The sequence below is a fragment of the Embiotoca jacksoni genome, unplaced genomic scaffold (genome assembly GCF_022577435.1).
Source record: "Embiotoca jacksoni isolate LCO1_2020_lvr unplaced genomic scaffold, fEmbJac1.0.p SCAF_16, whole genome shotgun sequence".
Lineage (NCBI taxonomy): Eukaryota > Metazoa > Chordata > Actinopteri > Embiotocidae > Embiotoca > Embiotoca jacksoni.
The window spans coordinates 14,166,065-14,236,604 of NW_027185296.1; the positions used below are offsets into that span (position 1 = coordinate 14,166,065).

A 70,540-nucleotide genomic window follows, 5' to 3' on the forward strand; every position below is an offset into this window, starting at 1 on the left:
AAGTCCGGCCCCTCTTTAAAAAACCAACAGTGACGGGGCTCCCCAAAGACTTACAGCCACCGTTACAGAAATAAAGAAAAAAAGGAAAAACTATAGAGCATCATAAGAAAATTAAATATTCCCTCTGTTTGCTGCACACGTTTATGTTTGCTGGTATCGGCTGAACTCATCTGTGCAGGTCAGTCTGTGGATGTTGGCTTATATTTATCGTTATCTGTTGATCAGAATAAACAATTATTTACCCACAAACCATCTCTTCCTCACCTGTTTGTCCAGGTAGCCTTTGCCATCAGGATCAGCCAAATCCCAGATCTGAAACACGAGACACCAGCACACACTCAACAGTGACATGGAAAACCACATGTTCCAGTTGTCCCGAGGTCACCGTCCACTGATCACCTGTGACATCCTGAATATGTCTCAGAACATCGTTCTCATCAGAAAAGATCGTCTCTGACTCAAACAGATGAGACCAGCTCACTCCAGACTTTACTTTTGGATGGAGGGACTGCAGCTGTCGTTGCGTTTCTTGACGGAGTGTCGCACAGTGGGTTGTTTGGCGCTTAACTTTGCCATGCCAGTGAACATTTACCCGTCCCTCCAGGAGTTCAGAGTTGTTTTGTGATTGTTACGATCAAGAATGTTTGATTTTGGAAAGGATTTTCTGAAAAAATGTTAATGTAATTTGTAGAGTTTTAAGTGATTATTTTGTGAAAAATTGCAGGAATTAGAAAATATTTAATGCTGAGAAAGTAAAAAAGGTTTTCTTTTTTTTTTTTTTAATCACTACCTGATAAAGGAATAAATATATAATTACTTCCTGTGATAGAAATCATGCTGCACATCAGAAATATTGTATTTCCAATCTTTTTTTTAATTTATTCATTGAACTTAGAGAACCATGGAGCTAAAAGTTACAAAAATAAACCGTAAAGAGGTCGGCTCCAAAAAGCCTCCGGCTCCATAGACTCCCATTCAACTTCTCTCATCAAATCCAAAGTGAATAAAATGTGTCCATCAGTTATCTCGGTGTTGTTAGCTAAAGTCACTCCTTCTTATTAGTTTTCTGGAGGTCCATCTGAAAATAATCCCTCATTCATTAGAAAAGAAGATTCAAGAAGACCTGTTTTTGGGGGCGTGTCTGTTTGATGTTGTTGATATCGTTGGGCGAACGATATCAACAACCTGCCGTTGCAGCAAACAGCAGGTCTTGTACTACCTACCTTTCCCAGCGTTACGTCAGCCAGTCCAGACTTCTTCAGGAACAGGGCGGCTTCTGTCGGTCCGACTCTCCCCGTATTCCCGGGATCGACCTTCAATCAAACAAACGGGCTCAGAGCGCTGTGGCAGCGGTTCACGGTTCATTTTCACACACAGCTGTCTCAGACACGTCATGTGTCCTTCACATTGTTCCATAGAAACCAGGGCTGCAGTTCGGATGTGATGTGCTTCACCTTACCTGTCGGTAGAAGTTCTCATATACGGGGTTCCCAGTTGACAGCTGTGGAAGAGAAAGTACGTTAGCAGCACACTATGAACACCTTCAGCTGAGACTGCTGACGAAACACGAGCAGTTTTAATTTGACATTCAACAGAAATCTACCAGCTGAAACTGATGCCATCAAATCTGATCTGTTTACACTCAGTAACACACGACACTGATTTGTGGGTGAGGTGGGGGTGGAGGTGGAGGTGGAGGGGTGGGGTGGTGGGTTTCAGATGTGGAATACATGTGCAGTATATATGCAGTAGATGTTCAGTAGATGTTACAGTTCATTACATTTCATTTATCTGATGCTTTTATCCAAAGACTTACAAGAAGTTCATTTCAACATGAGGGTTCAAAACCACAACAACAATCAAGAAAGTACAATTTTCTTCCAGAAAGCCAAACTACAAAGTTCTACTTTAAGTTCTACTTTAAGTTCTACTTTAAGTTCTCCTTTAAGTTCTCCTTTAAGTTCTCCTTTAAGTTCTCCTTTAAGTTCTCCTTTAAGTTCTACTTTAAGTTCTCCTTTAAGTTCTCCTTTAAGTTCTCCTTTAAGTTCTACTTTAAGTTCTCCTTTAAGTTCTCCTTTAAGTTCTCCTTTAAGTTCTCCTGTTCAAGGTGAAGTTTGAAGAGGTGTGTTTAGTTTGTGGCGTTCAGGTCACAGATGTTCAGCAGATGTTCAGCAGATGTTCAGTGTTCAACCATTCAGAGCATGTAGAAGTTAAACTGCTCATTTAAATAGTCGTTGTCTCTTCTGATTGGTGACGTCATCGACAGACCACGTTAAACAAACCCTGCAGCAGCGCAGCACGCGGAGGAGCGTCAGGATCCCTGACATCACCTCCCGGTGAGCTGGATGAGTAAAGAGCCTCCGGTGCAGCCTCCGGTGCAGCCTCCGGTACAGCCACCGGTGCAGCCTCCGGTACAGCACCGGGCATCAAGGCTAGGCTAGCTGCGGTCGGCTAGCTTGATGACGGCGCGGTGTCACCGTTTCAGGTGCTCCGCCGCTCGTGCACCGCGCTGCTACCGGCTGCGGACACCGCGGCCGTGCTGCTCATCATGTGCACGTGTGTGACTCGTCGGTTAAATGTGTGTTGTGTCGTAGATGAACGGCAGCGGGCTGATGCTAACGGAGCTGCAGGCCTGCACCGAGCCGCGTCCTGCCGCGTCCCGCCGCGTCCTGCCGCGTCCTGCCGCCTTTCAAAGAGAGCTCTGCTCGGTTCAACAAGATGTCAGCAACGACACCGCTGTGTCTCGGTAGGACGCATCAATGCTCTGAGCTGGACCGTTAGGTGGGAAACAGCTGCATCTTTACCTGGGTGAGAGATGTGAGGGCTGCCATCTTCCCTGTTGCTGCGGGAACGCACCCACCCTCCCTGTGCAGGGACACGCGCCCCCTGGCGGACACAGCTGATCCTCCACCACAGCTTTACTCCGTTTATTTTAGGAACTGCAAGATTCCTTGCAAAATGATACGTCGCAGGAGTACACCTGAAACGGCTGCACCTTGACTCGTGTTGTTAAGGCTGCTATAAACCCCGCTCATAGGTCTGGACTCTGAATCTACAGCAGGATCTGAGGTTACCGTGGTAACTTCAATTTTAACTCTGGCTTTCCGGGACAAGGAAGATGGTTCAGCCCCAGTTCCGGCGCCATTGTAATGATGCTGCAGACCTAACCTGCTCTGGATAACTGATCATAACAAATAAAAGCTCCGCCTACTGACTCATCAGTTCTCTTGGATAATGACGTCATTGTCATTATGGTGGGCTGACAGTGAGCCTGTGGAGGGCGGAGGGTTCAGAGACCCACAAACCTCTGTGTTTCCCTGACCATTTCATAAGGAAGACATAGATTCTATTTTAATTGTTGGTGCTTTTGTGAACTGATTTCCTCCTACAGCAGACACTGTCGAACTGAAGCCTTGCACTACTTACAAGATGTGACAGTAAACCTCCTTTGAATTCTGGTTTTATTTCTTATTTATTCCCCAGTCTGTTTGATGCAGCTGAAAATCATATTCAAATCTGTAATATGATTTTATACATCTGTGAACAATTCATATGGTCTAAATATTATAGTTTGGTCTTGTTTGTAAAATATGCTGCAAGTACACCTACCAGTGATTTCCATGTGATGGGTCAGATGCTGCAAACCCCGCCCCTTTTATGTAAACATTTGTAGCTGGACCGGGGTACAGTTTATGATTGATTTTATTATTAAGTTAATAAGCAGCTTTGTGTGGTCCTGATTGTGACTGAAGGCAGAAAATCACCAGGGACCTGAAAGCCCTTCTCAATAAGAAGAAAACAGCCCTCAGGTCTGGGGACAGGGAGGAGCTCAGGAAAGTGCAGCGCCACCTGAAGGAGAAGCTCAGGGAGGTCAAGGACTCCTACAGGAGGAAGCTGGAGGCAAAACTCCAGCAGAACAACGTGAGGGAGGTGTGGATGAAAGAGATAACGGGGTTCAAGGGGAGAGAGAGGCGACCAGGGGGAACCTGGAGAGGAACAACCAGGGGGAACCTGGAGAGGAACAACCAGGGGGAACCTGGAGAGGAACAACCAGAGGGAACCTGGAAAGGAACAATCAGGGGGAACCTGGAAAGGAACAATCAGGGGGAACCTGGAAAGGAACAACCAGAGGGAACCTGGAAAGGAACAACCAGGGGGAACCTGGAGAGGAACAACCAGAGGGAACCTGGAAAGGAACAACCAGGGGGAACCTGGAAAGGAACAACCAGGGGGAACCTGGAAAGGAACAACCAGAGGGAACCTGGAAAGGAACAACCAGAGGGAACCTGGAGAGGAACAACCAGGGGGAACCTGGAGAGGAACAACCAGGGGGAACCTGGAGAGGAACAACCAGGGGGAACCTGGAGAGGAACAACCAGAGGGAACCTGGAAAGGAACAATCAGGGGGAACCTGGAAAGGAACAATCAGGGGGAACCTGGAGAGGAACAACCAGGGGGAACCTGGAAAGGAACAATCAGGGGGAACCTGGAGAGGAACAACCAGGGGGAACCTGGAAAGGAACAATCAGGGGGAACCTGGAGAGGAACAACCAGGGGGAACCTGGAGAGGTCCAATGAGCTAAACTGTTTCTTTAACAGGTTTAGTTCACCACCCTCATCTGTCTCCTCCACACACCTCCGCTGCCTCCCCCCTCCCCCCTCAGCCCCCCCTGCTGAGATGCATGGACACAGAGCCCTCAACATCAAAGGGCTCTTCCTCCACCACCCTCCCCCCCCTCCCCTATCATTCCTGATACAGGAGATCGTTCCTGCTTTAGTTTACTCTAATTTAATATTATTTGTATATAATGTTGAATTTAATTAGTTTTTTATATTTAATATGTGTTACTCTCTCTATTTTATTTTTGTCATTTTTATTGTTTTGTCCTGCATCTACTGTAGCGTAAAAACGTCCCTTTTAGGGATTAATAAAGTATCTATCTATATCTCTATCTATCTCTCTGTTATCTATCCATCGGGCCATCTATCTATCTATCTATCTATCTATCTATCTATCTATCTATCTATCTATCTATCTATCTACAGTGCATCTGGAAAGTATTCACAGCGCTTCACTTTTTCCACATTTTGTTATATTACAGCCTTATTCTAAAATGGATTAAATTATTTTTTTTTCCTCAAAATTCTACACACAATATCCCATAATGACAAAGTGAAAAACATTTGTTTAAAATTTGTGCAAATCTATTAAAAATAAAGAACGAAAATATACACATACATAAATAAGTATTCACAGCCTTTGCTCAATACTTTGTTGAAGCACCTTTAGCAGAAATTACAGCCTCAAGTCTTTTTGAGTATGATGCTACAAGCTCGGCACCTATTTCTGGGCAGTTTCTCCCGTTCTTCTTTGCAGGACCTCTGAAGCTCCATCAGGTTGGATGGGGAGCGTCGGTGCTCAGACATCTTCAGATCTCTCCAGAGATGTTCAATCGGGTTCAAGTCTGGGCTCTGACTGGGACACTCAAGGACATTCACAGAGTTGTCCCGAAGACATTCCTTTGTTATCTTGGCTGTGTGCTTCGGGTCGTTGTCCTGTTGGAAGATGAACCTTCATCCCAGTCTGAGGTCCAGAGCGCTCTGGAGAAGGTTTTCATCAAGGATGTCTCTGTACATTGCTGCATTCATCTTTCCCTCCATCCTGACTAGTCTCCCAGTTCCTGCTGCTGAAAAACATCCCCACAGCATGATGCTGCCACCACCATGCTTCACCGTAGAGATGGTGTTGGCCAGGTGATGAGCGGTGCCTGGTTTCCTCCAAACATGACGCTTGGCATTCAGGCCAAAGGGTTCAATCTTTGTTTCATCAGACCAGAGAATTTAGTTTCTTATGGTCTGACAGTCCTTCAGGTTCCTTTTGGTAAACTCCAGGTGGGCTGTCATGAGCCTTTTACTGAGGAGTGTCTTCTGTCTGGCCACTCTACCATACAGGCCTGCTTGGTGGAGTGCTGCAGAGATGGTTGTCCTTCTGGAAGGTTCTCCTCTCTTCACAGAGCAACGTTGGAGCTCTGTCAGAGTGACCATCAGGTTCTTGGTCACCTCCCTGACTGAGGCTCTTCTCCCCCGATCGCTTAGTTTGGTCGGGCGGCCGACTCTAGGAAGAGTCCTGGTGGTTCAAACTTCTTCCATTTACAGATGATGGAGGCCACTGTGTTCATTGGGACCTTCAATGCTGCAGAAATGTTTCTGTACCCTTCCCCAGATCTGTGCCTCGATACAATCCTGTCTCGGAGGTCTACAGACAATTCCTTGGACTTCATGTCTTGGTTTGTGCTCTGACATGTCAACTGTGGGACCTTATATAGACGGTGTGTGTCTTTCCAAATCATGTCCAATCAACTGAATTTACCAGGTGGACTCCAATCAAGTTGTAGAAACATCTCAAGGATGATCAGTGGAAACAGGAAGCACCTGAGCTTAATTTTGAGTGTCATGGCAAAGGCTGTGAATACTTATGTACATGTGATTTTTGAGTTTTTTATTTTCAATAGATTTGCAAAAATGTAATTTTTTTTTACAATTTTTACATTGTAATTATGGGGTATTGTAAAAACTATTTTTTTTGGAATAAGGCTGTAACATAAAATGTGGAAAAAGTGAAGTGCTGTGAACACTTCTGGATGTACTGCATCTAACAGAAAGATATTTTGGTTGAGTTAAACCTGCTTCAGTCTTCAGGCCTCTCTGTGGTAACTGCACACTAAAGAGGTGTTATCAAAGGAAAACCTTCAGTTGGGGAATCAAGTCATAAACTGGTCTGTCGTTGACTTTGCATGACTGCTGCCTTGAGCTGGTAGGATGCCTCAAACGACTTTTTGAGATGCACCTTTTTCTCATCAGCAGTTCAGAGTGAAGCAGGAAGTGAGAACACAATAAGATCATTCAGGACAAAACCACTTTGTAAAAGCCTTTTATTTTACACAATGCTTGAACAGAAAAATCCATGCATGGTGCATTTAAGGTTCAGGTCATCTTCATAAACCCAAAGGAAACAAAGCGATGAGAGAACGGGTTCAACACAGGTCAGCTGACATCAGAACTTCCTGGTGGTTTCATCGTTCCTTCACCCACTGCCATGCTACACACATATACATATACACACACACACACACACACCAATGTCATGCAACCAACCGGCCTCACAGCTGAGGAGCAGCACTGTCACAGTAAACCACCTTTTCCCAAACGATGCTCAAGAAGAGATGCTCAGAGAGAAGCTGGAGGTGCAGTGCCGCCCTGCTGGAGGGTTCAGATGAGGGACTCCTCTGCTGTCTCTGCAGTGGGCAGCCCTTCCCTCTTCCCTCTATTGTTTTTTTTTTTCTTCTTTTACCTCATTTACAACATTATAGCATTTTCATAACCATTTCCAGCTCAAACACAACAAAGAGAAGAAAAGAGAGAAGCAGCAGAGCACATGCTGAAAACAACATGTCAATTTGTTTTGGATTTCAATTCCTTCAGTCCACGTTTCAAAGAAGTGATCAATCATTAATAATCAAAGAACCAATGATCAGCAGTCCCAGAATACTTCAGTGGGAAATGTGCACAACAGTGTAAACGACAACAGTATTAGTGAAATACACCACATTGGAGTCTCTAACCAGAAGGCATGAAGAGCTCCACCTGTTCACTCTGGAGATGCAGACGAAGTCTGAAAGAAGGCTGTGGATATGTTTCACCAACGCCGCTAAGAAAATACGGAAAATAAAATAAAAGTCAAAGAGCTCGCAGATGATACTGCACAGCAACAAAATAATCAACCTTCATTTTCTGTCATCTGCAAAGGAACAAAACAAAGAAAGGCCACACAGTAAAAGATGACAATTCAAATTCATGCTGCATGACTGTTAATCCGCCTCCCCAACTCAACACATCACGTTCAGGTATTAATCAGTGAACCACTCGCCTACAGCAGACAGATCTGACTTCTGTTTCATCATCATTCCCAACAAAACCACAGCACAGCATAAATAAGAGTCACATGTCAGAACTCTGACATACCAAGAGAAAATGCGGAGACAGTACGACTTACAAAGTCAGAATCAGAACACAGTCACTTTCTCAACATTATGACTCACGTCGTTACAATTTGGAGTAAATTATCTTCATTTCATCTAATTTTTCAGGCAGGAATCGGTGGCAACATTTCAATGCAGTAAATTCAGTCCACATCTGTTTGACCAACGATACGTCGAACATCACCAGGAGAACTCCGCGGTGCTGCCTGGACGTTTGGTCAGACATATTCAGAACGAAGAAGCAGATGAAACGAAAAATCAAACCTGAACTTTAATATAAAGCAGCTCACAAACAGTACAGGCAACAGTTTGCATCACATTTCCAGGGAAGTCCAACATGGAGGGTTTGGCTCACACACGTTGAACTCCAGATCCACTCGGAGTCTGGTGTCGGTGTGTAGCGGCTGAGCTGCAGCGGCAGCCCTCCAATCAAAAGCCTGCTGGCCTGTGAAGTGATGCAGACTGTCTCAGTACAAGCAGCAGCAGCAATGATGTAGCAGCAGTGAGGCGGCGCTCAGTCAGCGCTCCAACGATGGTCATCACAGCTGAATGGAGAGAAGGCAGCACAGCGTGTCATCTTCATCACCTTCATCACCATCATCACCTTCATCACCTTCATTGGACCACAGTCACACGGCGTGAAAAGACAAGTCCCCTTCCTCTACGGTCCTCGTTCCTTCTGATGGCCCTGTGCAGTGCTGTCCTCCACTCTGTTGACCAGTGATGTGTCAGATGCTGATTGGCTACTCATCGTCCCATGCTTGCTGAAGCAGGAAGTTAGCGGCCAGATTCTCGTTCTTCTCACAGGCGAAGTACGCCTGGATGACCAAACCCTCGGGGAAGCCCAGCGCCTTCAGCTGGAACACAAGGGACATGTCACGTTACACACACACATGTATATATATGTGTATATATATATATACACACACACCTAAATACACACATATTAATACACACATAAATAGCTGACAGACGACCAGGTGCATTTTACCAGCAAACTGTTATTATATAATCCCTTTATGTTTCACATGTTGAAGTCGTATCCTATTTTTTCCTCTCGAAGTTGGAGGGGGCGGAGACCCAGCATCCCTTTAACAAACCGCCACTGTACAGACCGCTTCCAAACTATGTTGGTCTCCCAAAACCACTTTCTTTTTTCTGTTTGTCCTCATGACATAATTTCAATAACGCATAAAGAAGAAAACACTGACAGTCGTCTCAACTGTTTCCTGGTTCTGCACCAGACTGTGCTCAGAGCTTCGGGTGTGAACAGACAAGCGAGCGTCCTGGTGGAGTTTTGGCTACTTTAGCTTTGTACAGTGGCAGCTGAGTTGATGAGAAGCGAACTGACCCTCTCGATGGCCTCCTTCTCCTGTGAGGTGACCTGGATGTAGTTGGTTTGTGGTGACCCCTGGGCCTCGGCCCCCTCTCCCCCTGCGTCTCCACCTCGGGGCTCATTTAGCATCTGAACAAAACGGTCCTGGTGCTGCGTGATTTGCTGGAAGGAACAGACATGATCACGTTATAGATCCACCTTCCACACGGCTCGGAGGTATTTCTTCAAACCCTTTTAACACAGTCTATGGTTTTAATAGATATCACATGGAGATCATGTTTACTCCCAGCTTCTACCGGAATGGAATTTCTGCCACTCTTCCAGTAAGGGATTGATTGAAATTTGAAGTATCAATTGAAACTCTTGACAAATCAGACACTACTGTAAAGAATATACAGCTCTCATCTGTAAGCCACAGCACACTGTAGGAAACACTTTTTTTTGCTGGCTTGTATCATGCGTGTGGTAGACTGCCTCTTCAGCTCCACCTGCAGCAGCTGAGGGTTGTCTCTGCCCAGCTGTTGCAGCAGAGCTGGGAGAAGGGCCGGGTTCTGCTGGATGATCTGTCTCATCTGCTGGAACTGAGGCTGATTCCTCAGGAACTCCAGAGGGTTCCCCGAGGAGACGGAACCTCCTCCAACAGCGGGAGGCTGGCTGTCCGGCGCCGGCCCTGCTGGGGGGAGGACGGGAGAGTTACTGGTGTTCAGGGAGGGGGAACACTTTCACAGGAAGTCTGTAAGACCTTTAGTTTAGAACATTAAAAAATGGAAAGAACCTTTCCACAGTGAGAGAAGAAACATCAGTTTTGATGCTTTGTCCTCTACGTGTTGTGCTGCAGAGACAACTACTGAGGTTAGCAAGCTAAACAGCTCGACCCAGCCCGGCTTGTCTGTGCACCACAGGATGGTACTGTGAGTCACTGCAGCGTGAAGTCTGCTCTCAGTCCAACATCAGAAGAAATAGTAGTGTACCGTTTTTCCCACGAGAGGTCAAATGTCAAACCCTGACTTTCAGACTAAAGAGCTGAAACTCCACAACCTGTAATAAACAGAGAAACATGCTGCTGTTGTGCTGAGCAACAACAAACACACACATTTCTGTTAAAAACAGGCTGACATGTTCATCTGTTTGATATTAAAATGAATTAAATCCATCTCTAAATCCTGGCTGCAGAGGAAAACAAGTTATCTAACAATAACAGTAATTAGCTCACAGCCTTTATAAACTACATTTTTAATATCTGTCAGTGAGCACTAATGCTACCAAACACACACACTGACAATAACTAGATAACTAACGTTACAGCTACAGACATGGAAGATATTACATTTGATTACATGAAAACTCAAATTTGAACGTGCAAACTAAATATCCTGATATTCCAGGACTGATCCCGCCCAAAAGAAGATCAAATTCCCTGTCTGGAAAAGAGTTATTCAATTTCCCTGATACTCCCTGACCTGTGGGAATCCACTTTGAACCAAATAGCATAAGAACCCCACCTGTCACGTGACGCTACACCAAAAAACTAGCTGTAAACTCTATTCGCTGATGAAGACTGTGACATGTGGTGGAAAGGTCTGGAGGAAGCTGGGAGAGGAGCCTGGGGGAGAAGCGTTGTCTGGCTCGAGGGTTAGAAGTGAAGCCTGTGGAGGAGACAAAGCCCTCTCGACCCACTAACTGCAAGTGGGAGGAATAAAAGCGCACTCTTACTGTTGGAGGTGGCGGGGGGCGGCTGCGGTTGTTGCTGTGGGGCGGGGGTGGAAGGGTTGGACGGAGCGCTGTGTCTAACTGGCTGTTGGGAGGGCAGGTCGCTGGCCTCTGCAGGGATACCCTGAAGTAGACAAACATTTACTACACACTCTGCAGCACGGTGGCGGGGGGGTGGGTGAGGAGGGGGGTTAAATCCTCACCATGAGCAGGTACTCCACCGCTCGGTCCGGGTTGTTGTAGCTGGCTCGGAGTGCAGCCACGACCGGCTCGCGCTCGTAACCCATCGACATGATCTCTGACACCAGGTTCTCGTAGGCCGGGCCCGTCACTGGGACAACACCGGGGGAGGAGGAAGCCAGGCAGAGAGGGGGTGAGTGGGAGGATTCATCACAAACTTATGACACATATTGATAGTTTGGGCTAATCAGAGCAGCCGTTTCTGGGTCTGGAAGTGGAACAGTACAGTAGATATGTGTATATGAACAGGTGCAGATATTTCAAACATCCCATGGAGATACAAAGTGTCACGGACTGCTTGGTTTCATTCATTTCCTTTTTGTGTTCAGCTACTCGTGAGCGTGTTTCACGTTTGTGACTCGACATTGACGTAAACTCTTTGCTACACTTCGTTTCAGCACGAAGCTCTTTACAGTTTGGTGAATTTGAAAGATCAAGTAGCATCAGTGGTGAGCAGTTCCTGTTCCTGCATCACATGCACACATCCAAATATGACTTAATGTGGTGAATGTTTACTGCTCTGGTCCAACGGAGTGTCCTCCTGTGACACTCTGCAAGGAAGGAAGGTCTGAATTTCACCTTTGGTATCCTCATTAGCATACAGCAGCCGGCCAATCACAACACAGTACAGGAACCAGTGTGTTAACACTGAAGGTGTTGTCCTCAAAGGAAATTTGACTGGAAAGAGTAATTGCAGCAGTGTGTGTGTGTGTGTGTGTGTGAGATGTGTGAACATCATCAAAGTTCAAACCCAGTGGAAGGTGGATAGTCTGCAACATATCAACAGTACATCAGCATTTGTTCATTTATAATTATTACATTTGATGAATTACCCAGTATTGATGCCGCTTCCTCCAAAAGACCCAGTTCATCGACGAGGCTGCAGAGAAAAAAACGGTGATCATCAGAGTTCAACCACCACAGTGCTGGGAGCTAAATGCTAATATCAGCTAGCGAAATGCAAAGAAGGAACAACGGCAATGGTAAAAATTCAACATGGAACATGTTAGTACGAACATACACGTTCATGATGGTATTTTGTCCTAATTACAAATCTTGTTACTCTCATCAAGGTTACGATTTTTTATGGTCAAACTACAGCAGAATAGTTTAATTGCTGAGCAACACGCTCCCCAAGCAAGTCCCGAAACGATCCCCAGGATCAAAACATGAGCTTTCCTTCCTAACCCTGACTCTATGATGAACTAAACTGGCAGTGAGTGGATATCAAGACCTACCTGGAAGCTGAGGAGTGGACTGGTGTGGTGGCAGACGCGTCGTTCTCCGGGTCTTCTCTTGGTTTGTCTTCTGGCTGGGCAGCAGGGGTGGGGAGGTCTGTTGGCACCGAGGCCGGGGCAGCAGCTGAGTCTGTGGCCGAGTGGGAGTCCAGTGCTGCTGCTTCACCGGAGGCCGGCACCGTGTTTTCTGAGGCAGGGGGCTGGGGTTCAGAGGGGGGCACTGACTGGGGGGCAGGTATGAGTGTGGATACTGTGTGTGTTGGTGTGGAGGGCACTTGTGTTGGGCCAGAGTTCAGTGCTGAATCTGCAGCTGATGGTGGTGCTGAAGATGATGGTGGAGCTGAAGATGATGGTGGAGCTGAAGATGATGGTGGAGCTGCAGCTGATGGTGGGGCTGCAGCTAATGGTGGTGCTGAAGATGATGGTGGAGCTGAAGATGATGGTGGAGCTGCAGCTAATGGTGGTGCTGCAGCTGATGGTGGAGCTGAAGATGATGGTGGAGCTGCAGCTAATGGTGGTGCTGCAGCTGATGGTGGTGCTGAAGATGATGGTGGTGCTGCAGCTGATGATGGTGCTGATGTGGCTGCAGCTGGTTGGGCAGATGGCTGCGGGGTTGCTTTTGGAGATGGGGACGATTTAGGCTAAAAAACATTGACAGTTAATCATTAGTCGTGTGGTTATGAAGACAAACAGAAACACATTTTTCACTCAGTTAGCGTGCTCACTTCTAAAGGCTGGGTCAAAACACAGAAGTTCAGTACACACTCAAAACAAATATCAACGCAAAACGTAAGTTCTCGTTTCCATTTTTCAGGAGTTTTAGTAAAATATCTCAAAAGCTTTTTTCTTCCAAACTCTTCACAAAATTCAACCTTGTTTCCCAAAAAGTTGTGGAAAAAGTCAATAAACAAAATGCAATGATTTGCAAATCTAATAAACCCATATTTAATCAAAATAGACCGAACACAACGTATTAAATGTTGAAATTTGTATTGTTTTATTAAAGATATCTGCTCATTTTGAATTTGATGGCGGCAACACAAAAATTTTCAAAAAAGTTGGGACAAGGTCAACAAAAGACAAGTGTTGTAAAGATTAATAAAAACACCTGGTGGGACATCTCACATCTAATTAGTTGAATTTACAACAGATCACTAACATAACTCGGTATATAAAGATGATTTCAGAGAGACAGAGTCTCTCAGCAGTGAAGATGGGGAGAGGTTCACCACTCTGAAAGACTGTGTTGGAAAATAGTTCAACAATCTAAGAATAATGTTCCTCAACGTAAAACTACAAAGAATTGGTGGATTTCATTGTTTACGGTTCATAATATCATTAAAAGATTCAGAGAATCTGGAGAAATCTCTGAACACAAGGGACAAGGCTGGAAACCAATATTGGATGGTGGTGATCTTCGGGCCCTCAGGCAGCACTGCATTAAAAACACACTATTCTGGAGTGGAAATCACTGCATGGGCTCAGGAACACTTGTGAAAACCATCGTCTGTGAACACAGTTCATCGCTGCGTCCACAAATGCAGGTTAAAACTCTCCAAAGAAGAAACCAGATAGAAATATGATCCAGAAACACCGCCGCCTTCTCTGGACCGAGATCATTGAAGATGGACTGAGGTGAAGTGGACAACTGTCCTGAGGTCTGATGGATCACAATCTGAGATTCTGTTTGGAAATCATGGACGCTGCATCCTCCAGGTTAAAGAGGAGAGGGACCATCCAGCTTGTTATCAGCTCAGTTCTAAAGCCAGCATCTGTGATGGTACAGGGATGCATTAGTGCACATGGCATGGGTAGCTTGAACATCTGGAAGGAAGCATTAATGCTGAATGATATATTCAGGTTTTGGAGCAACATATGCTGCCATCCAGACAACGTCTCTTTCAGGGAAGGTCTTGTTTATTTCAGCAGAACAACGTCCAACCACATTCTGCACGTATTCCAACAGCATGGTTCTCTAGTAGAAGAGTCCTCTGATAAACTGGCCTCCTGCAGTCCAGACCTGTCAATCATTGAAAACATCTGGAGCATCAGGACATGGAAAATATAACAAAGGAGACCCTGAACTGTTGAGCAGCTGAAATCCTCTATCAGGCAAGAATGGGACCACATTTCACTTTCAAAACTCCAGAAACTAGTCTCCTCAGTTCCTAAATGTTTACAGAGTGTTGTTAAAAGAAGAGATGATGCAGCTCAGTGGTAAACATGACTGTCCCAACTTTTTTGAGACATGTTGCTGCCATCAACTTCAAAATGAGCAGATATTTTGATTAACAATAAAATGTATCCGTTTCAATACTTGATATGTTGTCTTTGGTCTATTTGCAACTAAATATGGGTTTAAGATATTTTCAAATCATTGCATTCTGTTTTAATTTATAGTTTACACAGCGTCCCAGCTATTTTGGAAACAGGGTTGTAGTTAAACTCCATGGTAGCTAGCACTTCACCTTTGCCAAGATAATCCATCCACCTGACAGGTGTGGCACTGATTAAATAGAAGGATTATTGCTCAGGTGAGCCTCAAACTGGTCAAAATAAAAGGCCACTCTGAAATGTGTAGATTTACCAGTCAAACACAATGATGTCACAAATTTTGAGGGAGTGTGCAGTTGGCATGCTAACTGCAGGAACTGCAACGGAGCAGTTGCCAGTGAATTAAATGTTCATTTCACCATAAACCGTGTCCAACTTTGTTTGACAGAATTTTGCAGTACATCCAACCGGCCTTATGAAGGTCTGAGACCACCCACCCAGACAGCTGATGCAAAGGCTGGTTTGAGCAACCAAAAAAAATTTCAGCTCAAGCTTTCAGAAGCTGTCTTTGGGAAGCTCTTCTTCATGCTCCTCGTCCTCACCGGGGTTGTTCTGACTGTAGCTCGTTGCTGGAACTCAAGTGGGCGAATATTCACCTTCGATGGTGTCTGGATCTCTGGGGAAGAGTTCTGTCGTCATTTGTAAAAATGTGCCTCATACTGCAAAAACAAACTAAGATAAACCTGCATATTTGTGAGTGGCTTTTTATTCTGGTGGAGTGATTATCTTGGCAAAGGTGAAGATTTTAACAAATTTATTAATAAAATATGAGAAATGAACCTATTGTGTGCTTAAAAGAAATGAAGAAGAGATTTTGATTTAATCTCTTGAAAAATGGGAGTTAAAACTAAGGTGTTGTGTTGTTTTTTTTTGTTTAGAGCACTGATTTCAGTACACCAACAGTTAAGGTGTAGAGTAGAACCTGCGGTTCAAGGGGAGATACTTTCTGTCTTTGTCATCTTGTAAACTTGAATTAAGGGATGCCAACAACGAGGTTGGTGACAACAGAAGCGTCGCCACTTGTGACTACAACCAGCCAGTCAAGTGAGCGACACCGCTGGCAATGAGTGAAGCAACAACCGACCAGGTTCAGACAAAACACTCAGTGCATGCTGTGGGCGGTTTGTAGCTGTGAGCCAGACAACAATCCTCACCCTGCTGCTGATCTCTCAAACTATTCATTGACTCATGTTGGTCAGTGGTTTTCACTTTTCATTTGGAGCAGCTGTTGCTGAGAAAAAAACAGAAACCCTTCCAGTGTTTTGGAGAAAGAGTTCAGAGCCACAGCGGGTGTGAATGACTTGGTGCAAAAGAACAAGATTTCAGTTAAAAAGACAAACTCCGAGCAGCAGAGGGGGTGAGTATGATACTACTCCGTCTGAAACAACAATCGGAAGAGATACTGACCTTCGTAACCATGACAACGACAAAGTTTTTCTCATCGATTTGGTACTCCTTCAGTGGGGTGTCATCATTTAAGATTTTGCCTGTGACATTCAAACACAAACAGCCAGTGAGAAAAGATTCATGACATAACTGCTGAACACAAACAGTTCAACACATTTAAAGTTTACATCCGATGAACACACTGGATTCAGTTTTCCCCGTCTGTGGCCAGCAGACACACAGCATCACTGACTGGTGGTGGACTACAGACATAATACAACCCTGTTAACAAAACAGTTGGGGCGCTGTGTAAAATGTAAATAAAAACATAATGTGATGATTTGAAAAACATGCAAACCCATATTTTTAATTGAAAATAGACCGAAAACAACATGTCAAAAGGTGGAAACTAAGACATTTTTATAATTTTATGAAAAATATGTGGTTATTTTAAATCTGATGCCAGCAACACACTTCAAAAAAGTTGGTACAGGGTCAACAAAAGACTGGAAAAGTTGTCTAATGCTACAAAAAAAACCGATATTATTTCACAACTAATTAGGTTGAATGGCAACTAATCAGTAAAATGATTACGCAAGGGACAAGGCTGGAAACCAATATTGGATGGTGGTGATCTTCGGGCCCTCAGGCAGCACTGCATTAAAAACATACTATTCTGGAGTGGAAATCACTGCATGGGCTCAGGAACACTTGTGGAAACCATCGTCTGTGAACACAGTTCATCGCTGCGTCCACAAATGCAGATTAAAACTCTCCAAAGAACAAAACCAGATAGAAACATGATCCAGAAACACCGCCACCTTCTCTGGACCGAGATCATTGAAGATGGACTGAGGTGAAGTGGAAAACTGTCCTGAGGTCTGACGGATCACAATCTGAGATTCTGTTTGGAAATCATGGACGCTGCATCCTCCAGGTTAAAGAGGAGAGGGACCATCCAGCTTGCACAGTTCTCATGAACGCAATATCTCAAGAACACCTAGAGGAAATATTTTCTTACTTGACACAAATGTTCACATGGTCCCAAGGAAGAACTGATTAGATTTTGGGGGTCAAAGGTCACTGTCACCTCACAAAACACGTTTGTGGCCATAACTCCAGAATTCTCCCACTAATTATGAAAACATTTCACACAAATGTCTGACAGGAAAAAAAAAAAAAACATGAAGTGATGACATTTTATATCCAATAGGTCAGAGGTCATCTTCATTGTGACATCAAGATACTTCCTTCCATTATTCAGTACTATGACTGAGGAGCAGAAGGGGACACTGTGACCCCAAGTTACATGTGTTCAGATGCCGAGTTGGTGACAATAATCTTGGGTGTCCATCTTAAAACTCTGCTGATAGTATAGAGCTTCTGTGTGTGAAGCATCCAACCTTTTTTGTGAATTTGTGGCTTCTTTGCACCAACATCCATATCTGAAGAAAATTGTGTTCTGTCAGAATCAGCTTGATTAGACGTCTTTTATACGAGTCTGGACATACATGGTTGGAGGAAGCATGCAAGCGAGAGGTGGAAACTCCGGTTTGTTTTTCTGTAACACTGTCAAATTGATCGTCTGGCTCACCTGCATAGATGAGTTTTTGTCCCGCAGAAGGAAATGCATCTTTTCCTCTGTCCTCCTCTATCTTCTCCTTCAGGGCTTTGACCTGCGCAACAGAAGCAGATGAAACTCAAACACATCTACACATTAAACGGTCATGGCTGAGTCGTGATGCCATCACATTGTTCTGGGATTGTCTTCAAAAGGTTGATGCTCTCCAGAAATTTAAACCTGCATGACTCCTGCTAGTTTCTGTCGAATCAACAAATCAACATGAAGTTGGCTGCAGCTGGAGAAATAAATGTTGTTCCATCCATTCATGACTTTTACACAGTTGGACATCTCTCTGGGTAATTATGAAGAGGAATGAATCTTTCTTCCAATGCTCGTTCTGAAGGCCTACATGTTTTATCAAATCTTTGTCTGCACTGGTTTAAAATAAGTTTTTTTGGATTTTCAACTAAATTGTGTGACTTTCTCACATTAACAACAGAAATAAATGTTTAAAGTGAGAACATGAATACTTGACCAGCAGTTATTGGTCATGAACAAGCTGCCATTAAAAATATTTTCATTTCACGGGCAGCTTGATGCTCGTTATGATGATGTGTGGGGCTGAAGACTGTTAACACAAAAAGGAAATATTATCACTTGAATAAAGCTCATTTAAAATGTAATTTAAATTAATATATGACAAACAAACTTTCAAAGGGGTTTGCATAATAATAATCAGACTGCTCAATTTTCCGTTGACGGAGAGGAGCTGAAAAATATTGCCTCGTCATTCATGGTGAGACTGAAACAAATCAAACACCGTCAAGCGAAACAAAACAACAAACGCTACTTCCGGTCGGTTTTGCCACGATAAAACCTCCTGGATGTTCCCAACTGTCACAGCCGCGAAGTTTAAACAATGTTTTACAGCACGACACAGTACAGTAAAGTACGGAGCAACTACGTCCTTCTTGTAAAATGTAGGTGTCCATTAAAATGTTTGTTATTCAATTACAATTTTTTTACGATTTTACTGTGAAGGGTCAGTTGCTCAGTTCCGGTCTGATATGCGCTCATAAACTCAAATGAACTCTGTTACCGTGTCACTGCAGAAACGCTAACTTGTCTCGGATAATTGTCACACCGCGGTAACTCGTTCGGTCACGCCGAGGCCGTGTGTTGAAGCCCGGCGCAGCGTCCTACCCCGGGGCCCGACCGGCTGCCTCCGCCCGCCCGCCCGGCCTCCCCGTGTTTACTTCAGCCCCGTTAACTTCTACTCACCGTCACCTCCGGCTCTATTTCTACTTTGAACGTCTGCTGCTGGAGCGTCTTCAGTGTTATCGTCAACATCTTGGGACGTACTGCAAGAAAGCAGCTGCTTTCACAAACCCGGACTGTCGGCGCTCTTTTATATTTCTGCGTGAGTCAGCTGTCTCAGTGCCGCCGAGCAGCTGCCCACGGGCGCCATCTACCGCCGGAAGCCCCGTACGACATGCTGCCCGACATATCCCCATCCCGAGCGTGCGGAATATATGAGGCGATGAAACAGTTTTAATCCTCACGTCCTTCATCTCTGCGCGTTTTGGTCCAGCCTCACATCCGAAGGCTCCAAAGATAATAAATCGGATATGATTGGTCACCACCACTACGTACAGACACACAGCACATGGGGAGGCAGTGATGTAAAGGGGTACCGGCTCCAGGAAGGTCTTTATGTAAAGTTGAGGGGAAATAAACGGGTCAAGATCCAAAAAACAATGCACGCTGGTCTGACCATCTCCAAATATGATTTCATGAAAAAGGAGCTCGCAGTGCTTTTTCTTTTCGCCCGGTTCTGTCTGAGGTTTCTTCCTGTTAAAAGGGAGTTTTTTCTTCCCTCTGTCGAAGGTTTTTCTCCTGTAAAGAGGAGGTTTTTTTCCTCCTACTTTACGTGGGAATTGTTGAACTGTCAAGTTCCTCTGTATGATGCTGTAAAGATTTGTCTGTGTTAAGTGCCTGAAATAACGAGTGTTGCGATTTGGCGATATATAAATAAAAATGAATTGAATTAAATAGCCTCATCGGATCAATGCTTCATCTGGTTTTAGGTTATTGAACCTCCTTACACTCTCACTCGGATAATGAGTAGATGTTGCATAAATAATATTTTGAAAGTTAAGGAGTTTAGACTTGTTCAACAGGTACGTCAGACATCACTACTGAGCTAATCAGATCTCTGGGTTGAACTACTTCTGGTATAATACAGGTTGATTGTCCCTCTCATCATTTTAATCCGTTGTCAGACCAACCGTCACCCATCAGTGATGTCATCAACCATCAGTGATGTCATCATCCATCAGTGATGTCATCAACCATCAGTGATGTCATCATCCATCAGTGATGTCATTGTTGGTTTGTGAACATTATGAATCCTCCAGTTCAGATTCTGTCCGTCACCATCTTGTTAGTTTGGAGTAGTTTGGAGTAGGAAGTGACCATATTTGGACGAGCTGGGGGAGGAGCCAGCGGTGGATCTGACTGATCTGATCGGAAACCTGACGATACTACGTCCCGCCCACCGATAGCTGTAACCTGACTGCACCACAGGCCTGTCAATCAAACAGACACGCCCCCAAAAACAGGTCTTCTTGAATCTTCTTTTCTAATGAATGAGGGATTATTTTCAGATGGACCTCCAGAAAACTAATAAGAAGGAGTCACTTTAGCTAACAACACCGAGATAACTGATGGACACATTTTATTCACTTTGGATTTGATGAGAGAAGTTGAATGGGAGTCTATGGAGCCGGAGGCTTTTTGGAGACGACCTCTAGTGGCACTCGCTGGTATTGCAGCTGAAGACACTTCTGGATCAGAACCATTTTACAGACCTGAAGCTACGAACTGTTTTATATCCAGTCTGTCAGACTCGTCATCATGTCATCACCTCACATAAAGGTGGTCCTTCAGAGGTTTTCCTCATTAAACTGCAGAGCAGGAACTCCCGGGTGAACCAACTTTTAAAGCCACCGCCCCAGTGACAGTGAGGAGGAACACCATGTTTGTTTCTATCGCCTGGACATCATGTCCTTCCACTGAAGACAGTCGTCAGTGTGTTGAGAGAAGCTTCAATTTATTCACTGAAACTCAAACAGTGTGCACCGTGGTCCAGTCACTCAAAACAAGCAGAAAAAAAAAAAAAATCACAGTTTGTCTGATGCGAACACATACAGAGTTGGAGGAAGGACACATGAGAAGCTGGGCTCTGTGTAATGACATGAATTCAGTGGATGAAGGTGACGATTGAATAAATAATCAGAACATCACAGAAGAGAAAGTGCATGAAGAAGACGTGTCAGACCCTCGACTGACCCAACATCCCAACTACAGGAAACAGGACGCGCACACACACACACACGCACGCACGCACGCACGCACGCACGCACACACACACACACACACACACACACACACACAGACAGACAGACAGACAGACAGACAGACAGACAGACAGACAGACAGACAGACAGACAGACACACAGACAGGCACGCACGCACGCACGCACGCACGCACGCACGCACGCACGCACAGACAGACAGACAGACAGACAGACAGACAGACAGACAGACAGACAGACAGACACACACACACACACAGACAGACAGACAGACAGACAGACAGACAGACACAGACAGACAGACAGACAGACAGACAGACAGACAGACAGACAGACAGACACACACACACACACACAGACAGACAGACAGACAGACAGACAGACAGACAGACACACACACACACACACACACACACACAGACAGACAGACAGACAGACAGACAGACAGACAGACAGACAGACACACACACACACACACACACACACACACAGGGTCAGACATTTCCAGAAAAATCACATTAAATTAGAAAGTGAGCAACACAATCTTAAGGAACTCTTCTCTTAATTTGAAGGTTAAAAAAAGCAACAAGGGACTCAATAAAAAATAGGTCGGACCTGAAAGCCTTCCTCCTCCCCTCCGCCCTTCCTCCCCTCCTCCCCTCCACCTGAATAAAGGCTGTTGTATGAAGGGTCAGAGGTTTGAACCTGAAGAAGGGCCCACAGCAGTCCAACGAGCCCCCCCACCCCCTCCCCCCCAAAAAAACTCCCCCCTACAACTCATCCTTCTGTTTCCCTTCACTGTCCTCCTCTTCTGTTGCAGCATCCTCATCCTCCTCCGTCTGCTCCTGCTCCTCCTCACCATCTTCCTCTTCCTCCTCCTCCTGGTCACCTTCAGTGTCCTTCTTCTTGCTCTTCTCCTCCTCCTCCCTCACTTTCCTGTCCATGTCCTCCTGCTCCTCCTTCATCTTCTTCTCTGGTCCCTACATGGTTTCAACAGGGACACGCTGGTGAAAACTCTTTGATGGGGATTTTAGGTGAAAACACGTCAAATTACAAGAAGAAATGTATTTGTATGGAAACAACTGACCCCAGAGGGAGTTAGTATTCTACAATACCGACTGCAGCAGGACATGCCACAAGTGTCTCGACTGCCAGGATCATACTTGCTAAATAAATAATGAAACAGAGTTTCTCTTCCTGAAGGAGTCCTCCTGTCTGCTTGAGGACACCTCAGCAGGTGGACAGAAGGAGCCACAGATTAAACCACCACTCTACTTTAACAGGACTGTTTGGATAGCCAGCCATTACATCTGTGAACTGAGAGGACTGTTCTAGTGGACGGTGTTTGACCGACCGTGTTACATGTTCATGTTAAACAGACGTTACTGTGACTGACTCTCTCTACTCTGAGAGCATCAGTGTGTTCACTGTCAGTACAGAAACATCAGAACAAGTACCAGGAAGAAGCACTCAACGCTCCAAAAGAAGAAGTGTCAAACTCTGGACACTTTCCACCCTAAACCGTCGCCATCTTGGCTCCGTAGGAGAAGGGGCGGGGCCACCGATGTAAAGGATTTTCAAATTAAAGTGTCTAGAGCTGGTACTAACATGTTAGAGTACTAGCATGTTGGAGTACTATTATGTTAGAGTAGCATAGTAATAAGAGGTGAAGCCTGTGAGTCGCTGTCTGTCTGACTTTCTGTCTGAAACATCTTTTAGGTCCTCAGGCGAGCCCAGCGACCTTCAGATCATCACTTGGATGTTCTGTATGTGAAGTAATAACAATCTTGCTTTGTTAGGTGTACATGAGGCTCTACATACTGAACAGTGTCCCCAAGTACGGTCCTACCTTCATGGCTCCCCAGGTTTCTTTCCCAAACTCCTCTGCTTCTTTGACATCATCAGTGATCAGGAAGTTGTCAAAGATCGTTCCAGATTTAACCTTTCAACAAAGATATCAAACATTTTAACATTACTTACTCAAATCTGAATGAGAGATGCTTTTTCTTGTTTTGGCTCGACTGAACTGAGTGAAACATCTCCGTACGCATACTTCTGTTTGCCTCATACAGAGGGGGAGGAGTACTGGTTACCTGCCACAGATCCAGGCCCAGGACTCCAACGCTGTCAAACTTGTACATGTTGGCATCCTGCGTGTACTCTGGGTTGTCCATCTCCGGGTGGACCCAGGCCCCCTTGTAGTCAGGATTGTCGACCTGCTTGGGTTTCCACTCACCCTGTAAAGACAGCAGGACGGAGACTGGTGCTGGTTATCACGTCGGTTCCATCATAGCGGTCGACCGATTATCGGGGGCCCATATTTGGTATTTTTACGATTATCTGTATCTCTATTTTGTCCTTATTCAATCGCTGACAGATGCATTTTAAAATGCGCTGCTTTGGCTCTACTTCGGCCCGTCTTGCACTTCTCCAGTACATGTCTGTCAACGCTGAAGTCTTCTCTGCCACAGAGACATCTCTGGAGTGGAGAGAGCAGCTCCCGTGTTTTAAAAGGTAAGACAGCTGATACTGCAGAAGCAATGGTGCATTCAGGCAGCTGGGAAATGGGAGAGTTCTGATTTGGAAACATCCCACTTCCCAGTTGAGAGCGTTCCCATGACAACAACAAAGACCCAACATGGCAGAAATCTGCTCTATCTGCTGTCTGAATACAGAAAGGTGACAAACGACCTTGTCATTACCCCTGTAGACCATCACAGGGACGAAATGGAGTCATTATTATTTGTTTACTACATTTCTACATGAGGTTTTTAGCAGATAACGTTTAAAACATTCAGCAAATGAACAGCAACAGAGTGAGTACCTCCTGGTACCACTTGTTGTTTAACAGCACAACACGCTCCTCCAATTAGTACGACCTAAATTAATTATAAAGTGACTTATTATTGCGTTGAGCAAGTGAATCTCTTCCTTTCAACACAAACGTTTGCCAACTTTTCTCAGAGCTCTCAAACACCTCTGACTTTCCGGGTGTGAAATTCCGCGTTTTACAGGTGTTCAGGTGATTTCTCCCACTCGGAAGTCTGAACGTTCCCACTTCCATGTTGCTTATGAACGCACCGTTATAAACACCACAATCATGTCATATTTGATTGCTCCTTTTAATAACACACTTGTTTAATAAAACTTCATCTCACAACGGAGCAACTCCTTATTGAACGTCATATCTGTTAGTTTAATGACACGCGTTTACTTTTTGTGTGTGTTGTCATGTGTTCAGCTGAGGACATGGCAGAAGTAAGAAGCATCACACGACATTGTTCAGGACCGCGGACGGATGCTCATGGCGTTGGCGGCGCTAGGAGGGGGGCTGGTTGGGGCTGGAGACAAACTACTCGTGATTACATCCAGACAATCATTGGCCAAGGTGTCCCTTTCACTCCAGGCTTGTGTGTTTTGGAGGATCCCGATGCGGACTGGGTCCAAACTGCTCTCATACTGGGACGGAAACTCATTGTTATGAACTGGATCTGGGTCTCTGTGGTTCATCCAGTTGGATAAATTAGCTGCGTTAGAAAATCTATTGTTCAGGTTACTCAACAAGGTGGAACTTTATCTGCGGAAGAGGGAGCGACACCATGCTTATATGGAGAGGGGTTAATCAGGCTGAATCATCATAGTGCAAATGAACAGAACTGACATTGTGGAACACTAACTTTTGCATAATATGGTTAACGACCTGTTTCCCTATAAGCACTGCTACATCCAACGATGAAACTTGTAGGCTTTCAACATTACAGTATTATTGTGGCTTGTTCAGGCCCACTTAGATGCAGTGGAGGAAACTGTATACCAGTTTGTTCGTAGCTCATCAGAAACCTTTATAGACGCATCCTTTTCTCTATATTGTTGCTGGTGGTTTTTTTTTTTGTTTTACCCTGTTTTTTTGTTTTTGTTTTGTTTCTTGCTTCTACATTTATTTTCTGTATTTAGTTTTCATTGCGGTTTATTTTTGGTTAATTTGTTTTATTTTGTATGTTTGTGCAATAATATGTTCCTGCATTCTCATTGGGTTTTATCCAACTGCATTTATAGTCTCTCTGTAGTTTACACAGCTACTCATTCATAGAGCATAATTATATTATTCATAAAGCAACAGCTACATAGCTGTTGCTTCTCTTTCTGCTCCATGTTGGATGTTTGATCTTAGTGTTATCATTTGCTAAAAAACAAAATCTATAAAATATGATTAATAAAAAACAGTCTCAGATCATATCCTCAACAATGCAAGCCGCACCTTGTACTCTGGGTTGGTGACACTGGGAGGTTCCCACTCTCCGTCCATGTCCTCATCCCAGTCGTCAGGCTTCTTGGCATCGGGGTCGGGGATGTTTTCTGGCTGATCCCAGTCCTGAAAGACAGAATCAGTGGGGTCACTAAAAAATACATTAGACCGTGGCGCAAAGCTTAAAACAGAAGTGTGACCGAGGCCCTATCGTTACCCTGATTTCTTTGATGATTATTTGACACGAGCCTCGCCTAAGAATGCCCATGTGTGGAGCTAACCGAGGCTTTTCAATGAGATTCAAACATGAAGTCAGGTTCAGACAGCAGATGGAGACTTTAGAGGCGACACAAGGTTTAGAAATGTTCAAAAGAGGAGTTTCAAGCTCTCTCTCATTATGTTCCACAGTTCCAAGACTTTTATATATCATATGCTGTAAATAAAAAACAAGTGAAGCCCCACTGGTCTCCTACCTCAGGCTTGGTGTCGCTGGGATCGTCGATCTTGGCCCTGTCGTCCCAGTCGCTCGGTTTCTTGGCCTCTGGGTCCTTGATCTTCTTCGGGGGTAACATGTCCCAGTCCTCCTCCAAGGAGCCAGACTCCACCTTCTCATTGTTGATCTTAACCTCGTAGGTCTGGTCTGGATTCAGGATCATCGTGTACAGGTGGGTCAGCTCATCATCCTGGAGAGTTTAACACATCTTTAAATTCATGTTGACAAAATATAAAAACCTACAATCTTCAACAGGCTTCACGCAGAGCTACCTTGCACTTGATGTCTTTCTTGATGAGGTGGTTCTGGCCCTTGTAGTTGAAGATCACATGAATCTTCTTTGTGCTGTATCCACAGATGTCAGGCCCTGAAAACACATGCCCAATTATCGGATGTATTCAACTTCAGTTATCTTAACAGAGGACGCACAGCAACAACGACGTCTCAAACAGCTGAATGTAAAACATACATTCAGCTTCCATCCATCCACTATTTACACTCAGGGGGCGGAGCCTATCCCAGCTGACTTTCGATAATGGTGGGGTTCACCTGGCAGTGTTTCCCCATACTTATACTTTACTTGACACCCACCCAGTTATATGTAGCGTCCCGTTTCAGTATTTTGAATTCATTTTTTAAAATCCGCCTGAGAGGACGATGCCAGACAGCCGTCTGTCCCCCTCTAGAAGTTCATGTGTCGCTGCTCCAGGATGAAATCCACCTGCAGCCACACTCACAGTCAACTGAAGATGAACATGGGTTAACAAGTCAAAGTAACCATTAACCAGTTGATAGTTATGGGTGCGTTCATTAATTTAATCTGAAACTGTAAGTGTCATCTGAACTGTTTCAGTTTCACATCACTCAGAGCTTTAGTAATGGAGGCGGATCATTCGTGATGTGGGCGGAACTTTATTGATGTTGGGGTTTCAGATAAACTACTTCACAGTAAAAATACTGTCAAAGAACAAGTTCTGTTTAAACTAATGCTGTCGAAGTTTGCTTTTCAAGAATGTTAATTTCAATGTTGTGGTGTTTTTTTTTTTTTTGTCTTTAAAAACTGAAAAGAACCAATCAGAGAGTCACTAAAGTGTTGGATCAATAAACAGTACAGTCATTAAAAAGATTCATCCCTTTTCTTCACTTAATGTAAATATTTAAAATATTGTCTCATCTTTATGGTATGTCTTTATTTTATTTTTTGTTCCAAATTATGGAGAATAGTATCGATAAGTATCAGTACCGATAAGCGCCATTATTCATGTATTCCTGACACCCAAACACATCAACTAAATTCTCTCCCTATCAGAAACACTGCCAGCAGACAGTGACTCACCTGCGGCCAACAAAACATGGCGGACCTCTCCAGCTGTGCGGTGACAGTGCTAACCTCGGTCAACCCTCCTCAAACAGCAGCGCTCTGTGGTCAGAGCCTCCGCCACACAAACAGGACTCACCGAACATGATGTAATACTGCGAGTCTCCGTGCATGTCGCTCTGGTCGAGGTCAGAGGGGAAGATCTTGACGTAGCCGCCTCCGCAGTCGATCTTCTGCTCATGTTTAACGGTGAACTGGATGACCAGGGGCTTCCCCTCGTTGCTAAAGGGCTCAAAGCGGGCAGACAGGGCATAGAAACGAGCGTCCTGGCTGGTCTGGAGACCTGTGCAGGTGAAGTTAGAAATAAATCAGACGTGAACCGCTGTTAGCAAGAAGGACTCATTTCCATTCAGAGCTTGAGTTTATGACAGAGCAGTAGTTTTGTCTGTAACCAAACCAGCAGTACCAGCTAGACAAGCCTGCCGACGGCCAAAAAAGGACCCAGGAATGAATGGGGGCCCTAAAGTTCCAGGAAGACCGAGTCAACTGGTTTGTCACTGACATACACTAGAAACTAGAATAATGGACTGACTAAGTACTAACTGCTAAAGAAACAAATACGTAAACACATCATGCTGCACATCACAGAAATATTCAAGTTCTAATCTTTTTAATAATTTATTGAACTTAAAGAACCATGCTGCTCATGGTTACAAAAAAAAAAAATCATAAAAATTACACAGGTTTCCAGAACAGACAGTTTGTGACTGTAATATAGAAAACAAAGGATACATCTGCTTTCAAAATATGAGCTTTGGATGCCATTTACTTTATAACAATTCAACACAAAAACAAAGCACAGTCTTTTACAACTTTCTGTGTATGAAACTAATTTACCATTCGGTAATATGTAGTCACTTCCTTTGATAATAAGCATTTAATTAAATCATTTTATTAAGTAGACCATATTTCCCACAAATCACTACCAGTTTTTCCGCTCGTTCCGGTTTCCTTCGGTGCAGTTTGTTCTGCTGATGAGAGGAGAGGAGGAGAGCCGTGCTGATTGTGAATGAAGAGTTATTTTCTTATGGGACTTTTCATTGGAAAGACTACATTATGCTGTAATACTTTCAGGAAAACCTTCATTTGACGACGTTTTTTTGCAGAAAAATTTACGAAATTTTGCCAAATTGCAAATCTCCGCAAATATTGTGGAGATACCTTGAATTTGCAAATAATTGGTGCGATCGCAAGATTGTGATTTCCTGGAAGGACTGGATAAGAGTTGGTAGAGTTAGTGAGTCCTGGTGTTTGTAGCAGCCTCATTTACCTACATTTGTATGTTAAGGCACCATCTGCAGCAACGATAGAATACTTTACCTTTGTCAGCCTCAGCGTCCCCGTAGAATTTCCCAGCGCTCAGTTTCCACTGGCCGTAGTCCGACTTGTGTTTCGACTCGAGCCAACGGCTCTTCCATCCATCTGAAACACAGACAACTGCATTGCTTAACCACGGCCGAGCTTCTCCTTTGGGAACCCACAGTATCACCATAGTACACACAGTTGTACGTACATAGTCTGTGGTTCGCCCTTTATATAAAGTCTGTGGTTCTCCCTTTATATACGGTCTGTGGTTCTCCCTTTATATACGGTATGTGGTTCTCCTTTTATATACGGTCTGTGGTTCTCCTTTTATATACGGTCTGTGGTTTTCCCTTTATATACGGTCTGTGGTTCTTCCTTTATATACGGTCTGTGGTTCTCCCTTTATATACGGTCTGTGGTTTTCCCTTTATATACGGTCTGTGGTTCTTCCTTTATATACGGTCTGTGGTTCTCCTTTTATATACGGTCTGTGGTTCTCCTTTTATATACGGTCGGTGGTTTTCCCTTTATATACGGTCTGTGGTTCTCCCTTTATATACGGTCTGTGGTTCTCCTTTTATATACGGTCTGTGGTTCTCCTTTTATATACGGTCTGTGGTTTTCCCTTTATATACAGTCTGTGGTTCTTCCTTTATATACGGTCTGTGGTTCTCCCTTTATATACGGTCTGTGGTTCTCCCTTTATATACGGTCTGTGGTTCTCCTTTTATATACGGTCTGTGGTTTTCCCTTTATATACGGTCTGTGGTTCTTCCTTTATATACGGTCTGTGGTTCTCCCTTTATATACGGTCTGTGGTTCTCCTTTTATATACGGTCTGTGGTTCTACTGTTATATACGGTCTGTGGTTCTCACTTTATATACGGTCTGTGGTTCTCCCTTTATATACGGTCTGTGGTTCTTCTTTTATATACGGTCTGTGGTTCTCCCTTTATACAATCAGTGGTTCCACATTTATATACAGTCTGTGGTTCTCCCTTTATATACGGTCTGTGGTTCTCCTTTCATATACGGTCTGTGGTTCTCCTTTTATATACGGTCTGTGGTTCTCCCTTTATATACGGTCAGTGGTTCTACCGTTATATACGGTCTGTGGTTCTATCGTTATATACGGTCTGTGGTTCTCCCTTTATATACGGTCTGTGGTTCTCCCTTTATATACGGTCTGTGGTTCTCCCTTTATATACAATCTGTGGTTCTCCCTTTATATACAATCTGTGGTTCTCCCTTTATATACGGTCTGTGGTTCTCCTTTTATATACGGTCTGTGGTTCTCCCTTTATACAATCAGTGGTTCCACATTTATATACGGTCTGTGGTTCTCCCTTTATATACAATCTGTGGTTCTCCTTTTATATACGGTCTGTGGTTCTCCTTTTATATACAGTCAGTGGTTCTACCGTTATATACGGTCTGTGGTTCTACCGTTATATACGGTCTGTGGTTCTACATTTATATACGGTCTGTGGTTCTCCCTTTATACACGGTCTGTGGTTCTACCTTTATATATACAGTCTGTTGTTTTACATTTATATACAGTCTGTGGTTCTTCCTGAAAGCTCTCCGCACATGAAAAGTGAAAGAACACTCCGACTCACAAACTAGGATGTAAACTGGCGAACTTTTTCATTGCCATCAGTTGACTAAATACAGGCAAGTATAAACAATAACTAAAACTTCACTGCTGTTGCACTTTCCTCTGTCACCTGACTACCAGACATAAGGAGGCCTTCAGGCTTCAGGTGATGCAGTCTCCTTTCTTTATAAAGACGGAGTTTCTCTGTAAAATGCAGCATGTTTAAATTGACCTCACTGAAACCACTAATGATGGGCCGGCTTTTTAATTTCCAAGCAAGCACAGACTTTCTCCCACAGATCCATTCAAACAGGACAAGCAGACATGAAAGCAGCCATACTGCACCTCCATCCACAAACTGCTCCTTGAAGTAGACCGCAGCTTCAACAGTGACAGCTATCGATGCAAAAAGTGCCAGAAAAGCGGCGGGAAGCTTCATGTCGGCGGCTTCAGTCCTGTACCGGGGGAGTCGAACCGAAGATCTAACGGGAGCGCCGAAAACAGCTTGGAGGAAACGTAACCGGAGGATTTCAACAGCGGCCAGCCTGCACAGATGGCCGCAGCTCATTGGTCGAGCGTTTCACCAATGACATTAGACCACGAGTTACTTTTCGGAAACGCTCGTGTTCCGTCGGCCTGGGTCGGGAGAGGCGGAGGGGAGAGGCTCTCCTGCTGCATTCACGGACTGTGGGAAAGAACAGGTGTAATTTTGTGGGCTCGTAACCGGAACAGAAATCTCATGTTAGGTTTCTGAGATATATTAATGCATTTCTGAAATCAAAGCCATCATTCATATATCCTTTTTATTGTTTTATGATTGATCACTAGCCTAATGCATCATGGCTTAATTTCCATCCTTAGTTTCGAGCACACTGGAGTTTATTGTTTCTGCTGAGAAGAACCGGGGAAGCTAGACTGCGTTGTCTACTGTGGGGCATCTGACAGTCTGTAAAAAGAAAGCTGGGGGTAAAAGTAGTATTGTTTATAACATTTGACAAAATGAGCCAATAAATTGCAGGATTGTACCACACTGTGATCCTACAGTGGTTAGGCCGTGAGCCATGTTCTGGGTCTGTTTCTCCGTGAACATGACCAGAGAGTAAATATCAAGTTCAGTGTCAAACCCTCGAAATAGGCAATGGAGACCTGAACAATGCTTCAGAAAGGCTACGTTGTGTGATATTCGTGTTTCTGAGGAGCGGGATGTTTGCCCAAAACTGAAAATGGTTGCATCAGATAAGGCGGCAACCAGGGGGGGGTTTCTGTGACATTGACGGGGCAGGAGTATCAGTTGAGTACCAGTTTTTAGGGACACGATGAAGGGAAAGTTGCAACTGTAGTGGTGGGAGAGGGAACATTTGGGGCTGTACCATAGTGGTTCTACCCTTTATATGCAGTCTGTGGTTCAACCTTTACATACAGTTTGTGGTTCTAAATTTATATAGTCTATGGTTCTCTCTTTATATAAAGTCTGTGGTTCTAGCTTTATATCCAGTCTGTGGTTCTATCTTTACATACAGTCTGTGGTTCTACCTTTATATACAGTCTGTGGTTCTACCTTTATATACAGTCTGTGGTTCTACCTTTATATACAGTCTGTGGTTCTACCTTTATATACAGTCTGTGGTTCTACCTTTATATACAGTCTGTGGTTCTACCTTTATTTAGGTTAGGTTAGGTTAGGTTAGGTTAGGTTAGGTTAGGTTAGGTAGTTACTTTATTAATCCCCGAGGGGAAATTTTTTGGCTACAGCAGCATACAGAAGCAATAAGATAATAATAGAATAATAGAAAAGCAATAAAATAGCAGTAAAATAGCAGTAAAATAGCAGTAAAAAATATTAAATATAAAATATAAAATGCACAGTATATACAGTACAGTATATATCTATATATATTATATACAAAATATATATTATATACAATATACGGTCTGTCGTTCTACCTTTATATACAGTCTGTGGTTCTACCTTTATATACAGTCTTCGGTTCTACCTTTATATACTGTCAATGGTTCTCTATATAAAGTCTGTGGTTCTACCTTTATATAAAGTCTGTGGTTCTACCTTTATATAGAGTTTGTGGTTCTACCTTTATATACAGTCTATGGTTCTCTCTTTATATAAAGTCTGTGGTTCTACCTCTATATATAGTCTGTGGTTCTCCCTTTATATACGGTCTGTGGTTCTACCTTTATATATGGTCTGTGGTTCTACCTTTATATACAGTCTATGGTACTACCTTTATATACAGTCTATGGTTCTCTCTTTATATAAAGTCTGTGGTTCTACCTTTATATACAGTCTATGGTACTACCTTTATATACAGTCTATGGTTCTACCTTTATATACAGTCTGTGGTTTTAACTTCATATACAGTCTGTGGTTCTACCATTATATAAAGTCTGTGGTTCTACCTTGGTATACGGTCTGTGGTTCTACCTTTATATAAAGTCTGTGGTCCTACCTTTATATAAAGTCTGTGGTTCTACCTTTCTATAAAGTCTATGGTTCTACCTTTATATAAAGTCTGTGGTTCTACCTTTATATACAGTCTGTGTTGAAGTGGTGGGAGAGGGAACTTCTGGGGCTGTACCAGAGTAGGGTGGACATTGGTTGCTGTCTCAAACCTGTTGACGAACCAGTTGAACTCAATGGCCTTGTCCAACATCACCTAATGGCACCTCGCTGTTCTTTTTTTTGTCATAGCCAGTGATGGTCCTTATTCCCCTCCACAACCTCTCTGGTGTTGTTGTGCTCCTTTGCCTGCTTCAATCTCCTCTTTAACTCACGTTGCACACACTTAAGCTCCTGCCTGTCTCCATTTTTGTAGTAATTTGAAATTAAAGGTGATCCAGAGTTGATACTGCAATTTAAATATTTAAGTACCTGATTGATGCACATAAAACCTGCATAGTCATGGGGACGAGGTTGTGCCCAGCTGATGCCGACTCAAAATGCAGAACGGCAATGTCTCCAGAGGAAGATGCTGTAACAACCACTCACACACTAAGTGGGGTTTTATGACATTAGCATGCTAATATGATCAGAACAAAATTGCTAATGGAGCCAAATTACGACTACAAATTTTGTACGGGTTAAAATTTTGGAGCCCAGAAGTGGAAGAAAAAAATTGACAAACTAAATAAGTAAGTCACATATCAGAAGCCATCACTGCTCAATTAAATCAATCTCGGTTTCAACTTCAAAGGACACAGGACGACAACTTGTTCTGTTGTGAATGTTTATTAACTTTTCATCTACAAAGTACAAATGAAATGACTAAAATAACACAATTTGACCAAGCAAATGGACAGGAATGAACTTCAGTGAATTTTGGGTAATTGTTAAAGAGATGATACGACAGTCTACTGTGAAATTGTACCAATAACTCATACCAACAGCACAAAGTACAGAGAAATTAACCCAGCACATGAATTTCAAACATTTGTACACATCATGAATGATTAATTGATTCAAAGAAAGAGAAAACTTAGACGAGGAGTTCATACTTTGGTGCTTATCATCGTCTTTCTTTCCTCTGTGCAGTAAACTGTCCATGTCAATTGAGGATGAGGTCCTTTTGTGTTCCTGCAATAGAATGTACGTAATGTATTTTGACTTTTATGCTTGGTCGCATTAAGTCCACAAGCAACCTGTAAAAAAAGTCTGAGTTGCCAGGAGGCAAGTCATGAAATAGTAATGGTTTTGCATTTTGGATTTTATGAGAGGGGGAGATAAAAAGTATTTAGGTCTGTAAAGCAAACTGGAATTTAGTCAGTTCGATCCCATCATTGGCCATTGCTGATGAACTGTGACATTTCTGAATAATCATAAAACAACGCGACAGCTTAGGTTGATGGGAATGTGATCAGTTTTGCAGGTTTTGGTCATTAAAGTATTGGAATAATTAAAATCTTAACACTGGATGAAAAGTTGGTTGATGATGATGATGATGACGACCAACATCGATGGTATGTACAGTAGAAAATGTTGTGCCAGTCCGTAGATAAGATGTTGAGCGATTGAATATATATTAACATATTATACCAAATATCATAATGGAGAGAAAAAAAATAGTTTATCATAAACTTATGGCAGTTATGTAAGTCTTACATAGTAAAAAAAACCCTGAATATAAATGTGTTAGTGGTAAAGACCCCACATGAGATTAAAAGGCTGGTACTCCCTGCCAGTCTTCTACCTCTTGATGAGTTGTTGACATCACATGTGAGATCCGCCTGGGCTTCATGGGAGTCATTGGGGTAAAACGGGTCATGGTGTCCATGGAGTTTGGATCGTTAACCCACCCAGCCATCCTGTGAGTTGTTTGGATTACGTGGGTCCTGGAGTGAATGGGTTTTAATCTTTCTGAGCAGAAGTTGGAGGACTGAATGGTAAGTGGCTGATAAATGGTGTCGTAGACCTCCAGCGCGACAGATCAGCTGCCCTACGCTGCTTGTTGTCTCTCTGACCAATATATTACAATAATACAGGTTCATCCACAGTTACTGAGATCACTGCAACCTCATCAAAGCTGCAGACTTAAAAAGACTGAAAACATTGTATTTGGTACGAAACACCCTGCGCTCTAGACCTCATCTGAACCTGATGCTGAACAATGTCATTTTTCAGCAATAGGTGTTATGTTAATGGGTCTTGGTGTTATTTTCATTGTAAACAGTGATAAACAAGGCATATTGATTTTCTTGCTGTGAAAATGGGGGTATGTCTGCTACAAACCAAACCCATCCTGCAGACTCTAAACCGCCGACTAGTTTTATCACATTTAACGTTTTGCTCAATGATCATTTTGGATGCTCCAAAGAGGTTTGCAGAAAAACTGCAGTTTGGTCAGAGCAGAGCAGCTCGTTTTGCTCTTCAATGCCCTCAATGTTTAAAGGTAAATAATATGCATGTCAAACTCTAATGAAGGGTGCACTACAAATCCATATTAGTGGGTATGTTTAGATTAAAGCCATGTTATTAAAGTGGCTCTCTTTTCACCTGGCTAGATCACCGTGGTAACTTCTTCTGCAATCTAAACCCTGTTCGGAGCAGACTATGTTCAAGATATCGGATCAAAACGTACAACAGTACCACCTACGGGCCAATCAATTCTCTCGGAAAATGTCATAACCAATTGTAGGAGATCCCGTGGAGCTTGTGCGTGAAGGGAGGCAGTCCATGAGATATAAATTCAATTTCTGCAAGTGTGGACAGATCACAATAAATCTCCTGTCTGCTCACCGTCAGTTCGTCTGTTTACCTACTCGACATCACGTCCCGTAAGTCTGTTCTGTCTCTGTTCTCGAGAAACTCCGGTTCGCGGAGGAGTGGTGTGTTTTCCGGTTTGCTCTCACTGCCTGGGAGAAATAAATACCTGGTTCCAAAGAGACTTTGCTGTGTGTCTGCATTTGGGTCCATTTATCAACACACCTCATAACAGATCCTATCAAACAATCATAAAAAACGAATTAAAACAGGGTACAAAAAAAATAAGAATTGATCACTAAAATCAGCAAAAGCTCTCTTATAAAAGTATGTTTTAAGAAGAGATTTATTTAAAAGATGTCACTGACTCTGCAGACCTTATTTTCTCAGGCAGCTCCTTCCATAATTTGGGGGCTCTGACTGAAAACGCTTCGTCACCTTTAGTTTTAACACCAAACACCGAAAACGGGCGTGATCTGGTCTCTTCTCCTGGTTTTAGTTCTTCAACAGCTTCAACCTCTGTACTTTAAAAGACAGTGACCATTATCCCTTCACCATAAACACCTCATGCCACATCCCTCAATGACTTTAGATTCATAGGTCTTACACCTTCACTCAGTATATGTATGGAGAGTCTAGTGCAGGGGTCTCAAACTCGCGGCCCGCGGGCCAATTGTGGCCCACGAGACGATATTTTGTGGCCCCCACCTTAATATGAAAGTTTAATGTTAGTGCGGCCCGCGAGTTTTCTATGAATGACACTTTCCAGTGTTGTGTGCGGAGCTGAACGAACCGACCAATCACGGTGGGTATACGGCTCTCGGGGGCGGGACATCGACCGGGCTCGATGCAATCAGAGCAACATTTCTCAATGAGTGAAAGTGACAGCAGCGTTGCCATGGAGAGTTTTCTTCCGGGCCTGGCTGGCTGCCTCGTTTCTATCAGGCAAACGTGGACATCCGTCCCAGCGCGCTGCGTTCACAACACTTCAAAAACAAGTTGTTTAAGTTGCTGCCCAGCGGGACATTATACGTATATATGTCTCTCTCTGACAAAATAAATCAAAGTGATGCGTACGCGGCGAGATAAAAGAAAGAAATAATGTAGTCTAACGTGGTCTGCAGTCACATACCGACACCTGTCCGTCGGCAATAACAGTCCCCGATAACCCGGACCAATTATAGGGTCGCACCGTTATTTGGGGGTCATTATTTTGTTATTTGCATTGCCTCACACGATGAACACTACATCTATTTCTAGATGATGTCATAAACACGGCTAAACACGACAGTGACACCAAGTGGAATTAAAATATATCCCACAGCCCCAAACATGTCTTTTTCAAAGCCTGCAGTGAAGAGAAAGGTTGGTGATGAGCACAGACAATCCCAGGGAAAGTGGGAGATGCAATATCTCTTTGTTGAGCACAGGGGCACCCCGACGTGTCTTATTTACACAGAGAAAGTTGGGGTGCACGAGGAATACAATTTGAAACGTCATTACACAACTAGACATGCTGAGGAGTATGTAAAATACCAGGGAGATGAGAGAGGAAGCGCTGCCAGGTCTCCAGCAGCAAGGAGTAGGCAAGAGAAGCCATGTTCAGAAGAACAGTTCATGTTCTTCAATGTTCCATTCATGTTCAGGACAATTCATGTTCAGAAGAACCCATTGAGGTTAAAGAACTGTTAATAAAGACGTTTAAATCTGAATACAGCAGATATAGAAGACTGAAGAAACCACATAGTTGCTGACGAGAGAAATCTAATTATTATTATTTTATTTATTACTGATTTATTTACTTATTTACTTATTAATTCTTAATTTGTTTATTTATTTTTTCATCTTATTTTGTGTTAAAAAAATAAAAAATAAAGACATTTGAGAAGATTGGAATTTTTTTTTAACAAAGCTTTTCTTGTGGAATACCCGATGCGGCCCAGCCTCACCCAGACTCTGCCTCCAGCGGCCCCCAAGTAAATTAAGTTTGAGACCCCTGCTCTAGTGTGTAAAGAACTGTCATCTCAAACAGCTGAGTTCATGGGCCCCATGCAGTTATCTCTCTTGAATAAAGTTTCTTGGATGAACTGCCATCTAAGCAAAGCTAACACTTGTGTGTATTCTTTGTCTTCTTTGCCTTCCACAGCGTCCAGCCGCACCTCCTCTTAAAGCGCTTCCGTGACCCGATCAGCAGCAGCCTGGCCTCTGGGTTGGGGAGTTTCTGGGAGAACGTTCTCAGTGTGTGTGCATCAAAAACACCCTTTTTGTCTTGTTCTGAATACATGCAGTCCTCAGAGATGTGTACTATCTTGCCTGCAGTTCTCAATATAATCAAATGAATGTAGTTCAACAGAAGTGACCTCTGCCTTATTAAATATGCAGATGACATGGTCCTGGTCTCCTGCCAGACTTTGGACAGCGCCGCCTACTGGCAGTACACCAGAAACCTCTCCTCCAGGTTTGACAGGAGCTTTTTAGATCTTAATGTAACCAAGACCCATGAGCCGGCAGCTATGACGTCTGACCTCCTGTGTATAAAGTCTGCATGCTCCCTACCTCCTTTGTCAGATTGTCGTCATTGTTACCGCCAAGCTGGTTGTCTCTGCGCTCCATCCTGAGTCGAGTAGGTTTTATGTTTGACCTCTTTTCCTCCTTCTGGACTTTGTTTTTCCCCCTTCTGGACTTTGTTTTTCCCAACTGTTGCCTGTAAATATGTGAAAATAGTAAAGGAATGGTAAGTACTTGTATAGGGCTTTATCACCTTTTGGTCGCAAAGCTCTTTAACATGGTTTTCCCATTCACCCACTAATGAGATAGATCACCATGCAAGGTGCTGCCATCAGGAGAACATTCACATACTGATGGTTCACCATCGGGAGCAACTTAGGGTTCAGTGTCTTGCTCTAGGACACTTAGGCATGTGGACAGAAGGAGCTGGGGATTGAACCACCAACCGTCTGATTAGTGTGCAACCCACTCTACCGTCTGAGCCACAGCCTCCCTGAATCAAACTTCACATTTTGTTGTGCATTTGAGTCCAAACCCCCGAATCTGTGACACCTGAAGTTGAATGTAAATAACACTATATGAGCCTCTCATGATTTTGGTGATTTGTAAAATTGTTTTTTCTGGGATCTCAACTATGAGGTTACGTTTTTAAGATTTAAGTATACAAATAATATAAAAAAAAGTGATGGAATTAATTATTCATGTGAAAGGCTACAGACATACACAGTTTCTGTTTGTATTTACAGTTTATACATGTGATCACGACATCACAATTATAAGCAAATTGTTCATCTTCAGTGTAACCGTGTTCAGGTGGTAAATAAGGAACAACTGGGGCTGTTGAATAATTGATGAACACAAGTGGAGCATGTTGGGTCTGGTTCCGTATATATAAGGCCAGTTACCCGATCCAAACTTTGTGGGTTTTGTGAGGAGAAGGTTGATGCGTAAAAGAAACCGCTCGGAACACAGACGTTATTAAATGTGCTAAAGAAGCCAGCATAAATTTTGCAGTTCGACTGCCTATTTTTGCTGATATGTAACGGCCTGTAATTATTTGTCAGTATTAACATGCTTAATTTTGAATTTAATCTGTTCATTTGACCATTTAGATTGCAGCGTGTCCACAGTGTCAGAGTTAGCAGGCAAATATTAAAGAGAAAAAGGACTACAATCCAATAGAAGTAAAAGTAAATCATGGAATACTCTTGTGATCTTTCACACACATAAACTGCTGTATTAAACCTGTCCTTTTTAATTTTTAGGGAATGGAACCTCTGGAACTTGTTGGCATGGACTTTGTGGGAAAGTATATTTGTGTAATGGTTGATTATTTCACCAAATCTGCAGAGGGTTACCCACTGAAGAGCAAAACAGCAGATGAGGTCACCAATTATATTCTTGATTTCTTTTACAAATTTGATGCACCTAAAAAGCTGCTAACAGACCAGGGCTCTGCATTCTTTAACAAGGTACAGTAGTGATACAGATGGAGTCCTAAATATGTAAGTGCAGCTGTGCTGATTTATGTATTGTTTGTCACACAAAACCTTTCAAGGTGAACTATGGCTTGAGTGAGAAGCTGGGGATTGATGGGAGCCTGTGTTCCCCCTACCATCCACAGACTAATGGTCCTGTAGAAAACATAAATGGTACAATTCAAAGATATATTTGTTAGCAACTTGAATGAAAAGAATTGTTGAAAATGGGCTGCATTGATCGGCTTATCCTACTTGCTCACGTCTGTTCTTTAATTTTTTTTATCCTAAGATCCCGAAACAAACTGGTCTCGGATCATCCTAAAACTATGGACAAATATCTACAGGTCACTATGTCTGCCCTCCGGACAAAAAAGCAGCTGATCACCAAATACAGTCCCTATTTCCTCATGTTTGGAAGTGAGACGAGGTATCCCCCCAAAGTACTACAGGAGTACAAGGTAAAAGGCTTTAATATTCATTCAACATAAAACATGTTGTAAACAATAACTATTTAGCTTGCAGAACAAATTTAGCTGGGAAAGGAAATCCAGTATGCTGTGCACCAGGATGGGGGTAGCCAGGTTGAGGCTTGAAATTGACGAGTGGGTAAGAAGGTGAACTTTACGAAGGATCAATGTTCATCTGGAAGACTGGAAAGCCCCTTGTAGGGGTTACCTCAACATCACTGGGGGAACTGTTGCACTCATTCACATAATTTAATCGTAAATGTGTTTTAATGCTACAAACTTAGGTTAGGTTAGGTTAGGTTAGGTAGTTACTTTGTTAATCCCCGAGGGGAAATTTTTTTCACGACAGCAGCATACAGAAGCAATAGATAGTAATAGAACAATAGAAAAGCAATAAAATAGCACACCTTACACGCCTGCCTTACATATTTTAACATGAGTCTAGTTTAGGCAAGGCAAGTTTATTTGTAGAGCACATTTCAACAACAAGGCAATTCAAAGTGCTTCACATAAAACCATTAAAACAATCAAAACATCAGGGAAAAGAAAGGAAAAAAAACAATTAAGAACAGTGATTAAAACATTACGCAAGCTAAAAATAGAATCCAATTTACAGTGCAGTTGAAAACATCCTCAACTCTGGTTGAGTGAAAGGCAGCAAACAGAAAAGTCTCCAGTCTTGATTTAAAGTATCTGAGAGTCTCAGCAGACCTGCAGCTTTCTGGGAGTTTGTTCCAGATATGTGGCGCATAGAAACTGAATGCTGCTTCTCCATGTTTCTGACTCTGGGAACAGAAAGGAGACCAGCAGACGACCTGAGGGGTCGGGAGGGTTCATAAGGTACCAGTAGATCAGAAATTTATTTTGGCCATAAACCAACAAAGGAACTTTGTCAACTTGGTGCCTTCAAATTTATTTTAACCTGAGTGGGCATTGAGTTCTTCATTATTCGTTTTTTGATGGCATTTTGGGAATACTGGGCTTCAAAGTTGAAAGCATTCTAAAGTATTAATTTAATATATCTATATGATATCGTCCTTCACGGGCCTTTTATAGAAGCATCGACTTCTTGTATGCAATTTTACTATCTGTCATTTATTTGCCTGGCTTCTTATAACCATGATGCAAGTCACTCAGAGACCACCAGGGGCCCAGCACTCCAGCTCAGCGTCGGTCCACGGAGACCACCAGGGGCCCAGCACTCCAGCTCAGCGTCGGTCCACGGAGACCACCAGGGGCCAAGCACTCCAGCTCAGCGTCGGTCCACGGAGACCACCAGGGGCCCAGCACTCCAGCTCAGCGTCGGTCCTCGGAGACCACCAGGGGCCCAGCACTCCAGCTCAGCGTCGGTCCACGGAGACCACCAGGGGCCCAGCACTCCAGCTCAGCGTCGGTCCTCGGAGACCACCAGGGGCCCAGCACTCCAGCTCAGCGTCGGTCCTCGGAGACCACCTGCCTGCCTGTATGTCACGACCCCGCCCAGATCCGAGCTACTTATGTTCCATAAGCTACATGTATGGAACATGGGGACGCTCACACCACCTCGTTTGGACCAGTCTGCCTCAGCTCCGGTCACCGGTCTGTTCCTGCTCTGGCCTCACTCTCCACCTCCGGACTCTGTCTGAGTACCTGCCCCGCCCCTGGGAGAAGCCCGGGTCGATAGTGACTGTTTATTGGCTTTCAGCCCTTCTGGACTTGGTCCTATGCTCACGCATGATTCCCTGGAATGTTTCCCCTGTTCTGTGTTTCAATAAAATACTCTTTATATCAAGTCAACTGCTGTGTTTTCTGCATTTGGGTGTTCTCTCACCACCTCATAATGTGTTTGTGTTTTTGGTTCTTAGAGCATTCATGAAAGAGAAAGGGCTCAATATATTAATGTGGAAGGGTGACACAGTGGCTAATCCACACCAAAGTTATGAATTGATTGTTTTCATTCTATAACAGTATGCAAAAAGGCCAGAAACTGTTATTTTCTTCCCTTAGGTGAAAGGAATGTGTCCAATACGCGTTGAGACTTCTCAGGGACTCTGGTAGGTAACGCAACAGCACTATGAAAGACTTCAGTGAGAATCTGTGATTTATTTTCCTGTTATCTCTTGTAAGCTACAAATATCCTCATAAATCTAGTTCTCTTTCAAATAATTGTCAAGTATTTTGACAGACGACCTGACAAACCTCTGCTTCCATTGTGAGGAGGCTAATGTGGAGAGTAAACAACCTGGGTTTGTATTGTATTCAATGTTAATATATGTTTACATTGCAGCAAATTTTTTATTTTCTTTCTCCACAGATATCAGGTGATAGTTGTGACGGGTGGTTCCACCATGAATGCGTTGGCCAGCAGTGGAAGAAATTTCATTGTGAAGCCTGCTGAAACATCAAAGATAATAAACAATGTTAATGTTTGTGCTAATAGCATGTTGAGACGATCATAGCGACCATAAGTCGGCTTGAAATAGTTCGGACTGCACATTGGAACCAACAAGGAAAAATAGTTTATCGACACTGGACAAAAAGGATAAAGACCTCGGGAGCTCAGTGGACCCAGGAAAACAACATGGAGTTGCTGATCTCATCCTGACATTTCGAATCATTGATACCCAGGACTGAGGTGACAGGCTGACTGGAAGATACAAATTTGGATGGACTCTGGAACAGGACATTTCTGGAAGGTCTGGACTGGAGCAGGACCCCAGCAGGTGGTGTAAGATGCTGTAACGGGACAGAATGAGTGTCCTGATCAGTGGACGGAGATTGATCCAAGTCACTGAGTACCTTAATTCTGATTGCCGTATTACGTAAACACTGAAAATCACAGCTTCCAGTTCAGCAACTTTCTATTAGCTGAAGGCATCCAGAGCAGTCCAGAAGAAAGGTAAGTGGGGGCATCAACTTAGGCTAACTTAATCACCAGGCTGAAAAACAAACCAAGGCTAAGTGAGCTACAATAGAGGTAGTCCAGTCTTATCCCCCCCAAAAAGGGTGTGATTGGTAAAATTCTTGCATTAAAATTAACCACACAAATAAAATTAGTTAGAATAAAAATACCACACCAGAAAGTTTTGTTAAAATCTGTTTAAAGTCAGTTTTTAGTAAAATATTTTGCAAGGCTTAGAACCGGTCTTCCAAAAAGAGGAAGTGGTCTGAAAACTTTCTGAATCCATAGATATAAAAACAAAAACCTTCACCCCAATCCAATACATCCAATTCAACACACAGGCAGTGTTTAAAACAACAAGCGATACCACAATACAATAAAACAAAAACCAGCTTAAAAAAACAACCTGAAGATGAAACAGAAGTAAATCATAACATCGCTACTGAACATGATGAAGGGTGTACATGAAGAAGAGAAGGCAAAGCTAAGTTACTTAAGTCAACTTGGATCAAGCGGGGAGGTGGGGGGGGGGGGGTTATCATTTACAATCTTTATTATTTATAGAGACCATTTACCTGCAATGTTTCCTCTGTTTTTGGTGCTACACCACTTGCATTTTCAAATCTATAGGAGGTATTATTGGGAACCTGCATTCTCTTCATGAGCTGTATTACATTACTTGAGTCCCAGAAGTGTCCCATCACCACAAGGAACAGCACAACAAAAAAAATTGTCTTTATGGCATTTGGAGAAGGTTTACCGCTGTCCAGACAGTCTCTTATTCAGTGTATTTCTCTTGTCTCCTCTATCACCACCTTGCGCTGGATGGGGGTTGTGCTCACTGTGCTGGTTGAGGAGCGCAACCTGCTGCTGCTAGAGCCAGTGGATGGGCTTCTCTTGCTGCTGAGGACACTTTGAAAGCCAGACACCTCACTCTTCGGGGACAGACCTCTTGCGTCCTGAACCAGCTGCCCTACGCTGCCTGTTGTCTCTCCGACCACCATGACTCTCTGAGATCCTGAAAGCCCTCCTGACTGTAGAGTACCTCCCTGAACAAGGCAGGTCTGGCTTCCATTTAGCATTTTCATTGACCCTGCAGGGACCCTACCCTCAACAACCATCATAGGCTGGGAGCCAGAGAGTCTTCCGGACTGGATCAGATTGGTAGAACTCCCGTGGACCCCACTCCTCTCCAGCAGCACCATGCCAGGAACCTGGGATTGTCCACCAGACATCAGTGTCTGCCCCTGAACGATTAATGCTTGGGAAGGTCTAGCCTGGGTGTCATTAACCAGTACCATGCCTGGAAGGTTGGTGACTGGTGCCTCGGCCAGCAGCATAGTGTTTTGAACCTGTGGCTGGACTACATAGTGCATTGGCTGTAACACAGGGGTGGTGGTGTAGTAGACAGGTTGCTGCTGCTGCTGCTGCTGGAAAAAGAGCATCTGGCCTTGATTTGCCATCCCTGTGTTCACTGTGGTCATCCCTTCCCTCATCGTGGCCACGTTTTCCTTCACCATTTGAGAATGCTTAGTTGTCTCCTTGACAACAGTCTGCTCAGCTTTAGGGATGGGTGGTTGCAGCTTGGCTGGAGGGGGTAGGTTTTGGGCAGTCACCAAACTTGATACGGAGGACTGAGTGTTGATAGAAGCTCTTGGAAGCATAGGAAAGACTTCTTTAACTTCAGTTGGGATCTTCTTGCCTCCGCACACCTCAGCAAGAGTCTTGAATTTCAGTCCAAGGTCATCGAGGAACTGCAGGTCATTGTCAGACTCCAGAAGGCTGCAGCAACCGACTGAGCCGGCAGCGGAGCCCTGGCCCTCATAGTCATACACCAACAGACCATCCTTCACTCCAAGGTTGTCATCTTCACTGCTCAGCTTCTGTTGATAAAGAAATGAAAATATTTACCAGGTTAGCTTTTCCAGGACTCTGTCTTATGCATCTACAAAGCAAGTTGTGTATTTATCTTGAAATAAACACATCAGTATCACCAAAATCTCAAAAAATAAATAAGTGCAAAGATTGTTATCTTTGAATTTAACAACAACGGTGCAAAAAAAGGACATGTCCATTAACACACATCACATAACTTTGCTTTGTGAGCCCTTTATAAAAGGTATTTAGAATTAATACCAAAGTCAGACTTTGCTCACAGTTGTTGAGCCTCTAACTGGTTGGCTGGTTCCTCACCTGATCGTAGTACTGTCCCAGGATGTGATCTGGCAGAGCTATGCCACCATCAATTCCTCCAGCTCCTGATTCTCTGCCCTCAGACTCATAGTAGAAGCCACTGCCCTCCTCCTGGTTCATCCCCCACATTCCTTCTCCGTAGGCGCTTGAAAAACGTTCTTGAAAGGCAACCCCATTCATCCCATTCATAGAAGGGATGGACTGTTGCAACTCCACAGGTGCCATTAATGAGCCTTTTTGACCTGCGCCCATGTATATAATATCTTCATCCATTTGTGATGGCATATTCAATAGTGGCACCTCCTGTAAGAGGCAGGGGAACCAAATGTTAGTGTATTGTGGTCAAAATGGCCACTTTAAAGCACAGACACTGTATGCCAATATTGCTGCACTCAACAGTGCGGTTCTCACCGTGTTCTCTCCCTGTCGCTCCGTATTGTAGTTAATGAGGTGTGACTTGGTATCAAAAGGCATCTCAGTAAAGAGGTCTGGAAAATCTGCAGCATCACCACATTGACAGCGGAGCAGCAGCAGAGGAATGACTAAAAAAATAACAGAGTTTTAGTCCAACTTAAAGGCTGCCAAAGTGTGGTGTGCAGCAGCTGTGATCCTCCAAAGGAGGCATCACGTCACACTTACGTAGTAACAGCAGCAGGCCCAGTAGTAGCAGTCCGATGCCTGCGGGTCCTAACACTGCTTTGTTGTCGGTTTGACTATTGGCTTCTTGTTTTCCACAAACCACTCCATCCTCACAGGTACAAACTTGGATCTTCATTTTCTGTGGTTCTGGACAGGCCTCTCCCTGCTGGTCCTTCACCACAAATTCTACCTTGTACAAACCAGGCCACACAGATTCCTGAGCCCTCAAGGTCACGGCAGTGTCTGTCAGGAACAAGACAAACAGGAAAAGTTCAGAAAAACCAAAGGCATTGTGCTACAATAAACAATGGTTTGGATAAAAGACTTGACTTTTGTTGCATGTCACTACCTGTTCCTTAGTGTCTCAAGAATAAAACTGTTGGTACTTTTGTGTCTTTTTTATTCAAGTATAAAATAGATGTGAGTTCATATTGACCTTGACCTCTGACCTTTGTTTACCAAATTCTAATCATTTAATTCTTGAGTCCAAGTGAATGTGTGTGAAATGTGATGAAATTCCATGAAAGCGTTCCTAAAATATCATGTTCACCAGGCCTCTGACATTTGACCACCAACGTCTAATCACCTTGGCGTCAAGACCAGGTGAACCTTTGTTCCAAGACATTGTCCAGATATCATGCTCACAGGGATAAGTCAACGTGAGCTGACAGTGACCTTGACTCTTGACCTTCAAAATTGTATGAGTTCATCCTTGAGCCCAATTAAATGTTTTTTTTTCCACATTTGAAGAGGTTTCCTCTAGGTGTTCCTGAGATCTCGTGTTCACGGTGGGAAATGGATGTGAACTCACAGTGACCTTGCCCTTTGACTTTTGACCAATAAAATCGTATCGATTGATCCACAAGTCAATGTTTGGACAGATAGATAGATAGATTGGGGCAGTGGGGCTCAGATAGGGAAGTGGAATTCCCACTAATTGAAGAGTTGGCGGTTCGACCCCCAACTCCTTCCTGTCCACATGCCAAAGTGTCCTTGGGAAAGACATTGAACCCCGAGTTGCTCCCGATGGTGGACCATTGGTGTGTGACTGTATTTTGGAGCTGCAGGTATTTCCCCCTTTATATCGAGCTGTTCTTTTCTCTCTTTGTTCTCCCCTCACACCAACAGGTACATGCAGATGGCAAAAGGAGTTTTTCTTCCAGCTACTGCTCATATGGAAATTTAATTATTGGATTCCTCTCTATCATGTTGAAAAATTATTTTGTAAAGATCTTTTTATGTTAAGTGCTTTGAAATGACTTGTGTTGTGATTTGATGCTATATAAATAATAGGAATTGATTGAAGTTATATGATTGTAGCCTAATGGATGTGAGGTAAGATGTCTGACTGGTTGTCATAATAAAAGTAATGGGATTATGCCAAGGCACATGGCCTGGCATGAGGGAGGCATCTGGGAAGAGAGTTTCTGTTGTCAATCCCTGTCTACTATTAAAACGTAGCTAGTCGTGGCAATGGTATTTTACTCACCATTGAGATGCTCGACTTTCCATTTTCCCTCAGTGCGTTCTGGAATGATCTCAAATTCAAAAGGAGCTCCGTTGGGGTATGCATCCTCATCGATGGCGTTTACAATAACGGCATTCGCAGAGGTACACATAGTGTGTATATTACTGGTCAGAACGGGACACTGGTCATTGAAATCTTCCACCTGGATTGCGATAGTGCCGGTGGCTGTTTTAGCAGGCATGTCTGTGATGGAAAAACAGATATAAACATATCATTCAGCATTTTCCTTTTCTTTTCTCTCTTCAGACACAAGTTCAGGGACAAACACTTCATTACCCCTGCTGATAGTCAGCTGTTAGAGCTGTTCATAATGTCATATCATATTGTTTCATAAAGAGTCTAGTGGCAGAGCTAACACTTGATGCTTGATGCGCTGGACCTTTCAGTTTCACGCTACTTTCAGTTAGTGTACAGCTCTCAGGTATAAAACATCTTAAGTGTACCTTCTGAAATGCAGAGCACTTCAGCAAAATATGTCCCATTGACCAGGGCTGGAGATTCTCTATCAGGCAACTTGGTCAGTTTGATCTCAGCTGTCTTTGGGTCGATGGTCAGCCAGTTGTCAGGGTCTGAGCCTTTGACATAGCTACAGCAGAAATATGATCAATCAGTTATTATTGTTGTGCAGATAAAGGGAAGCTGACATTGACGATTTATCTGTAGCGGCCTTCATGTGTTTGTGTTTGCACTGACCTGACATTCTCAGCTGGTTTTCCAGTGTCTCCATCTATTGCAGTGTAGCGGGCGATAACCTCATTCAAGTCGGTGTTACCTCCCTCTGTGACGGGAATAGCTTTGACTTTGGGATCAAAACGTGGCCCCTCAGGCTGATTCTTCACGTTGATTTTGATGGGATAGGATTTAAATGGTTTTCCTTTTGATGGTCGTCCAGACCCAGCTCCTCCAGCCGCTCCACTTCCACCAGCTGGTCCACTCCCGCCGCCACCACCCCCTCCCCCACCACCTCCTCCCCCAGCGCTCCCACCCCCCTCCCCTCCCGCTCCACCTCCATCTCCTCCACCTGCTCCATCTCCTCCACCCCCACCTCCTCCTCCCCCTCCATCTCCTCCACCTGCTCCTGTACCAGATCCATCAAATGGTGGCGCCTTGTTCTTCACAACTAGTCCAAGTTCAAGGTTCTTCACATCCTCATAATCCACAGCCTGTTAAATGGCAAAGAAGCACAAAGAACATAGATTATGTGGAAATGAAATTTTTGTCATGGTTAATAGTTTCTTGCAAGGCCTACTTTGCTAGGATCTGTGACAGCAGGCCCAAGCACCCGGTGACAGAGATGACACTAATAAAGCCTGGTGTGGCTCAGATACCAGATGTACCATGGTGGCTGCTGTATAATGTGCCCTCCACTTGAAAGACTACAACTAAAGATCACATGCATTCCAATTGGTCCCAGGCAGAGGTAGCGGCTTACAGTAATGAACCTCGCTACAAAAGCTGTCTCTGTGGATGTGAAACATAAGCTTTGTCGTGGCCACAAAGCTGCAGCTGGTACGGGACACAGAGCAGTAGCGACTACTTAGTAGGGCTGATAGTTTGGCTAATCTCTATGGATGACAAACTTTGGCGCCTAACTTCTGGTTAAGGCCTGGACTCTGGCTTTTGTTGGAGTTGCCCCAGGTTAGAAGGTTCAGGGGTTTCTCACAAGCCCTCAGATGAGTGTTGCTGTAATGGAGTTTTCCCGAGAACAAGATAATGTGTATGCAGCCTTCTTGGAGTCTGGATATCGGATTCTGGAGATGGTGCCACTTGGGAATTGTGCTAGTGGTACTGGCTGATTTGGAGGACTGGCCTCCAAACATGAGTGGTATCTTGTTCCTGTCATTGTTATCTATAACAAACAACTTTTGAGCTTTAAGTGGTTTACTCTTGGTACCATAAAACATTGGGCAAAATCTTGATAATCAAAATTGTAATCATTTCATCAAACCTGCAGTTGTAGTTTCAGTAAATAACTAATTGTAGTCTTGACATTCCAGTAAACACAGCATGAGAAGTTTTCTTTCCAATCTTTCCAGTTTAGAAAGGCATACAGTGGTGTATATAAGGTCTAGCAATTCACATTGCATGTCAGGGATGAAGTGTATAATAAAGTGTTCGAATGGGAAGGGGTTGAATCATTTGTGATTTCACGTTACATGTGATGTATATTGTGAACTCCACTAAATCTTCATCATCAAGGAACCACCCTTGATGATGAAGGTTCTATGGTGTGTTTAAGACTGAGCTTACATAGTTTGGGGATCATTCAAGATAACTGTTTTATATAAGATAAGCTCTTAGTTAAACCAAGTTGCTTTTGGAGACAATGCCCTCAACAACGCAGCCCCCACATACACTGAGACACAAAAGCCCATCCATTGAGGTGGCGTTTCTAGGAGAAGCAATTCACGACACTCTGATGAAAGGCAACTGATGGCGCTGCATCACCTCGCCTGGATAAGGGAAAACAGAGCACCTACTTGGAGCACGACCTTGAAGTTAAGCTTACAGGCAAGCATTTGGTGACGGTTGACACCGCTCAAAGAAGTGACATGAGGCTGCCAGCCTATGGGCCCAGCACCTGCATTGATAGGCATTGTTGTGGAGTGCACAGCAAGCTGGGCAGTGGGCTTGGCCATGGGCCTATGAATGCCAATTCCCTTGTGACAGTGACCAGCCACAGACCAGGGATGTCACCACTTTGGTGGGGAAAAAGCTGGACTTGGTGCAGGAGGTGGAACAGTAGTAACTAGATACTATTGGGCTCACTTCCACGCACAGCTCTGACTTAGTGTTCCAGGGTGAGAGGTGACGGGCAGGTATGAAAATGTCTAATATTAGTGATACATTTTGTGGGGATCGCTTCTAATCTATGGCTGTATGTCATTGACATTCAGGTAAAGAGAGGAGCTGAGGTGTCAACTTATCAGCATCTGGTGGTGAGCTGGATCAGATGGCAGGGGAGGCGGCTGGACAGACCTCATAAAATCCCAGTAAGTCAGAGTGTGAGTTAGGAACATCTGGCACAGGCCCCAGTCTGGGAGGTCTTTAACTCCCACCTCTGGAAAACCTTCTCATGCATCCTGGGGAAGGTTGGTGGCAAGGAATTCAAGTGGGCCATGTTCAAGGGCTCCATTGTGGATGCAGCTGGCAAGAGTTGAGGTGGGAAGGTCATCATTGCCTGTTGTGGCAGCAAACTGAGAACCCACGTGTGGACACTATTGGTGGTGGAACTTTTGAGTTTGGCTGGCCCAGGGATCTTCTCAAGCAGCAGAAAGGTACCGGGAGCGACAAAGGCTGAAGCTGTAGTTACTGCAAATGCTAAAACTTGGGTGTGGAAAGAGTTTGGGAAAAAACATGCATAATGACTTTTAGCTTCTCTGAAGGAAGTTCTATCAAATGAGCTGACGTCTCAGGGAAGGGACGGCAGGGCTTACCCCAGGTGGGTTTTTAGTAAGGGAGGAGAACTGTTGACTTCAACTGAGGATATCAACAGCGGTGGAAGGAGCACTTTGAGGAACTCCTGGACCTGACCAACATGTCCTCTGGAGAAAAGGCAAAGTCTGTGGACTCATTGAAAGGCTTACTTGTATATCTGGCAGGCGTCTCTGAGGTTAGGGAGATCCAAAAGTGGCACGGCACCAAGAGGAGATTAGAATAGCCTGAGATGGTGAAGACTTTGGACAGGTCAAGTCAGCCCAACAATATTCAATGTCACCCGGAGGCTCAGTACAGTGCCTTTGGACCAGCAGACCATCATGGTGGTTCCCCTTATTTAAAAAAGGGACTCGAGAAGGGTTGCTATCATTATTCGGGCGTCTCACTTCTCAGCATCCTGGAAAAAGGTTATGCTACGGTGCTGGAAATGAAGCTGCAACCTCAGATTCAAGAGGACCAATGTGGATTCCATGCTGGCTGTGGAATAGTGAACCAACTCTTTTCCCTTGCAAAGTTACTTGGGGGTTCATTGGAGTTTCTCATCCAGTATACATGTGCTATGTGGACTTGTGGAAGGCCTACAACCTTGTGGGATCTCGTGGGAAGCACTGTTGCAATATGGGGTTTTAAAGTCAAAGGATGAGGACGAGAATGTATGGTTTGTGTGGTATTGGGAATCTCAGGATCGCTTCTCTGCTTTTTGCAGATGATGTGGTGCCGTTGGCTTCATCAGGTTGTAACCAACAGCATAGCCCCGGACAGTTTGCTGCACAGTATAATGTGTCTGGGATTAGAGTCAGCACTTCCAAGTCAGAAGACATGATTCTTGGTTAGAAAAATGATGGATGGCACCCTTTAGGTTGGGACAGAGTTCTGACCCCAAGTGGAGGAGTTCATCCCGAGGCATTATTTACAAATGAGGGTAAGTTAGAGCAGGAGATGGACTCCTGGATTGGTGCAAAATCAGCAATAACCTTGCCATGCTTGGAGTTTAGGGTCTTGTCCAAGGATGCTTTGGCATTTGGACAGGAGAGCCTAGTGATTAAACCGCCAATCGTATGATAAGGGGGCAGCCTTCACCGTAATCTCCGAGCCACAGTGGGCCCTACCACCACAGACAGGTAGTAACTGAGAGAATTAGATTGTGAATAAAAGTAGCTTTTATTGAATTTTGAGTTGAGTTATGAGTTTCCTCCCCATGGTGGCCGGGCTCAGCTTTAGAGACAGGGTATGGAGCCCCATGACATTTGGAGGGAGCTTGGGGGCGGTAAAAAGAAATAGATTTTTAATTGCCAAATGAATTCATCTTTAAACTCTGCATTCAGCTCTTTGTCTTTCCCCACACCCACTAATCTTGATTAAATTAAACATGAATTCATCACTGCATAAATATGAAACGCATATTACAAGACAGAGCAGGACCAGAGCTTTCTAATGATGTCTGTCACATATAAGGTTTCCCCTTCAAAATAATCTGAAAGTATTATCAAATCAAATAATAGAAGATTTGGATAGCCTAAAGTGTTCAGAACAAAAAACAAAATATAGCATGAATGGTTAGCCCCTTGATGACCAGGATATGAGTTAAAAGGAAAAGGTATTCAAATTGTATAATTTCCCACAAAAGATGGAAAAACAGCAAATTTCTCTGAAATAATTAAAACTGCAGTACCTTGTCGAGCATTAAGATGCCCTCGTTGGTGAGGGGGTCTGTTTTAATGCTGAAATATCCGGCCTCATTGCCTTTGACAATATCATACACAGCTTCCCAGTTGTCCGTGCCATGCATGTCCAGGTCCTCTGATTTGATTCTCATCACCTCCACCCCATATGTGTTCTCGTCAATGCTTCCCTCATACTGCAAATAAAACATTAGGAAATGAAAGTAAGCGGGCTCATTTCCGTAATATTTATTTTAATTACACATTTGTTTGTGACTTAGATTTGTTACGTGATATCAACATATTAACATGTCCATATATTCTTTTCCATCAAACCTAAAAAATAGAAACCATGCAATCTAACACCCACCGCCTACCCCTCCACCCCCCATGGTAAGTTTTCCTACTTTCCTACTATGAGAATGTATAAAATGCTGATATAGAAGAGTGTGAGAAAGAAAGCTACCTCGTCCTTCTCCAGAGTGGGAACATTGTCATTCACATCACGGACATTGATGATAACCGTGCCGATTCCCGTGTTTCCCGTTGGTAGTCCATCTAAGTCTTGGCCTTTCACTGTCAAAATGTACTGATCTTTTTTCTGAAATAAAAAAATCAAGAAGTCTTTTAATTATTTGCAGAATAAATGACTTGCAACGATTGTACCACACATTTTCTGTGATGAACCTAATGCAAAATTTGATATTCTGAAAACTAAACATTAAACTATAATTCATTTCATAAAGTTGACTGAGTAGTTGTACCCAGGAGAGTAGCAATGCTCTAGTTTGCTATCATTTCCAGAAATCAGAGGATTCATAGCCAACGAACTTGTTCATGTCTGTCTCTCAAAATTGATTGAGTGCGGACAGACAATATCTACAGGATATTTTGGTCAAATTGCCAGTTACCATGAACAGAATTTATAGTAGCTTTAAGCCCTTAAGCCCTGGGCAAATGTCTGCCTGAAATGACTCCCAAACTCAGTCAGTTAGAGCCCCACAACTGGAAAGACAAAATTAAGAGCCTTGAGTTCTACGATACTCAAGATAATTTTTGAATATAATCAACTTAAAGTATGAACCCGGGTTCATGTTTTTTCATGGCCCTTCTCCGGAGCAAGCTGCTCGGACAGAGTGGTTGGCTGATCGCCATCGCACCTGCTTACGGCCTGCAGACCTTCTTATGCGTTTTAAGTCCTGAAAGCTGGCGCCCTGTTTTGTTGCTTTCTCCATGGTCATCAACCAAGTGGCAGTCAGACTCAAACTTCCCAACTCCCTGTGGATATACTCCACCTTTCATATTTCTAGGACCAAGCCTTCCAAGACTAGTGCCCTGGTTTCCTCTTCCAGACACCCTCCAGCCCGACGGATCATTGATGGTAAGCACGTCCTTACTATCAGGACGTTGTTGGCTGTCCATCACCAGGGATGAGACTGTGCTGTACCTCATGAACTGGTAGGGTTATGGTCCTCCATCTCAATCTTGTGTTCAGACCAAGCAAAGCGAATTTTCACCTGATGTTAGTCTTTTACGGCTATAGAGTTAGTCAGTCAAATGTTCCTAGGTTAACAAGTTTCAAGGATGAGGCATGCACCTCTCCTTATCCGGAAATTTTAAATATTCTGAAGGACCACTTGTTAAGAGGAGGACATCAGAATTGGAATGGCTACACACCTTTACAGTTGTCAGCCTATCTCTCCTCGATTGAAGTTTGTCAAAGATGGATGTGTTGCCACCCGAGGGGGTCTCGTTTTACTTTTTCACTCCAAAATGACGAGTTCCATCACAAAAAGTACAAAAATGGAAAGAAGTAAATAGGTACGAGGAAGGACTCCACCCCGCCATCATCACCTTTTCAACACCTGCTTGACTGGAAATGATTGAATTAACTGTCATTGATCATCTGAAAGAGTGAAGAGTTTCACTTTATGGTGTCGACCATAACTGTTAAAAACCAAGGAGCTGCTGGTGTGGTTCATACCTCTCTGTCCAGGATGGGCCTTTTGACGTAGATGGTCCCATTCGTGTTTATGGTGAATATGTCATCAGGTGGTTTCTGGTCTATGAGGGTATAGGCGATCTTAGAATTGATGTTCCCTGGTTCATCAGCATCAGTTGCCACAACAGTCATGACTGAAGTCCCTGTAAAACCAGTATTAAGTGACAGTAGTATAAGGTAATGTTATCAGCAGGACGTTTTTTTGTTGTTGTTCCAAGAATGTTCTTCCTCAAGGTAGAATATTATTCTCAAAAAACATTGTTGAAATATTTTGTGTAAACATTTCTAAACGTTCTTCCCTATCCATTGGATTTTGGCCAGACATCTTTATAATAATGTAGCTGTATGAGCTTACTAGCTGACGACACTAACATCTGTGGTGGTTTAAAACCGTGTATGTAAAAATAAACGTTTTATCACTGGGAATGCCGGGAAACTACCCACAGTCCCCTTTGGACTACTCCCCTGCCATTACCCAGCATGCCCCGATCCTTTGTAACCTACATGAATAAAGCAACCGACTTCACTGAGAGTTCCTTCAAACAGCACAGCCAACCAAACTTTTCCTGTATAAGCATTAGCTATAAATGGCCACTTGCTTAGTGTGTCTCAACTGATTATTATTGAACATCCTACTTCCTTCATCCTGATGTGTTTTGATGACAGGAAAACTGAATTTCTTTTCCTGGTTGATGTAAAACATGCACTAAAAGAAGCTGACACACATCACGGACAGTCCCAAAGTCAATAAGGCTGACCCTTAAACTGAATCGAACATGATCATTTTGTTTGCCTCATGCATTAGCACGAGGACAAACTTGCTTCCATGTGGCGTAATACACATTAGTGCCAATGTGTGTATTACACTGAGCTATAAGTTGGAGTGACACACCAAAAGACACGGCAATGTGCCAATAAAAGACGAGAAGAGGAACTTGAGGCTAAATGTAGAGTACACCCATTGTACACCCACCTGCAGGACAGAGCTCATCCACCTCCCCGGGCTTGATGTCTTTAAACACTGGATGGTTGTCGTTCACGTCTACAATCTTGAATTTTACATTGATGTCTCCCTCTGCCAGAAAGTTATTGGAGAACATAGAAAAACCCACCAGCTGAAACAGAAAATTCACATGTTGTTGTCTCTTACAAACATAATAATGTCTCACAGCTATGGATAAATCCTATGAAGGGAAATAAATGACTTACATTGTACTCACTGATCTCCTCCCTGTCCAGCAACCTGGTCAAACAAATACTTCCATTTTGAGGGTGAACTGTAAACACGTGGAATGGATATTGGCTTGCCCCAATGCCTTTAAGGTAGTAACGAACATTTCCTTTGCCATTATCCTTATCTGTATAAATCTGAAATACAGGAAAACACAGTATAATTCACATTCATATCAGTAGAGCCGAGGAAAACAAAAGTAAAACATCTGCACCAGAAAAACAACTGGTTGAAAAGGCTGAAAATGATTTACTGTGTCATAAAAAGAGAAAAAAACAAATGTAGTCTCAGGACTGTCCCTCAGTATTGCTTGTCAGGCTGCTTGTGAAAACGTTGAGGTGGTGACCTTTAGTGGCGGATGGTGTCGTTTTTTGTTACAGATAGTCGACTGAATGTTCGTGACACACATGCCGTGTTTTCACAATGGTGTGGTGACTATTTCCTGAACTGATTTAAGTTCAATTCTGCTGGGGGAGGTCACATGATCCTTTCCCCTCTCTTTCATGGTCCGTGCATTTATATGACACCATTACAACTCATTAACTTTGTGTCTTATGTCGCTCCCTGTAACTTTCTACCGGCATCTCTGCAGCTTCATGTTTCTGATCTGTAGTTACTGGTCCCACAAACCTTCCCATTTTATTGGCTCACTCTTTGCTCTTCTTCTCTCTTTCTGCTCTCCCTTCACTCCAACCGGTCGAGGCAGATGTTCTGAGTCTGGTTCTGTTGGAGGTTTCTTCCTCTTGAAAAGGGAGTTTTTCCTTCCAGCTGTTGCTCATGTGGGAATTGTTGAATTGCTGGGTTTCTATATGATATTTGAAGAGCTTAGCCTTACTATTTAAAGTGCCCTGAGATGACTCGTGATTAAATTGAATTGATTATTGAATTCCAGAGAGTTGAAGTCAAAGACCAATGACTTACCTTCGCAACAGGTTCCTTGCCATAGTCCTTATTTTCGATCAGTAGTTTTGGTGGGGTAATCCAGTGTCTTCTCTTTCTTACCAGACTGCCTCCAGAGCTGTGCCTCACCACAGCAACAGACTGGATCTGTAATACAGCACATGTAAGTGTTTCACTATGGCTCCTTACCGGACAGGGATTATTTTCAGATGGACCGTGGAAACTCGTGGAAAACATTTATTGACTTTGTTCAATGACTTTGAATTTGATGAGAAAAGTTAAATGGGAGTCTATGGAGCTGGAGGCTTTTTGGAGCCGACCTCTAGTGGCACTTGGTGGTATTGCAGCTTTACTTCTGCATCGGCCTAATTTGTCAGACCCGGAAGCTACGAACACTTTTAGATACACTTAATGGTTGAGCGTGGATGGTTTGGGGTGTGTGTGGGTGTGTGTGGGTGTTTCTTTGCGTGTGGGATTGTTTTTACTGGGAATGTGTAGCTCCTAGAGTTCAGTTCTTCCACTACTAAGTGATTTAATTACTCAGATGATGTATGGGGATGTCAGGATAAATGCATAAGTGTGATGTGAAGGAGTGGCCTCTCACCTTTCATGAGAGAGAAGAGCTCAGAGTCACTCACTAGGTATTTCACAATAAACGCTGAGTACGGAGCCAACTGGAATAACTCCAATCAACTCAATTGTGCCCCATTCTTTGGAAAAATGATCCCTTCATGTCATTGGTTTCAAATCACTGGATTCATATTCTATCTTTTTTTGTTTTTAGCCTTCACTTTCAACACAAGAACTTCAACTGTTTCATCTGAACTTACTTCTTGAATCAATTCGGAAACACCAAAAATAACAGTAAGTCAAATGAAAAGGTTTCAGAAACAACGTAGAACACTGATCCGGAGTCAGCGGAGGATGCTTGAAGCTTGTTTCAAAGACAAGAATACTTTGATGTTTCAATCATTTTCGGGAGTCAGGTAAATTATTATTAGCATTGTTTAATTAGATACATTTATGAAATAATTCAAGAGATATTGATGTGTCTTTCAGCTGCAGAATTCATTTCACAATGTAAAATCACATGAAATGACCTTTGTGCAGGTTTATAGACCTCTGATGTGATGGGTGAACACACTCAAGTTCATATTACAGACATTTGGATACAATGTTTTTTCATCTTTCTCACTACATTTTAGATTATCATTATTTTAAAACTGCTGCAACACAAACAACTGGGTTTATTAAGACGTTTTCTGAATAAGTTTCCAACGCAGCCTGTGAGGTGGGTGAAATGAGCCGCTTGCCTGCAGGCTGCCGAGATGAAGTTTGCACGACAGGGATTAGAAACAGCGTTAGAGATGCACAGAGGCTTCACAGAGCATCAGACATCACAAACGACACGAGAGCGTTAAGAAAACAGTTCGGTCTGTGAGAGAGGAAAAAAAAACACAAAACTCCTTTCAGACTCACCGCAAACAGAAGCAACATCAACACGGGCGAAGAAACCCAAATCATGACCGAAGAAAAGTCCCGAATCCTGGACAGGTGAACCAACAGAGTCCCGATGACGACAGTGTCTGACCACACTGAGGAGGGCACGACACTGAGGAGGAGACCACACTGAGGAGGGCACGACACTGAGGAGGAGACCACACTGAGGAGGAGATCACACTGAGGAGGAGACCACACTGAGGAGGGCACAACACTGAGGTGGAGAGGAGGAGTCCACACTTATGAAGTCTCCTCCTGCCCTCGGGTGCTGGAGGCTGCCAAACAAGTAAAGACTCAGGTGAATTTATTATTCTGAAAATCATTATGAAGTTTTAAATAATTTGCAATGGCTCCTAACCAAGGAAAGGGCTGTTTTTTAATATGTCCTCTGAAAATTTAAAGCTGTTTTACTTTCCGCTTCCTTTTGGAGAAAAAAACAACAATCAATTCAATTCTAGTGTAAAAATGGAAACCTGCTCATTCCTGTTCTTAAAGCATTACAAAGTTCATTTGTTGAAATGTTCAGGAGATTCCTGTTCACACCGACTGTGATTTTTAATGTTAATAATTTGTGGCATCTTTGAAGATAATTAAAGGCAAATAAACCCCAAAATCAAACCCCTCTGCCCTCGGTAAACACAGGTAAACACTGGATTGTGGTTAGACTGGCTGGACAGGGACTCAACAGCTCACTTGACAACAGTTGTGCTTTCATGTCAACATCATGAGATATTTCTCTGATTGATGTTGAGTGTGGTTATGCACAATTAACAAAAGTATTTGTTCTGTCATTCTACTTCTTTGGAAACTGATTTTGTGGTTTAAAGTCACCTGTTAAATACCTTCTGATGATCCACTGCGGTTGAGTTCACCAAAATACCAAAGGAGTTTGCTGCACCCACTTCAGCCATTCTGCTTGTTCTGTGGAAAACATGGCCCTGTGTCTATGTAGGCAGGTGATATTACAATAATACAGGTTCATCCACAGTTACTGAGATCACTGCAACCTCATCAAAGCTGCAGACTTAAAAAGACTGAAAACATTGTATTTGGTACGAAACACCCTGCGCTCTAGACCTCATCTGAACCTGATGCTGAACAATGTCATTTTTCAGCAATAGGTGTTATGTTAATGGGTCTTGGTGTTATTTTCATTGTAAACAGTGATAAACAAGGCATATTGATTTTCTTGCTGTGAAAATGGGGGTATGTCTGCTACAAACCAAACCCATCCTGCAGACTCTAAACCGCCGACTAGTTTTATCACATTTAACGTTTTGCTCAATGATCATTTTGGATGCTCCAAAGAGGTTTGCAGAAAAACTGCAGTTTGGTCAGAGCAGAGCAGCTCGTTTTGCTCTTCAATGCCCTCAATGTTTAAAGGTAAATAATATGCATGTCAAACTCTAATGAAGGGTGCACTACAAATCCATATTAGTGGGTATGTTTAGATTAAAGCCATGTTATTAAAGTGGCTCTCTTTTCACCTGGCTAGATCACCGTGGTAACTTCTTCTGCAATCTAAACCCTGTTCGGAGCAGACTATGTTCAAGATATCGGATCAAAACGTACAACAGTACCACCTACGGGCCAATCAATTCTCTCGGAAAATGTCATAACCAATTGTAGGAGATCCCGTGGAGCTTGTGCGTGAAGGGAGGCAGTCCATGAGATATAAATTCAATTTCTGCAAGTGTGGACAGATCACAATAAATCTCCTGTCTGCTCACCGTCAGTTCGTCTGTTTACCTACTCGACATCACGTCCCGTAAGTCTGTTCTGTCTCTGTTCTCGAGAAACTCCGGTTCGCGGAGGAGTGGTGTGTTTTCCGGTTTGCTCTCACTGCCTGGGAGAAATAAATACCTGGTTCCAAAGAGACTTTGCTGTGTGTCTGCATTTGGGTCCATTTATCAACACACCTCATAACAGATCCTATCAAACAATCATAAAAAACGAATTAAAACAGGGTACAAAAAAAATAAGAATTGATCACTAAAATCAGCAAAAGCTCTCTTATAAAAGTATGTTTTAAGAAGAGATTTATTTAAAAGATGTCACTGACTCTGCAGACCTTATTTTCTCAGGCAGCTCCTTCCATAATTTGGGGGCTCTGACTGAAAACGCTTCGTCACCTTTAGTTTTAACACCAAACACCGAAAACGGGCGTGATCTGGTCTCTTCTCCTGGTTTTAGTTCTTCAACAGCTTCAACCTCTGTACTTTAAAAGACAGTGACCATTATCCCTTCACCATAAACACCTCATGCCACATCCCTCAATGACTTTAGATTCATAGGTCTTACACCTTCACTCAGTATATGTATGGAGAGTCTAGTGCAGGGGTCTCAAACTCGCGGCCCGCGGGCCAATTGTGGCCCACGAGACGATATTTTGTGGCCCCCACCTTAATATGAAAGTTTAATGTTAGTGCGGCCCGCGAGTTTTCTATGAATGACACTTTCCAGTGTTGTGTGCGGAGCTGAACGAACCGACCAATCACGGTGGGTATACGGCTCTCGGGGGCGGGACATCGACCGGGCTCGATGCAATCAGAGCAACATTTCTCAATGAGTGAAAGTGACAGCAGCGTTGCCATGGAGAGTTTTCTTCCGGGCCTGGCTGGCTGCCTCGTTTCTATCAGGCAAACGTGGACATCCGTCCCAGCGCGCTGCGTTCACAACACTTCAAAAACAAGTTGTTTAAGTTGCTGCCCAGCGGGACATTATACGTATATATGTCTCTCTCTGACAAAATAAATCAAAGTGATGCGTACGCGGCGAGATAAAAGAAAGAAATAATGTAGTCTAACGTGGTCTGCAGTCACATACCGACACCTGTCCGTCGGCAATAACAGTCCCCGATAACCCGGACCAATTATAGGGTCGCACCGTTATTTGGGGGTCATTATTTTGTTATTTGCATTGCCTCACACGATGAACACTACATCTATTTCTAGATGATGTCATAAACACGGCTAAACACGACAGTGACACCAAGTGGAATTAAAATATATCCCACAGCCCCAAACATGTCTTTTTCAAAGCCTGCAGTGAAGAGAAAGGTTGGTGATGAGCACAGACAATCCCAGGGAAAGTGGGAGATGCAATATCTCTTTGTTGAGCACAGGGGCACCCCGACGTGTCTTATTTACACAGAGAAAGTTGGGGTGCACGAGGAATACAATTTGAAACGTCATTACACAACTAGACATGCTGAGGAGTATGTAAAATACCAGGGAGATGAGAGAGGAAGCGCTGCCAGGTCTCCAGCAGCAAGGAGTAGGCAAGAGAAGCCATGTTCAGAAGAACAGTTCATGTTCTTCAATGTTCCATTCATGTTCAGGACAATTCATGTTCAGAAGAACCCATTGAGGTTAAAGAACTGTTAATAAAGACGTTTAAATCTGAATACAGCAGATATAGAAGACTGAAGAAACCACATAGTTGCTGACGAGAGAAATCTAATTATTATTATTTTATTTATTACTGATTTATTTACTTATTTACTTATTAATTCTTAATTTGTTTATTTATTTTTTCATCTTATTTTGTGTTAAAAAAATAAAAAATAAAGACATTTGAGAAGATTGGAATTTTTTTTTAACAAAGCTTTTCTTGTGGAATACCCGATGCGGCCCAGCCTCACCCAGACTCTGCCTCCAGCGGCCCCCAAGTAAATTAAGTTTGAGACCCCTGCTCTAGTGTGTAAAGAACTGTCATCTCAAACAGCTGAGTTCATGGGCCCCATGCAGTTATCTCTCTTGAATAAAGTTTCTTGGATGAACTGCCATCTAAGCAAAGCTAACACTTGTGTGTATTCTTTGTCTTCTTTGCCTTCCACAGCGTCCAGCCGCACCTCCTCTTAAAGCGCTTCCGTGACCCGATCAGCAGCAGCCTGGCCTCTGGGTTGGGGAGTTTCTGGGAGAACGTTCTCAGTGTGTGTGCATCAAAAACACCCTTTTTGTCTTGTTCTGAATACATGCAGTCCTCAGAGATGTGTACTATCTTGCCTGCAGTTCTCAATATAATCAAATGAATGTAGTTCAACAGAAGTGACCTCTGCCTTATTAAATATGCAGATGACATGGTCCTGGTCTCCTGCCAGACTTTGGACAGCGCCGCCTACTGGCAGTACACCAGAAACCTCTCCTCCAGGTTTGACAGGAGCTTTTTAGATCTTAATGTAACCAAGACCCATGAGCCGGCAGCTATGACGTCTGACCTCCTGTGTATAAAGTCTGCATGCTCCCTACCTCCTTTGTCAGATTGTCGTCATTGTTACCGCCAAGCTGGTTGTCTCTGCGCTCCATCCTGAGTCGAGTAGGTTTTATGTTTGACCTCTTTTCCTCCTTCTGGACTTTGTTTTTCCCCCTTCTGGACTTTGTTTTTCCCAACTGTTGCCTGTAAATATGTGAAAATAGTAAAGGAATGGTAAGTACTTGTATAGGGCTTTATCACCTTTTGGTCGCAAAGCTCTTTAACATGGTTTTCCCATTCACCCACTAATGAGATAGATCACCATGCAAGGTGCTGCCATCAGGAGAACATTCACATACTGATGGTTCACCATCGGGAGCAACTTAGGGTTCAGTGTCTTGCTCTAGGACACTTAGGCATGTGGACAGAAGGAGCTGGGGATTGAACCACCAACCGTCTGATTAGTGTGCAACCCACTCTACCGTCTGAGCCACAGCCTCCCTGAATCAAACTTCACATTTTGTTGTGCATTTGAGTCCAAACCCCCGAATCTGTGACACCTGAAGTTGAATGTAAATAACACTATATGAGCCTCTCATGATTTTGGTGATTTGTAAAATTGTTTTTTCTGGGATCTCAACTATGAGGTTACGTTTTTAAGATTTAAGTATACAAATAATATAAAAAAAAGTGATGGAATTAATTATTCATGTGAAAGGCTACAGACATACACAGTTTCTGTTTGTATTTACAGTTTATACATGTGATCACGACATCACAATTATAAGCAAATTGTTCATCTTCAGTGTAACCGTGTTCAGGTGGTAAATAAGGAACAACTGGGGCTGTTGAATAATTGATGAACACAAGTGGAGCATGTTGGGTCTGGTTCCGTATATATAAGGCCAGTTACCCGATCCAAACTTTGTGGGTTTTGTGAGGAGAAGGTTGATGCGTAAAAGAAACCGCTCGGAACACAGACGTTATTAAATGTGCTAAAGAAGCCAGCATAAATTTTGCAGTTCGACTGCCTATTTTTGCTGATATGTAACGGCCTGTAATTATTTGTCAGTATTAACATGCTTAATTTTGAATTTAATCTGTTCATTTGACCATTTAGATTGCAGCGTGTCCACAGTGTCAGAGTTAGCAGGCAAATATTAAAGAGAAAAAGGACTACAATCCAATAGAAGTAAAAGTAAATCATGGAATACTCTTGTGATCTTTCACACACATAAACTGCTGTATTAAACCTGTCCTTTTTAATTTTTAGGGAATGGAACCTCTGGAACTTGTTGGCATGGACTTTGTGGGAAAGTATATTTGTGTAATGGTTGATTATTTCACCAAATCTGCAGAGGGTTACCCACTGAAGAGCAAAACAGCAGATGAGGTCACCAATTATATTCTTGATTTCTTTTACAAATTTGATGCACCTAAAAAGCTGCTAACAGACCAGGGCTCTGCATTCTTTAACAAGGTACAGTAGTGATACAGATGGAGTCCTAAATATGTAAGTGCAGCTGTGCTGATTTATGTATTGTTTGTCACACAAAACCTTTCAAGGTGAACTATGGCTTGAGTGAGAAGCTGGGGATTGATGGGAGCCTGTGTTCCCCCTACCATCCACAGACTAATGGTCCTGTAGAAAACATAAATGGTACAATTCAAAGATATATTTGTTAGCAACTTGAATGAAAAGAATTGTTGAAAATGGGCTGCATTGATCGGCTTATCCTACTTGCTCACGTCTGTTCTTTAATTTTTTTTATCCTAAGATCCCGAAACAAACTGGTCTCGGATCATCCTAAAACTATGGACAAATATCTACAGGTCACTATGTTTGCCCTCCGGACAAAAAAGCAGCTGATCACCAAATACAGTCCCTATTTCCTCATGTTTGGAAGTGAGACGAGGTATCCCCCCAAAGTACTACAGGAGTACAAGGTAAAAGGCTTTAATATTCATTCAACATAAAACATGTTGTACACAATAACTATTTAGCTTGCAGAACAAATTTAGCTGGGAAAGGAAATCCAGTATGCTGTGCACCAGGATGGGGGTAGCCAGGTTGAGGCTTGAAATTGACGAGTGGGTAAGAAGGTGAACTTTACGAAGGATCAATGTTCATCTGGAAGACTGGAAAGCCCCTTGTAGGGGTTACCTCAACATCACTGGGGGAACTGTTGCACTCATTCACATAATTTAATCGTAAATGTGTTTTAATGCTACAAACTTAGGTTAGGTTAGGTTAGGTTAGGTAGTTACTTTGTTAATCCCCGAGGGGAAATTTTTTTCACGACAGCAGCATACAGAAGCAATAGATAGTAATAGAACAATAGAAAAACAATAAAATAGCACACCTTACACGCCTGCCTTACATATTTTAACATGAGTCTAGTTTAGGCAAGGCAAGTTTATTTGTAGAGCACATTTCAACAACAAGGCAATTCAAAGTGCTTCACATAAAACCATTAAAACAATCAAAACATCAGGGAAAAGAAAGGAAAAAAAACAATTAAGAACAGTGATTAAAACATTACGCAAGCTAAAAATAGAATCCAATTTACAGTGCAGTTGAAAACATCCTCGACTCTGGTTGAGTGAAAGGCAGCAAACAGAAAAGTCTCCAGTCTTGATTTAAAGTATCTGAGAGTCTCAGCAGACCTGCAGCTTTCTGGGAGTTTGTTCCAGATATGTGGCGCATAGAAACTGAATGCTGCTTCTCCATGTTTCTGACTCTGGGAACAGAAAGGAGACCAGCAGACGACCTGAGGGGTCGGGAGGGTTCATAAGGTACCAGTAGATCAGAAATTTATTTTGGCCATAGACCAACAAAGGAACTTTGTCAAATTGGTGCCTTCAAATTTATTTTAACCTGAGTGGGCATTGAGTTCTTCATTATTCGTTTTTTGATGGCATTTTGGGAATACTGGGCTTCAAAGTTGAAAGCATTCTAAAGTATTAATTTAATATATCTATATGATATCGTCCTTCACGGGCCTTTTATAGAAGCATCGACTTCTTGTATGCAATTTTACTATCTGTCATTTATTTGCCTGGCTTCTTATAACCATGATGCAAGTCACTCAGAGACCACCAGGGGCCCAGCACTCCAGCTCAGCGTCGGTCCACGGAGACCACCAGGGGCCCAGCACTCCAGCTCAGCGTCGGTCCACGGAGACCACCAGGGGCCCAGCACTCCAGCTCAGCGTCGGTCCACGGAGACCACCAGGGGCCCAGCACTCCAGCTCAGCGTCGGTCCTCGGAGACCACCAGGGGCCCAGCACTCCAGCTCAGCGTCGGTCCTCGGAGACCACCAGGGGCCCAGCACTCCAGCTCAGCGTCGGTCCTCGGAGACCACCAGGGGCCCAGCACTCCAGCTCAGCGTCGGTCCTCGGAGACCACCTGCCTGCCTGTATGTCACGACCCCGCCCAGATCCGAGCTACTTATGTTCCATAAGCTACATGTATGGAACATGGGGACGCTCACACCACCTCGTTTGGACCAGTCTGCCTCAGCTCCGGTCACCGGTCTGTTCCTGCTCTGGCCTCACTCTCCACCTCCGGACTCTGTCTGAGTACCTGCCCCGCCCCTGGGAGAAGCCCGGGTCGATAGTGACTGTTTATTGGCTTTCAGCCCTTCTGGACTTGGTCCTATGCTCACGCATGATTCCCTGGAATGTTTCCCCTGTTCTGTGTTTCAATAAAATACTCTTTATATCAAGTCAACTGCTGTGTTTTCTGCATTTGGGTGTTCTCTCACCACCTCATAATGTGTTTGTGTTTTTGGTTCTTAGAGCATTCATGAAAGAGAAAGGGCTCAATATATTAATGTGGAAGGGTGACACAGTGGCTAATCCACACCAAAGTTATGAATTGATTGTTTTCATTCTATAACAGTATGCAAAAAGGCCAGAAACTGTTATTTTCTTCCCTTAGGTGAAAGGAATGTGTCCAATACGCGTTGAGACTTCTCAGGGACTCTGGTAGGTAACGCAACAGCACTATGAAAGACTTCAGTGAGAATCTGTGATTTATTTTCCTGTTATCTCTTGTAAGCTACAAATATCCTCATAAATCTAGTTCTCTTTCAAATAATTGTCAAGTATTTTGACAGACGACCTGACAAACCTCTGCTTCCATTGTGAGGAGGCTAATGTGGAGAGTAAACAACCTGGGTTTGTATTGTATTCAATGTTAATATATGTTTACATTGCAGCAAATTTTTTATTTTCTTTCTCCACAGATATCAGGTGATAGTTGTGACGGGTGGTTCCACCATGAATGCGTTGGCCAGCAGTGGAAGAAATTTCATTGTGAAGCCTGCTGAAACATCAAAGATAATAAACAATGTTAATGTTTGTGCTAATAGCATGTTGAGACGATCATAGCGACCATAAGTCGGCTTGAAATAGTTCGGACTGCACATTGGAACCAACAAGGAAAAATAGTTTATCGACACTGGACAAAAAGGATAAAGACCTCGGGAGCTCAGTGGACCCAGGAAAACAACATGGAGTTGCTGATCTCATCCTGACATTTCGAATCATTGATACCCAGGACTGAGGTGACAGGCTGACTGGAAGATACAAATTTGGATGGACTCTGGAACAGGACATTTCTGGAAGGTCTGGACTGGAGCAGGACCCCAGCAGGTGGTGTAAGATGCTGTAACGGGACAGAATGAGTGTCCTGATCAGTGGACGGAGATTGATCCAAGTCACTGAGTACCTTAATTCTGATTGCCGTATTACGTAAACACTGAAAATCACAGCTTCCAGTTCAGCAACTTTCTATTAGCTGAAGGCATCCAGAGCAGTCCAGAAGAAAGGTAAGTGGGGGCATCAACTTAGGCTAACTTAATCACCAGGCTGAAAAACAAACCAAGGCTAAGTGAGCTACAATAGAGGTAGTCCAGTCTTATCCCCCCCAAAAAGGGTGTGATTGGTAAAATTCTTGCATTAAAATTAACCACACAAATAAAATTAGTTAGAATAAAAATACCACACCAGAAAGTTTTGTTAAAATCTGTTTAAAGTCAGTTTTTAGTAAAATATTTTGCAAGGCTTAGAACCGGTCTTCCAAAAAGAGGAAGTGGTCTGAAAACTTTCTGAATCCATAGATATAAAAACAAAAACCTTCACCCCAATCCAATACATCCAATTCAACACACAGGCAGTGTTTAAAACAACAAGCGATACCACAATACAATAAAACAAAAACCAGCTTAAAAAAACAACCTGAAGATGAAACAGAAGTAAATCATAACATCGCTACTGAACATGATGAAGGGTGTACATGAAGAAGAGAAGGCAAAGCTAAGTTACTTAAGTCAACTTGGATCAAGCGGGGAGGTGGGGGGGGGGGGTTATCATTTACAATCTTTATTATTTATAGAGACCATTTACCTGCAATGTTTCCTCTGTTTTTGGTGCTACACCACTTGCATTTTCAAATCTATAGGAGGTATTATTGGGAACCTGCATTCTCTTCATGAGCTGTATTACATTACTTGAGTCCCAGAAGTGTCCCATCACCACAAGGAACAGCACAACAAAAAAAATTGTCTTTATGGCATTTGGAGAAGGTTTACCGCTGTCCAGACAGTCTCTTATTCAGTGTATTTCTCTTGTCTCCTCTATCACCACCTTGCGCTGGATGGGGGTTGTGCTCACTGTGCTGGTTGAGGAGCGCAACCTGCTGCTGCTAGAGCCAGTGGATGGGCTTCTCTTGCTGCTGAGGACACTTTGAAAGCCAGACACCTCACTCTTCGGGGACAGACCTCTTGCGTCCTGAACCAGCTGCCCTACGCTGCCTGTTGTCTCTCCGACCACCATGACTCTCTGAGATCCTGAAAGCCCTCCTGACTGTAGAGTACCTCCCTGAACAAGGCAGGTCTGGCTTCCATTTAGCATTTTCATTGACCCTGCAGGGACCCTACCCTCAACAACCATCATAGGCTGGGAGCCAGAGAGTCTTCCGGACTGGATCAGATTGGTAGAACTCCCGTGGACCCCACTCCTCTCCAGCAGCACCATGCCAGGAACCTGGGATTGTCCACCAGACATCAGTGTCTGCCCCTGAACGATTAATGCTTGGGAAGGTCTAGCCTGGGTGTCATTAACCAGTACCATGCCTGGAAGGTTGGTGACTGGTGCCTCGGCCAGCAGCATAGTGTTTTGAACCTGTGGCTGGACTACATAGTGCATTGGCTGTAACACAGGGGTGGTGGTGTAGTAGACAGGTTGCTGCTGCTGCTGCTGCTGGAAAAAGAGCATCTGGCCTTGATTTGCCATCCCTGTGTTCACTGTGGTCATCCCTTCCCTCATCGTGGCCACGTTTTCCTTCACCATTTGAGAATGCTTAGTTGTCTCCTTGACAACAGTCTGCTCAGCTTTAGGGATGGGTGGTTGCAGCTTGGCTGGAGGGGGTAGGTTTTGGGCAGTCACCAAACTTGATACGGAGGACTGAGTGTTGATAGAAGCTCTTGGAAGCATAGGAAAGACTTCTTTAACTTCAGTTGGGATCTTCTTGCCTCCGCACACCTCAGCAAGAGTCTTGAATTTCAGTCCAAGGTCATCGAGGAACTGCAGGTCATTGTCAGACTCCAGAAGGCTGCAGCAACCGACTGAGCCGGCAGCGGAGCCCTGGCCCTCATAGTCATACACCAACAGACCATCCTTCACTCCAAGGTTGTCATCTTCACTGCTCAGCTTCTGTTGATAAAGAAATGAAAATATTTACCAGGTTAGCTTTTCCAGGACTCTGTCTTATGCATCTACAAAGCAAGTTGTGTATTTATCTTGAAATAAACACATCAGTATCACCAAAATCTCAAAAAATAAATAAGTGCAAAGATTGTTATCTTTGAATTTAACAACAACGGTGCAAAAAAAGGACATGTCCATTAACACACATCACATAACTTTGCTTTGTGAGCCCTTTATAAAAGGTATTTAGAATTAATACCAAAGTCAGACTTTGCTCACAGTTGTTGAGCCTCTAACTGGTTGGCTGGTTCCTCACCTGATCGTAGTACTGTCCCAGGATGTGATCTGGCAGAGCTATGCCACCATCAATTCCTCCAGCTCCTGATTCTCTGCCCTCAGACTCATAGTAGAAGCCACTGCCCTCCTCCTGGTTCATCCCCCACATTCCTTCTCCGTAGGCGCTTGAAAAACGTTCTTGAAAGGCAACCCCATTCATCCCATTCATAGAAGGGATGGACTGTTGCAACTCCACAGGTGCCATTAATGAGCCTTTTTGACCTGCGCCCATGTATATAATATCTTCATCCATTTGTGATGGCATATTCAATAGTGGCACCTCCTGTAAGAGGCAGGGGAACCAAATGTTAGTGTATTGTGGTCAAAATGGCCACTTTAAAGCACAGACACTGTATGCCAATATTGCTGCACTCAACAGTGCGGTTCTCACCGTGTTCTCTCCCTGTCGCTCCGTATGGTAGTTAATGAGGTGTGACTTGGTATCAAAAGGCATCTCAGTAAAGAGGTCTGGAAAACCTGCAGCATCACCACATTGACAGCGGAGCAGCAGCAGAGGAATGACTAAAAAAATAACAGAGTTTTAGTCCAACTTAAAGGCTGCCAAAGTGTGGTGTGCAGCAGCTGTGATCCTCCAAAGGAGGCATCACGTCACACTTACGTAGTAACAGCAGCAGGCCCAGTAGTAGCAGTCCGATGCCTGCGGGTCCTAACACTGCTTTGTTGTCGGTTTGACTATTGGCTTCTTGTTTTCCACAAACCACTCCATCCTCACAGGTACAAACTTGGATCTTCATTTTCTGTGGTTCTGGACAGGCCTCTCCCTGCTGGTCCTTCACCACAAATTCTACCTTGTACAAACCAGGCCACACAGATTCCTGAGCCCTCAAGGTCACGGCAGTGTCTGTCAGGAACAAGACAAACAGGAAAAGTTCAGAAAAACCAAAGGCATTGTGCTACAATAAACAATGGTTTGGATAAAAGACTTGACTTTTGTTGCATGTCACTACCTGTTCCTTAGTGTCTCAAGAATAAAACTGTTGGTACTTTTGTGTCTTTTTTATTCAAGTATAAAATAGATGTGAGTTCATATTGACCTTGACCTCTGACCTTTGTTTACCAAATTCTAATCATTTAATTCTTGAGTCCAAGTGAATGTGTGTGAAATGTGATGAAATTCCATGAAAGCGTTCCTAAAATATCATGTTCACCAGGCCTCTGACATTTGACCACCAACGTCTAATCACCTTGGCGTCAAGACCAGGTGAACCTTTGTTCCAAGACATTGTCCAGATATCATGCTCACAGGGATAAGTCAACGTGAGCTGACAGTGACCTTGACTCTTGACCTTCAAAATTGTATGAGTTCATCCTTGAGCCCAATTAAATGTTTTTTTTTCCACATTTGAAGAGGTTTCCTCTAGGTGTTCCTGAGATCTCGTGTTCACGGTGGGA

General features: G+C 43.5%; 5 protein-coding genes across 10 annotated transcripts in view; all 5 read right to left on the reverse strand.

Annotated features, from left to right (window-relative positions):
• The window catches only part of LOC138199104 (epidermal growth factor receptor substrate 15-like 1), a 35,625-nt gene extending 32,483 nt beyond the window's left edge, over positions 1-3,142 (reverse strand). For 2 of the 4 annotated variants that reach the window (XM_069151047.1, XM_069151049.1), the window contains exons 1-4: positions 2,805-3,142; positions 1,460-1,501; positions 1,224-1,313; positions 265-312 (exon numbers count right to left, since the gene is read on the reverse strand). In XM_069151047.1, coding sequence (XP_069007148.1) covers positions 265-312; positions 1,224-1,313; positions 1,460-1,501; positions 2,805-2,831 — 207 coding nt within the window. In that variant the 5' untranslated portion in view covers positions 2,832-3,142. Of the gene's footprint in view, positions 1-264; positions 1,079-1,223; positions 1,314-1,459 lie in introns of all 4 variants that reach the window. The other 2 variants (XM_069151046.1, XM_069151048.1) reach the window with 2 other exon arrangements.
• A 3,773-nt stretch (positions 3,143-6,915) lies between these two features.
• rad23ab (RAD23 homolog A, nucleotide excision repair protein b) lies at positions 6,916-19,368 on the reverse strand. Of its 3 annotated transcripts, none has more exons than XM_069151051.1 (10): positions 19,129-19,368; positions 17,878-17,959; positions 16,305-16,384; positions 12,564-13,204; positions 12,159-12,205; positions 11,289-11,416; positions 11,089-11,209; positions 9,864-10,045; positions 9,391-9,537; positions 6,916-8,896 (listed from the first exon to the last, which is right to left on the reverse strand). In XM_069151051.1, exons 1-10 carry the CDS (start codon positions 19,195-19,197, stop codon positions 8,783-8,785), a joined length of 1,611 nt encoding a protein of 536 aa, XP_069007152.1. In that variant the 5' UTR covers positions 19,198-19,368; the 3' UTR covers positions 6,916-8,782. The 3 variants fall into 3 exon arrangements, with proteins under 3 accessions (XP_069007152.1, XP_069007151.1, XP_069007153.1); XM_069151050.1 differs by having other exon boundaries at positions 9,864-10,048; XM_069151052.1 differs by having other exon boundaries at positions 9,864-10,048; positions 12,564-12,763; positions 19,129-19,366.
• Positions 19,369-20,940: 1,572 nt separating this feature from the next.
• LOC138199107 (calreticulin-like) lies at positions 20,941-30,791 on the reverse strand. Its single transcript, XM_069151053.1, has 9 exons — positions 30,589-30,791; positions 28,662-28,763; positions 27,421-27,624; positions 26,236-26,330; positions 25,944-26,153; positions 25,483-25,596; positions 23,318-23,461; positions 23,074-23,166; positions 20,941-22,204 (listed from the first exon to the last, which is right to left on the reverse strand). Exons 1-9 carry the CDS (start codon positions 30,680-30,682, stop codon positions 21,995-21,997), a joined length of 1,266 nt encoding a protein of 421 aa, XP_069007154.1. The 5' UTR covers positions 30,683-30,791; the 3' UTR covers positions 20,941-21,994.
• An 11,374-nt stretch (positions 30,792-42,165) lies between these two features.
• On the reverse strand, positions 42,166-58,053 carry LOC138199108 (desmoglein-2.1-like). Its single transcript, XM_069151054.1, has 14 exons — positions 57,864-58,053; positions 56,406-56,531; positions 55,463-55,621; positions 55,227-55,368; positions 54,236-54,396; positions 52,718-52,852; positions 52,263-52,448; positions 47,846-48,315; positions 47,596-47,738; positions 47,114-47,335; positions 45,625-45,867; positions 45,397-45,527; positions 44,986-45,288; positions 42,166-44,675 (listed from the first exon to the last, which is right to left on the reverse strand). The coding sequence occupies exons 1-14, from the start codon at positions 57,906-57,908 to the stop codon at positions 43,575-43,577; spliced, it is 3,567 nt and encodes a 1,188-aa protein (XP_069007155.1). The 5' UTR covers positions 57,909-58,053; the 3' UTR covers positions 42,166-43,574.
• An 8,235-nt stretch (positions 58,054-66,288) lies between these two features.
• Positions 66,289-70,540, reverse strand: part of LOC138199139 (desmoglein-2.1-like) — a 13,898-nt gene continuing 9,646 nt past the window's right edge. The window contains exons 11-14 of the mRNA XM_069151088.1: positions 69,747-69,989; positions 69,519-69,649; positions 69,108-69,410; positions 66,289-68,797 (exon numbers count right to left, since the gene is read on the reverse strand). Coding sequence (XP_069007189.1) covers positions 67,697-68,797; positions 69,108-69,410; positions 69,519-69,649; positions 69,747-69,989 — 1,778 coding nt within the window. The 3' untranslated portion in view covers positions 66,289-67,696. The remainder of the gene's footprint in view (positions 68,798-69,107; positions 69,411-69,518; positions 69,650-69,746; positions 69,990-70,540) is intronic.

Coding starts and splice junctions, on each gene's coding strand:
- LOC138199108 (XM_069151054.1), bottom strand. CDS start 57,908: ATGATTTGGGTTTCTTCGCCCGTGTTGATGTTGCTTCTGTTTGCG. Junction 55,369..55,462: donor AGGAGATCAGTGAGTACAAT/GTAAGTCATTTA, acceptor TTTCTGTTTCAG/CTGGTGGGTTTTTCTATGTT. Junction 45,868..47,113: donor GAAAGTCGAGCATCTCAATG/GTGAGTAAAATA, acceptor TGTTCCTGACAG/ACACTGCCGTGACCTTGAGG.
- LOC138199107 (XM_069151053.1), bottom strand. CDS start 30,682: ATGAAGCTTCCCGCCGCTTTTCTGGCACTTTTTGCATCGATAGCTGTC. Junction 23,167..23,317: donor TGGGCCTGGATCTGTGGCAG/GTAACCAGTACT, acceptor CTTTGTTGAAAG/GTTAAATCTGGAACGATCTT. Junction 22,205..23,073: donor AAACCTGGGGAGCCATGAAG/GTAGGACCGTAC, acceptor GAAACCATGTAG/GGACCAGAGAAGAAGATGAA.
- rad23ab (XM_069151050.1), bottom strand. CDS start 19,197: ATGTTGACGATAACACTGAAGACGCTCCAGCAGCAGACGTTCAAAGTA. Junction 10,049..11,088: donor GCCCCCCGCCACCTCCAACA/GTAAGAGTGCGC, acceptor TCCTCCCCCCAG/CAGGGCCGGCGCCGGACAGC. Junction 9,538..9,863: donor ACAACCCTCAGCTGCTGCAG/GTGGAGCTGAAG, acceptor TGTTCCTTCCAG/CAAATCACGCAGCACCAGGA.